The following is a 72,089-nucleotide window of genomic DNA, read 5'->3' as shown; positions in this document are numbered from 1 at the left end:
GTAAGGATAGAGGTTACCTCGGTTTCTGGAACACATTGTCTTATTATCTGATTTGAACAACGTTTCCACAAGTATGGGTTGTCCCAAATGTAATACCGAGCTTCTCGTCTAAGCTTGTCCTTCACGGAACGTGCTAACTCAGTGGGTAACGATCCTGTGGTTAAAAGATTAACTATATCTGCATACTATGGATAGTGGGCCTTGGTCGAAAATAAGCTTTCATCAAGGAACTCATTCTTTATAGGAATATTATCAAATGGAGTTTTTATCCTACTCAAGTGATCAGCTACCAGGTTTTCACATCCCTTTTTATTACGAATTTTGATGTCAAATTCTTGGAGCAGTAGAATCCATCTAATGAGTCTTGGTTTCGCCTCCTTCTTTGCGATCAAGTACCTAAGAGCTGCATTGGTCAGAAAAAATAATCACTTTAGATCCCAATAAATAAGATCGAAATTTATCTAAAGCAAATACAACTGCTAAGAGTTCTTTTTCCGTAGTGTTGTAGTTTCTTTGTGCAGCATCTAGGGTTTTTGAGGCATAGCAAATGACATGAGGCTCTTTGTCTATCTTTTGCCTTAACACGACCCCCACTCTGCGTTTGCTTGCATCGCACATAATTTCAAAAGGGTATTTCCAATCTGGCGCTTGTACTATAAGAGCGGTTACCAACTTCTGCTTGAGTGTATCAAAAGCCTTCTTACATTTTGGGCCAAACTCAAATTTCTTATCCTTCTGTAATAACTCACACTGTGGTTCAGCTATTTTCGAGAAGTTCTTTATAAAACACTTGTAGAACCCTGCATGGCCAAGGAAAGAACGAATTTCCTTACAGTGGAGGGATATGGAAAATAATTAATAATGTCAATTTTGGCCTTATCGACCTCAATTCCCTTGGCAGAGACTATATGACTTGAAATCAGACCTTTGTCAACCATAAAATGACACTTTTGATAGTTCAAGACAATATTAAATTCTATACACCTTTTCAAAATTATCGTGAGGTTTTTAAGGCATTCATCAAAACAATTTCCATACACAGTAAAATCATCCATAAAAACTTCAATAATTTTTTTCACATATTCAGAAAATATACATATCATGCATCTCTGGAATGTGGCTGGTGTTGTAACACATTGACTTTGGGCCTAGTCGAAACAGTGGTTTCGGGACCACAAATTCGACGATGAAAATTTTATTTTTATTATATTTTTATGGTCTATTATTTCACGGAATAATTTCGTGAAAATTTTGTTCGAAAATTTTGACGTTTGGGCACTTAATTTAGTCAAAAGGACTAAATCATAAAAAGTGCAAAAGTTGAGTTCTATATACTAGAGGTGTCCAATTGTTATGAAATTTTAAATTGATGGTCCTCAAATGGTAATTAGACCATTGATTAACTGCTGGACAAAAATAGACATGAAATGGGTGTAATAAAATATTTTTAAGTTAGGGGTATTTTGGTAAACTAATAATTAAAAGAATTAAAAAGGGAAATAAGCCAAATTAGCTATCATCTTCTCCATTCAACCGTTTCTACCAGCATCAGCCATGGTTAAGGTTTGTTCAAACTCCCAAGCTCAATTGTAAGTGCTCCCTAGCCCCATATTTAAAGTTCTTTACATTTTTGAAATCTCGGTAACTTGGTTAAGCTTATTCTAGCAATAATTTAACCTAGGGTTTATATTTGGAAAAATACCCTTAGGTGAAATGTGTTTACTTTGATGTTTTATGGTAGAATATGAAGCTTGAAATTGTGTTAAACAACTTTTACTAAGCGATTTTACGTGAAAATGAGTAAACTTACATAATCGGTAAAAATATCTAATGTTCAAAAGTACATGCTAGAGTGCAAATTTGATGTTGCTATAGAAGGGAAAAATGATCAACATGTCATAAAATATAAGGAAATAGGATGAAGTTTTATTTATGAGCCTAGGGGCAAAAATGTAATTTTGACAAAGTTTAAGGGAAAAATTGTAATTTTTCCAAAATATGATTTTGGGTTAATTTGAATAACGTGAGTCTTAATTAGGCTATATTTGAAATGATAGAGTAAGGAAAAATCAAAATTCGGGCTAAAACCGGAAAATATCAGGTTGTGGACAAAATGTTAAAAGTGACCATTTTCGCATACGAGGTAAGTTCATATGATTTTTAATAATGCAATGTGTAATTTAATGTTATTGCCTTGATATTAAATGAGATGTAAGTTCTGGTGTAAATGTAGTAACATAATCGTCATTTTAAGTAATTTAATGTTATTTATATGATATGATGATTATTATCATGAAATATTATGCTTTGTGGATTATTATTTAGTAATATGCAAATTATGTGAGCTACTTGATAAATATGAAATGCTATCAAGTATCGGTTCCGACATTCCATGGAAGACAGGAAAGATGTGTGATTGAGGAAAATCCCGTTTGAACCTTGGGAATAGATTAGGATACAAATGACATGTCACTAGGATATTTGAGTTTCGAACTCGTTGAGTTGAGTCTGAGTTCACTTATGGATGCGCACACCAGAGCTCATTGAGTTAAGTCCGAGTTCACTTATGGGTGGGTTACATGGTAGCTTGGCTACACATATATTCCGCAGGCTATTGAGTTTGTCTAGATGTGGGCATGGCACTTATGTGCATGCATTCCGTGTATCCGATTATATTCCAAGTGTTCAACGGGTAATTTGGTGAAGTATTCGCTGATGATCTCAATGAGATAAGCCATTGGTGAGTATGTCTTTGAGATAAGCCATTGGTGAGTATGTCTTTGAGTTATGTTACAAGTTGTACAAGTATGTATACTAAACTTATGTGTGATGCCTTAACATGTGATGATCTATGATGTATATAGTATTTGGTGAATATTATGAAAATGACATGATTTGGAATAAGTCCTTGATACTTGATGACATTGAGATTATGGGTTTATGCTTATGAAGCATAATTATGTGTTCTTACCATTATGAATGAAATGATCTTGTATGGATTTGGTTAATAATAGTAATGAATGAGTAAATTTAGCCTTGGCAGTTTTGGGTTATTGCAGTGGTGCAAATTTGGAAATTTACCATAAATTGTGAAAATTTAATTAGGGGCTGAATAAAATATAAGGTTAAATCCCAATAAGTCTAGTTTCACATAGAAGAAATGGTATATGCAATTAAAATTTATATTATGAGATATTTAAATTGTTGTGAGACAGAGTCTGAATGACTTCATAATCCCCTGTTTTGATTTGAGAAAATCATTAAAAAATGTATAAAAATAATTATGGGTTGTAATTTATATTATTAAAATCCTTAATGAGTCTATTCTCTAGAAAGATATATGAGAACATTATCCGAATTCTGTACTATGAGAAAAATAATTTTTAGTGAAGAGAGGTCAGAACTATTGGATAGTAAATAGGGGAAACTTTAATGAATAAACTGTACTAATTGGCTAAATCAAAAATTCTGGAAATTCTATGGGAGAAAGGTATATGAGTCTAGTTTTAATGAAAATTAACAAAACCTAATTTGGAGTCTCATAGCTCTAGATATAAATGAATTAGTAACTATAACTCGGTAAAATAGCTTAACCTGAACAAGAGTAAATTGTACAATTATAATGTTTTACCTTAAAAAAAACATGTGGGTAATTGCTTATTAACTTCATATGGACTTACTAAGCATAAAGCTTACCCCTCCTCTCTACTTCTTCAGTTTTGGCAGGTCGGCTCGGGGTTGGAGATCGTCGGAGGCAAAGTCACACTATCAAGCTATCATTTTTGGGAGAATTAATTCAAATATTAGAAATATCAAGTGAGTGACATGTATAGGAAGTTGGTTTGTGATATGTATTATTATTATGACTTTGACCATACGTATCAGTCTGCATTGAGTTATCGTATATGATCATAAGATGTGGTCCTTATCTATTATGGTTTGTAAGTTTAATTAATCATGCCATGCCCTATGTTTTGATGTGATGATATAGTTAGCTTTGTTTGTTATGCATGATTGGTAATACATCAGGTAAGTTAAATTCAGGCCAGTGGATCATGAATTAAATGGAAATGAGTAATGTTGCCTTGAATATGGATGTTTAATGGACAAATTGGTAACTACATTATGATGGTATAAAATGAGAATAAGATTTAGCATGTCTAGTTCTAGTTAATGTAAGAATGTATATTATATACAGGATGGTAAGCAAATATGTTTAAAGTGAATGACATGTTATTGCATGATTATGGATGTGCAAGTGCTCATTTATGCCACGTTAGATGCCTTTAAATATAAGTCTATGTATGTGTTCGAAAATTTTTGAATTAAATGAAATTTTATGGCCCGGTTTTCGTCTATGTGTATGGTTAAGTCTGGTAATGCCTCGTACCCTGTTCCGACCTTGGATACAGGTAAGGGGTGTTACAGGTGCGTTACAAAGTCCAAATGGCATCCTTCTGTAAGCAAAAGTGTCGAATGGGCATGTAAAAGTAGTCTTTTCTTGATCCTCTAGTGCGCCTGGGATTTGGAAGAAACCTGAGTATCCATCAAGACAACAAAAGTGAGTTTTACCTGATAAACGTTCAAGCATTTGATCTATAAAATGAAGAGGGAAATATCTTTTCTAGTGTAAGAGTTCAACTTCCTGTAATCAATGCAGACATGCCACCCATTTTGTACTCTGGTTGGTACCAAGTCACCCTCGGCATTTTTCTTTACTGTCACACCTGTTTTCTTGGGCACGACTTGAACCGGACTTACCCATCTACTGTCAGAAATGGGGTAGATTATGTCAGCATCCAGCAGTTTGATTATCTCATTTTTTACCACTTCCATCATATTTAGGTTTAATCGCCTTTGGACCTCTCGCCTCGGTTTTACGTTTTCCTCCAAGTAGATTCTGTGTGTGCATGTCAAGGGGTTTATCTCTTTTAAATCGGCAATGGTCCAGCCAATCGCATCCTTATGACTTTTTACTACCTGGATCAAACTTTCTTCTTCGATCTTAGAGAGTTTGCTGGAAACTATGATTGGTAGGGAATTACCTTTCCCCAAAAATGCATACTTAAGATGTTTGGGAAGCGATTTCAATTCCAATTTTGGATCCTGCAAAATAGAAGGTAAAAGTTTAGTATTTGATGGAGACAATAACTCATTAACAGATTCATAGTCATCAGATATAAATTCAAATTTATCTTCATAAATCGACTCAAAAGTCTCGTCTACTAATGAGTCGATTATGTCGACACGATTTACACTCAAAATTTCGCTTGGATGACTAATGGCATTGTAAACATTAAACTTCATGATCTCTCCATCAAATTCCATCATAAGAGTTCTACTTCAAACGTCGATCTTAGTGCTAGCGGTACTAAGGAAAGGTCGGCCCAACAAAAGTTCTGACGATCCAGTAGTGTTGTCCTCCTCCATCTTTAGCACATAAAAATCTGCAGGGAAAATAAGTTCGTTAACTTTTACTAGTACGTCCTCTAGGACTCCTTCGGGGTACACAACAGACCTGTCTGCCAACTGAATTATAACACCTGTTTTTGTCAAAAAACCCGTGTTAAGTGATTCATAAATAGAATAAGACATAACATTTATGGAGACCCCTAAATCACACATGGCCTTCTTAATCCCCAAATGGCCTATTTTGCATGGTATAGCGAACATACCCCTATCTTTGCATTTTGCCTGCATTTTCTGTTGTAGCACTGCGGATACATTCTCACCAACACTTACCTTTTCATTACCTGTTAGTTTTCGTTTGTTGGTGCAGAGTTCCTTGAGGAACTTGGCATACCGCGGAATCTGTCTGATGGCATCCAATAGTGGTAAGTTGATCTTGACATTCCTGAATGTTTCAAGGATCTCCTTGTCTTCCTTCCTTTTTCGATACTGATTTAATTGTCTTGGGAATGGAGGTTGGATTTTCAGTCTTGGACTTATTCGTCATTTTTGGGTTTTTCCTGGGCGATTTCTTGGCCAAGATTCCTGCCAGGAATTGGTTCCAGTACCTTTCCACTTTGCAGTGTCACTGCATTTACATTTTGCCTCGGGTTTTGTTCTATTTGTGATGGTAGCTGCCCTTGAGAACTCATCTTCTCAATTTTCAATTGATGTAGTCAATTATCTTATAGACGCTTCAGTTTTCTGTTGGAAATCAAGCATGTTAGACGCTAATTTATTGACCAAAGTTTCTAGAGAATTACCTGAATCTCGTGGCTGTTGTGGAACTTGGTTCTGGTATGGCTGGTTATATCGTGGGTTGGCCCCATAACTTAAGTTAGGGTGATCCCTCCATCCTCGGTTGTAGGTATTAGCATAAGGGTCGTATTGCCTTTGTGGTGGGCCAGGAAAATTTCCCACAGCATCGAAATGAGCCATAGTATTATTATTCAAACTGGGACAAGCATCAGTTGCATGTTCAGGGGTAGTACATATTCCACATAACCGGGCTATTTTTACTTTTTCTACAATAAGAGAATGCATCATATTAGTAAGTCTGTCAGCTTTATCCTCTAAGGTTGGATTACTTAGCTGGTGAACCCTTCTAGAGGGTTCAGGATTGATTTAAAATTGCTGAGAATTTGCAGCCATCATGGAGATTAAGTCTCTTGCTTGCTGTGGAGTCATGTTGACCAATGCTTCTCTACTAGCGGCGTCTACCATATTCATCTCTATGTGTTTCAAGCCTTCATAAAAGTATTGGAGCAAAAACTGTTCCGTTATACCGTGTTGTGGGCAACTTGCACATAACTTTTTAAATCGTTCCCACTAGTCATACAAAGACTCTATGTCTTTTTGCCTTATTCCTAAGATTTCTCTTCTTAACTTAGCTGCACGGGACACTGGAAAAAACCTATTGAGGAACAAATGAGACAGATCAGCCCAAGTCGTTACAGATCCAGGGGGTAAATAAAATAACCATTCCCTAGCAGAATCTGCTAAGGAAAAAGGGAAAGCACACAATTTAATTTGATCCTCAGTTACCCCCTGAGGTTTCATACTAAGGAAAACCATATGAAATTCTTTCAAATGCTTATGGGGATTTTCGTTCTGTAACCCCCGGAAAGTTGGCAATAGCTAAATCAAACCTGACTTTAATTCAAAATTAGTATCCATAGTAGGATACGTGATGCATAGTGGCGGTTGTTCTGCCGGTGCTTCGGCCAGTTGCCAAATTGTCTGAGCCATAGGTTGAGGTGCTAAATTAGGGTTTCCGTCAACCTTAGCGTTAAGCATTTCTTCTGGCTAATCGACTTCTACTTTTTCGCCTTCAAAAGCTTGAGTAGGGTTTTCGTCAACCCTAGACTCGGCTTCGTCGTCAATTCTAATTTCTGACAGTGGATTACTTTGAGACCCAACCACCACTGTCTGCTTTTTTCTTAGATTTGTTTCCTTGCGATTAGCTCTCGTAGTCTTCTCAATCTCTGAATCAAACGCAAGAGTACCTGGAGCAGATCTAGTCATAAGAAACAAAAAACAAGTTTAGTACGTTACTGATCCCTGGCAACGGCGCCAAAAATTTTATGCGTCGTTTAGAGCACAAAAAATATCCTATTCCCTATAAAATAATAAAAATAATAGTAAAGGGGAAGTAAGGTCGAATCCTTGGGGATCGAATCGTACGAATGCTCGTTTCTTGAAATCCCGGACAATTTCTTGGCCAAGAAACTTGTGTTCCTGAAAAATAAAAAAAAAACAGAATTAAGAATTTCGAATTGGAAAAATAAAAATAGAATTTAAAGTAAATTGAAATTGCGAAATCAAATAAATGGCGGAAATTAAAATGAGGACTATAAAAATAAACAGAGTTTGGGGAAGAGAAAGTTTTTTATGTGGCGAGATTCTAGTCTTCGATTGTCTTGTTCCACCTTGGGTTCAATCATTGGCTTTTAAGTAACCCTTCTCGAATAGGATAAGCCAGTTATAGTGGAAGAGGACGACTATGACCACCAGCTCCAAGGATTTAGACTTAAAATTTGGCGGAGCTTGATTTTAGCCAATAATCGCTTTGTGGGACTATCTTCTGCTAAATCATCACTTCCCAACGGCAAATACCACTCGTTGTTTTGTCTCTTGGATTCACCAACCTCTGACGCAAAAAGCCAATGAACCGACTGTGCAACCTTTGTAAAACGTACAAAGCGGCCGTTCCTTACACAAGTTGAAAAGATCACCTATTAAGGGACATGGACGGAAGCGTCAGTCCCATAATGCGGAGAAGCGATGAATAGCTTATTGAGAAGGCTAAGCGCATATTCTAAGCCTCATGAACCTTTTTTGGGGAATTTTGGCAACCTTTTGCTAGATTGGTTTAGTAACTCATGATTTTTGGGAAAGAAATAAATAAAATAGATATGAGATTTTTATTGAAGAAAATATGGAGAGAACAAAAGACAGGGTTTTTGGGAGAGGGAGTGTTTATAGGAAAAGAGATGTCAAATATGTGCCACTCCATCCCCTATTTATTGTACTAGAAAACCTAGTCTATTCCTAATGAAATTCTAAAAGATAAATAATAAATAAATAAAGATAATTAAAGATAAATAAAGATAAATGAAAATAAATCCTAAAATTAAATCTAAATGAAAATCTTTAATAATTATCCTAATATAATTGAAATTAAAATAGAGTCTTGTGCTATAAAATCTCTTCTTTTGTATTTTTGTCCTTGGGTCTTCCATGTTTGCATTTTTGGCACCACTTCTCTCTTTCTTTTCATGTTGGCCCATTATATCTTCAAATTCGTACTTTTTGCCTTTAAATTTCCTCTTGCCTCTAATTTAGTCCCTAAAAGATAAAATACCACAAAATAATTCAAATTAGTAGGATCATACTCAAAATAATCATGCAATTAGCACATAAAATATGTCGTTCTAGAGTATTATCATAGGCATCATTATGAATTTCCTCCAACTCTTGAATGTCTAATTTCATTCCCTTCCCTACGGGTTCTAACTCCATGTTACATTGTCGAACAACCCAATAAGGTTTATGTTCCAATTCTACTGGAAGATGGCAAGCTTTGTAAAAAACAAGTCGATACGGGGTAATGCCAATTGGTCCATTATACGCTATCTGATAGGCCTAAAGTGTCATTAAGCTGAAGACTCTGATCCTTTCGGTTGGGCCGAACAATTTTCTCCAAAATAGACTTGATCTCCCTGTTCGAAACCTCTGCTAGGCCATTTGTTTGGGGATGGTAGGCTGTCTCTATACGATGATGAACTTCGTATTCTGACAATAGTGCCTTTATGACTTTATTGCAAAAATGGGTGCCACGATCACTGATCAGAGCTCGAGGTGTGCCAAACCTAGAAAAAATAGTTCGTTTTAGAAACTCTACAACAGTTTTAGCATTATCATTACAAGTAGGCTTTGCTTCTATCCACTTAGAAACATTGTCTACTGCAAGAATTATATATATGTTTTTAAATGAGGAAATAAATGGGCTCATGAATCAATATCCCATACATCAAAAATCTCACATACATGAATCGGGGATAGGGGCATTTGATTTCGTTTAGTGATGTTACCTGTATATTGGCATTTATCGCAAAACTAACAGAAATTATATACGTCCCAAAAAATTGTGGGCCAATATAGCCCACACTCCAATACCTTATAAGTAGTCCGTTTAGGCCAAAGTGACCTCCGTAAGCTTCTGTATGGCAAAAGTAAGGATAGAGGTTACCTTGGTTTCTGGAACACATCGTCTTATTATCTTATTTGAACAATGTTTCCACAAGTATGGCTCGTCGCAAATGTAATATCGAGCTTCCCGTTTAAGCTTGTCCTTCACGAAACTTGCTAACTCAGTGGGCAGTGAACTTATAATTAAGAGATTTACTATATCCACATACCATGGGTAATAAGCCTCGGTCGAAAATAAGCTTTCATAAGGGAACTCATCCTTTATAGAGGTGTCATCATTAGGTATTTTTAACCTACTCAAGTGGTCGGCTACCAAATTTTCGCATCCCTTTTTGTCACGAATCTCTATGTCAAATTCTTGAAGCAGCAAAATCCATCTAATGAGCCTTGGTTTTGCTTCCTTCTTCGCGATCAAGTATTGAGAGCTGCATGATCAGAAAAAATAATCACTTTAGATTCCAATAAATATGACCAAAATTTATCCAAAGTAAATACAACAGCTAAGAGTTCTTTTTCTGTGGTGGTGTAGTTGTTTTGTACAACATCTAGGGTTTTTGAGGTATAGCAAATGACATGAGGTTCCTTGTCTATCTTTTTCCCTAACAAAAAATAATCGCTTGCATTGCACATAATTTTGAAGGGGTAGTTCCAATCTGGTGCTTGTACTATATGAGCAGACACCAACTTCTATATCAAAAGCCTCATTGCATTTCGATTCAAACTCAAATTTCTTATCTTTTTGCAATAACTCGCATAACGGTTCAGCTACTTTTGAGAAGTTCTTTATAAATCGCCTGTAAAATCCTGCATGGCCAAGGAAAAAACTTATCTCCCTCACAGTAGAGGGATATGGCAAAGAATTTATAATTCTAATTTTGGCCTTATCGACCTCAATTGCCTTCGCTGAAACTATATGACCTAGAATCAAACCTTTATCTACCATAAAATGACATTTTTCAGAATTCAAGTCAAGATTAAATTCTATGCACCTATTTAAAATTATTGTGAGGTTATTAAGGCATTCGTCAAAATAATTCCCATACACAGTAAAATCATCCATAAAAACTTCGATAATTTTTTCCACATCTTTAGAAAATATACTCATCATGCATCTCTGAAAGGTGGCCGGTGCGTTGCAAAGTCCAAATGGCATCATTTTGTACGCAAATATGCCGAATGGGCACGTAAAAGTGGTCTTTTCCTGGTCCCCTAGTGCAACTGGGATTTGGAAGAAACCTGTGTATCCATCAAGACAACAAAAGTGAGTTTTACCGGCTAATCGCTCAAGCATTTGATTTATAAAAAGAAGAGGGAAATGATCTTTTCTAGTGTAAGAATTCAACTTCTTGTAAAATTCAACTTCTTGTAATCAATGCAGACACGCTACTCATTTTGCACTCGAGTTGATACTAAGTCACCTTCATCATTTTTCTTTACTGTCACGCCTGTTTTCTTGGGCATGACTTGTACCGGACTTACTCATCTGCTGTAAAAAAATGGGGTAGATTATGTCAGCATCTAGTAGCTTGATTATCTCTTTTTTCACCACCTCCATCATATTTGGGTTCAACCGTCTTTGCGTCTCTTGTCTTGGCTTAGTGTTTTCCTCTAAGTAGATTCTGTGTGTGCATGTCAAAGGGCTTATCCCTTTTAAATCAGCAATGGTCTAGCCAATCGCCTCCTTATGATTTTGTAATACCTGGAACAAATTTTCTTCTTCGAGCTTAGAGAGTTTATTTGAAACTATAATCGGTAGGGTACTACCTTTCCCCAAAAAATGCATACTTGAGATGTTCGGGAAGCAGTTTTAATTCCAAATCTAGAGCTTGCCTGACAAAAGGTAAAAGTTTAGTGTTTGATGGAAACATACTTGTAATCATCAACTATAAATTCATATTTATCTTCATAAATGGACTCAAAAGTCTCATCTACTAAAGAGTCAATTACGTCGACACGGTTTACACTCAATATTTCTTTTTGGTGACTAATAGCATTGTAGACATTGAACTTCACGATCTCCCCATCAAATTCCATCATAAGAGTTCCACTTCGAACGTCGATTTTAGTGCTAGCGGTACTAAGGAAAGGTCAACCCAACAAGAGTTCTAAAGATCTAGGAGTGCTATCTTTCTCCATTTTTATCACATAAAAATCTGCAAGGAAAATAAGTTTGTTAAATTTTACTGATACGTCATCGAGGGTTCCCTCGGGATACACAATCGACCTGTCTCCCAACTGGATGATAACACATGTTTTCGTCAAAAAACTTGCGTTAAGTGATTCATATATAAAATAAGGCATTACATTTATTGAGGCCCCTAAATTACACATAGCCTTCTTAATTCCCAAATGGCCTATCTTGCATGGTATTGCAAACATGCCCCTATGTTTACATTTTGTTGGCATTTTCCGCTGTAACACTGCAGATACATTCTCAAAAACACTTACCTTTTCATTACCTGTTAATTTTTGTTTGTTGGTGCAGAGTTCTTTAAAGAACTTGGCATACTGTGGAATTTGTCTGATGGCATCCAACAATGGTATATTGATCTTGAAATTTTTGAATGTTTCGAAAATATCCTTGTCTTCTTTGCCCTTTCAACATTGATTTAATCATCCAGGAAATAAAGGTTGAAATTTTGGCAATGGAGGTTTCACTTAGATCTGTTCGTTGTTTTTAGGATTTTCTAGGCGATTTCTTGGCTAAGATTCCTGCCAGGAATTGGTTCCAGTATCTTTCCAGTTCACAGCGTCACTACATTCGCGTTTTATCTCGAGTTCGGTTCTATTTGTGACGATAGCTTCTATTGAGAACTTATTTTCTCAATTGATGTGGTCAATTCTCTTATAAATGTCCCAGTTTTCTATTGACCAAAGTATCTAGAGAGTTACCTGAATCTCGTGGCTGCTGTGGAACCCGATTTTGGTATGGCTGGTTATATTGTGGATTGGCCCCATAACTTAAGTTAGGGTGGTCCTTCCATCCTGGGTTGTAAGTGTTAGTGTAAGGGTCATATCGCCTTTGTTGTGGCCTAGGAAAATTTCCCACAGCATCTAAATGAGCCATAGTATCATCATACAAACTGGGACATGCATCAGTTGTATGTTCAGGTGTAGCACATATTCTGCATACTCAGGCTGGTTTAGCTTTTTCTGTAACAAGAGAGCTTACAATATTAGTAAGTCTATCAAATTTATCTTCTACGGTTAAATTACTTAGCTGGTGGACCCTTCTAGAAGGTTCGGGATTGGTTCAGATTTGCTGAGTATTTGTAGCTATCGTAGAGATTAAGTCTCTTGCATGTTGGGGAGTCATGTTGACCAACGCTCCTCCACTAGCGGTGTCTACCATGTTCATATCTATGGGTTTCAAGCCTTCATAAAAATATTGGAGAAGAGATTGTTCTGTAATAACGTGTTATGGGCAGCTCGTACACAACTTCTTAAATCGCTTCCAATAGTCGTTAAGAGACTCTGCTTTTTTTTCCTTATTCCAACAATCTCTCTTCTTAACTCAGTTGCATGTGATGCTAGAAAAAACCTTTTGAGAAATAAACGAGAAAGATCAGCCCAAGTTGTAATAGATCCAGAAGGTAAGTAAAGTAGCCATTCCCTAGCTGAATCTGCTAGGGAAAAAGGGAAAGCATGCAGTTTAATTTGATCCTCAGTTGCCCCCTGAGGTTTCATACTAAGATAAACCATATGAAACTCTTTCAGATGTTTGTGTGGATTTTCGTTTTGCAACCCAGAAAAAGTTGGCAGAAGTTGGATTAAACATGACTTTAGTTCAAAATCAGTATCCATAATAGGATATACGATGCAAAATGGCGGTTGTTCTGCCAGAACTTTAGCCAGTTGCTGAATTGTTTGAGCTATAGGTTGATGTGCTAGATTTGGGTTTTCGTTAAACCTAGTGTAAAGCACCTTTTCTGGGGAATTGACTTCGACTTTTTCACTTTCAAATGTTTGAGTAGGGTTCTTGTTAACCCTAGACTCTTCTTCGTTGTCAATTTCGATTTCTGGTGGTGGGTTACTCTGAGTCCCAACCACTCCTGACTGCTTTTTGCATAACTTTGTTTGTTTGCGATTGGCTCTTGCAGTTTCTCTATCTCCGAATCAAACGCAAGAGTACCTAGAGCATATCTGGTCATATGAAACAAAGAACAAGATTAATACGTTACTGATCCCCAGCAATGGCGCCAAAATTTGATGCGGTCGTTGAGAGCACCAAAAATATCCTATCCCTATAAAATATTGAAAAAATAAAAATAATAGTATAAGGGAAGTAGGGTCAAATCATCAGGGACAGGATTTGCACAATTTTTTGTTCCTCGAAATCCTAGTTAGAATCATGCCCAAGAAAACCTGCATACTTGGAAAAGAAATAAAAAAATAGAATTAATAGTTTTGATCTGGAAAAATAAAATAAAAACAGAATTAAAATTTTTGATTGGAATTTCAAAAATTTAAAATAATAGAAATAAATAAAGTTGAGGAAAATGTGTTCTTATAGAGAGATTCCAGCCTCCGGTTGTCTCGATCCGCCTTGGGTTCTATCCTCGACTTTTAGGTGATCCTTCTCATACAGAATAAGCCACTTATAGTGGAAGAGAATGCCTACGACCACCAGCTCCAAGAATTTAGGCTTACAATTTAGCGGAACCTGACTCTAGCCAACAATTGCTTCTGTGGGATCATCTTATGTTAGATCATCACTTCTCAATGGCGAATCCTCCACCATTTTGTCTCTTGGGCTCACCAACCTCTGGCGCAGTAAGCTAACGAACCGACTGTGCAACCTTCCCAAAACATATAAAGCGCCCGCCTTTGCACACGTTGAAAAGATCACCTTTTAAGGGACATGGATGCCTCGTAATGTGGAGAAGCGATTAATATTCGTCGAGAAGGCTAAGTACGGATTCTAAACCTCATGAACCCTTTTTGGGGAACTTTGACAACCTTTGGCTAGATAGATTTAGTGGCTCATAATTTTTGGGGAAAAACAAATAAATATAATGAGAATGGAATTTTTATTGAAAGAAAATATGAAAAGAACAAAAAAGCTAAACTTTATGGGGAGAGAGCGTTTACAAAAAAGATGATGTCCAATTTGAGTCACTCCATCCCCTATTTATAGTACTAGGAAACTTAGTCTAGTCCTACTTAAATTCTAAAAGATAAATACAAATAAATATAGATAATTAAAGATAAATGAAAATAAATCCTAAAATTAAATCTAAATAATAATCCTTAATAATTATCCTAATATAATTAAACATTAAATAGAGTCTTGTGTTATAAAATCTCTTCTTTTGCATTTTTGCCCTTATGTCTTCCATTCTTGCATTTTGGGCACCACCTTTTTCCTATGTCGTATGTTGGCCCATTTTATCTTCAAATTTGCACTTTTTGCCTTTAAATTTCCTTTTTGCCTTCAATTTAGTCCCTGAAAGATAAAAGACCATAAATAGCTCAAATTAGTAGGGTCATACTCAAAATAAACATGCAATTAGCACATAAAAATATGTCGTTCTAGAGTATTATCAGTTCTCAGGTCTAAGTCTAGTGGTATTTTTTATGGGTCAGCTATCAATATTGTAATTGCAACTTAGAGACAATTGCCTTTAAATAATCCTTTTCGATGGAGTTAATTGAACTGATATTAAGGGGGAATGAATATTTGTTGACAGATTTTCATGTTTTGTAAAGTGATTTTTGATGAAAATGCCTAAATAGGATTAAATTGTGAAACGTACAAATTGAGGGCTTTAAATGTGAAATAAATGAAAAATATGGGCTGCTAAAGGCACTATGGTAATTTAGCCAAGCATGAGTTTTGTCAAATTTGGTGTAATTTGTGTTTTTGTGAAATAAGGACTAAATTGTAAAAGTGTGGAACTTTAGGGGCTAAAGTGTAAAAATGCCCAAATATGTGTTTGTGGACTGAATTTAATGATTTGATGAATAGATGAGTTAATTTTGAATGTATATAGATCAAGAACGAAATAAATAGGATTTAGATCAGGGAAAATCAAACTTTAAATAATCCCTTGCGATGGAGTTAATTGAACTGGTATTAAGGGGGTGGTGGAAATCATTGGCCTCTATGGAAACATGCCTGGGGTGCTCAAGCTAATCGTTCATCCTATCGAAAAGTGTAGGGTGGGTTGATATTGATTTCGGAGTCAAGTTGGAAAGTGTGGTTGGCACGTAACGGTAAAGTGTTCGTCAGAGCACTGACGACTATTTATATATTGTTGTTTTATGATAAATTGAGATCTCTAATGTGGGAAAAGGTGGTTCATGAGGACATTCATTTTATAGAGGGATCTTGATGGTGTGGGCCTGCGAAATGTAGATCTTTGAGAAGCATTGCCAACAAGATTGTTTTTCATTGGGAACCTTCTCCCTCCGAGTGGATGAATTTCTACGTGGAAGGTGTTGTAATGGAGGATGAAGCTGGTTGTAGTGGGGTTTTGAGTGATGAAAAAGGAGTGGCATGTGCCTTGTTTTCTGGGTTGATCGAGGTTACAGGTTAGGAATTGGCAAGGGCAATAGTCATTAAAACAGCATTGGGGTTGTTTATTGGTATGGGTAGGCATGTGAAAGTCCCGCAAGTTATTGAAAATCTAGTGCGTGTGTTGTTTTGGAGTGATTGTTGGTAGGGAATTATTGACTGCGGATGTTGCAGAGTCTATTCATTGGTATCAACTATGGTTCTAATTAGTTGTTTCGTGTTTAATCCACAATCATTCATCGGCTAGGAATGGTGTTGGGGATCGACCTAATTAAGCAATGGACACATAAAAATAGCAGAAGAAATTGAGAAATTGAACACACAAATTTAACATGGAAAAGCCCCTCCAAAGAGAATAAAAAAAGGGCAAATATAATTTTACTATAATGACAACGAAGAGCACAAAAGATGGAGATAAAAACTAAACTCTAAAACCTTAAAAGCAAAAAACCCTCAAAATATAAACACAAAATTCTCTAAATGTGTTATTAGTTCTAATCTCTAAATGAGTGTATTTTCTAAGGTTGTAAAAGAGCCTATTTATAGGCTAAATTCATAGGTCAAATAACAATAAAATAATCTAAACTAATCAGAGTTTGATTAAAACAAATAAACATAGTTTAACTAAAAGATTATTTCTTAAATTTAACTGAAACACGAGTCATACTTAACAAATGGTATGGTTGATGATATAAGGAGACTTTTGTTTTTTTTAAAGCCTAATGGTGAATATTATTTGCTGCTTATTAATTTTGTTTGGGTTGATGTTAACTGTCGAGGGTATTTCAAAGTGAGTAATTACTCTAAAAGTTCTGTAATCTTTTAATCTTTGAAAGAGGTTGGAAGATATTATCCAACTCTCTCTTTTTCAACTGAGAAACAAATTAAAAGTTTCTTGTAATGTGAAAGCATGTTAAAATTTCAAAGTACATTGTTGCAACACTTGTCACAATAATATCATTTATTACAAACTAAAATAAGAAAACATGTCTTTTCATGTTAAAAAAGAAACATGTCACTTGCTGTAATTTAAAGTCATTGTTTTTCCCCGTATTCATCTTTGTTTGGATTTTCATCTAAACTCAACAAGTAAATAAATAGATAGACAAAGAGGAAGTGATCAGTTAAGCAAAAGTGGAACCGAATTAAATTAAAAAAAATTTGAGCTAGGATATGTTTACCATTTTGGTTTAGTATGATTAAAATTTTATCATTTAGATAAATTAAAAAAATAATTTTTTTAGTCCTTTAATTTAAAAAAAAATTTATTTTAGTCATTCATTTAATAATTTGTCTCATTTGGCCATTGAATTTATATTGTTTATCAAATTACCCCAAAATGGATGGAGAAATTAACGTCTGTTACTTTTACTGATGTGCTATGCATGTGGCTATCCATGTATATGCCACGTTAACAATTAGTTAATTTCTAAAATATTAAAAAAATATTTTTAACTTTTTAATAATTCTTAATTTTAAATTTTAAATAACTTTTTATAATTGTTTAAACGAGCTTTAAACGAACATAAGCAAGCATGTTCATGAATATAAATGAACTAAATAAGCTTTGTTCGTGTTCAATTCATTTAATAAATGAGGCTTAAAATCTTGTTCATGCTAATTTATTTATATTAATAAACTAATAGAAACCAAACCGTTTACCAAAACCTTTGTTAACTTGCAACTTTAGTATAAAACATGAGAACCAAATGCAGTGGCATATTACTACTATGAAAATAGTGGGGTTGAACAATGCATTACAAAACCATTCAGAATACTTGTTAAAAGTCAAAAAACCATTCAGAATACTTGTTAAAAGTCAAAAGTTAGTAGAGAGCGAATTGGTTTTAATCGTATTAATGCCTCAAAAACAAGGGCGAAGTCAGAATAATTTTTTAGAGGAGCCGAATGAAATTTTAATTTTTTATAGTTTATATATTTATAATTTATAAAGAATTAAATTAAAATTTTAAGAGAAGCTAAAGTGTAATTTTACATTTATTAATTTAAAATTTGTAAAAAATTTAAAGGTCTAAATAGCAATTTTACATTTTAAGGGCCTACTAAAAAATATTTGCTGATACTTGTTCCAGTAATTGTTTCAACTTGGATCAGATTTGCAGAATCGTAGTGTGTCAGTTTTCATAAATTGTCATTGGAGTGGCCAAAAAGCACCTGCACTTCCTGTTTTATGGTCTGTGGCACTCCCATTCCCACTCGGTTTACCATCCACGGATTGTGGCCTTATGGTAGTCTTGGTTTACAATGTTCGGACAGCTCTACTAATGTCAATATCACTGTGAGGCTGCTCAATATCACCTGATCAAATGTCGACCTTTCGTTTATATGAACCTATTAATTAATTTGTTTGTTTGTTAGCTAGCTAACAGAAATTTCTTGTTTTTCCTCTTTGTTTAAAAGCACAAAATGTGGATGTATCAAACACACTCGCTAACAGATTTATGGCCAAACTTGAAGGAGACCTTGGAGCCGGAGAGCAAGCTTGTTTTTTATGCAACATGAATGGAATGTTCACGATACCGGTTCTTACTTTAGTGCCGCACCTATTCTCTACTGTAGTTGTAATGCCCAAAATTTTAAGTTTTTTATTTGTTAGATATTTTATAAGAGAATTGATTTGATTGAATGATAAGGCTTCAGCAAAAAAATCTATTAGATGAGGATTAGGTTGTTGAGGGAGTTGTTAGTTGTGATTTTGTTTGTATTGTTTTTATTTTTATTTTATCTTATTTTCTTTTCTTTTCTTTTCCCAAAGTTGCTCCTAATTCTTCTCTCACGTCTCTCACTCCCCCTTCTTGGTTCGTGTGCTTTTTCTTTTCTTTCTTTGTTTTTCAAAATTTCTTTTTTTGCTTTGTTTTGTTTGTTTCCTGTTGAACTTTCACTTTTGTTGCTATTCTTTCTTCGCCAATCTGTTTCCTGTTCGTAGCTTGTGTATTTTCTTCTTTTGTTGCTCAAACTTGGACGAGTGTGTTGTTAATCATTTACTTGAAACCCTCTTGGGTATTTCAATTTCGGTCGGGTAAGAGAATGATATTTCTATAGTTGTTATGGTAATTTTGGTTGTTGGGTTATCATTTGAAAGAAGTGAATTTTCTATTAAGTTCTGATTTTAATTATATCGATGCACTTCTATGAGAAGATCGAGGGGTGCTTGGTGATCCTCCAGCGACTTAGGCGAGGTTAAGTTGCTGTCTCGTTCTACAGTAAGTGTTCTCGTCGTTGTAGGGGCTGATCCGTTTCTGTAATTGGGTTTAATTGATGAAGTTTTTATCAAATTACTCACTCGAGTGTGGTAAAAATCATGTGTTTAATTTGTGAGTTGTGGTGTTTTTGTTCTTGAATCTACATAAAAAGCAATTTAGATGTGTGTGTTTCTAACTCGAAACCATCATGAAAGAATATGAAAAATCTAGAAAAAAATGTAAAGGAAAAATAATATTGTTGTTCGTCACACCACCGTGTGGGCTGTGTGGGTGCGCAAGGGTGTGTGCGATTACACGAGCAAGACAAGTAGGTCATGTGATTCACACAGTCGTATGTCAGGTTGTGGCGTGAGTCACGGGCATGTGTAGACTGTGTGATAGGCTGTGTGGGCCACACGGGCTAGTCAATTTGAGTCGTATGGGTCACATGGGTGTGTGGGCCCAATTTATGAAAATTTACCGCTTAGAGTCTTATAAATTTATAATCCATAATTAGACCCTCTGTAAAGTCTATATTGTTTAATTAAGGCTCGAAATGTGATTAAATGCTATTATGTTCAGAATATGCATTACATATATATATATATGATATTTGTTTAATAATTTTGGAAGCATGACTATTTTGGAAGTATGTATAATTACATCCATATTCTGTATATATGTTAATATGATTACATTTGTATTATGTGTATCTATTAATATGTTAATATGATTACATTTGTATTATGTGTATCTATTAAAATGACTACATTCTTATTTTGTATATATACTATTATGATTGCATGCATTTGGGTTGGGATATGATATGTTGAAGGAAGTGTGGGCAGTTTAATTTATTTGTCTTGTCTGGTGGCTCAGCCACATACATCTGGTTCTGGCGGATTACCACATTTCGTATTTTGTAACTTAATTGTTCTGATTTTGTCTAGTGACATACGTTCACTTCTTGGTGTGTGAGAATGGATGAATATTTAATACCTTAATTGGTGTGTTGGGATGGGCGGAGATAGTGTGTAGAGCGGATAGGGGTAGGACCTATATTTGCATCTGTTTGTATCTGTTTCTTAAAATGGTGATGCATTTGATTTGTAATTGAACATTGTCTGAAATATGTAATTGAGCATGATTTGATAAGTGTTCCTTGTAATATTTATGTATATGATATATTGATGAAATATTTCGCACGCTGGGCTTGTAAGCTCACATTATTTTTTCTTTGTATTCTTTCAGGTAATCAATAATTTTGGGGCAGGTCGACGTAGTGGAGGCTTATTTATTAGTTGCATTTTGTTTAATACTATTAAGTTATAATTTATTTTTTGAGGACTGTTTAATTTGGACTTTTTGAGACTATTTTGGTTTGGATTTATACTTAGCTAGCTATGATTTGGTTTTATTCTGAACGCCTTTATTTCAAACTAAAAAGAAGTCGGGTTTTCAGAATCAAAATATGGTTTTCAAAACTATGCTAGTTTTAGAATTTCCACTGCAAGAAAATTGAGAGTATGATTATGTGGTTGTTCAAAATATAGAGACAGTTTAAACGAGGAGTTTTCTTAAAGATTTTGAATAGTGATGGAAACGAGGTTTGACTTTGATTTATATTAAGATCAAACTTTGGTTTTCAAGATAAACTTTTGTGACACCTCAGAATTCGACCATTATGTCTAGACCAAGTATAAGGTATTACAGTTGCTCTATCTTGAAACTCTTGAATGGCTTAGCTGCTAGTAACCATACTTGATTTATACTTGGTTGTTAACTCATACATATATATAATATTCCACTTCCTAAATAGTTTCTAATTTGCTTTACTTGTTGGTCAATCTAGATCACTCGGATACACAAGTGGATCAGCTCTTGCACCGCGACAAATTGAAATAAGGCTTTTCAATAATATAGGGTCAACCCTGAAATTCAATGCGACACAAATAAAGGAATCGAAATATTGCAATTGTGGGAGGTTCGCATATGCTACTCTAGGCCAACTTCACTAACCGTACCCCTTAGTGCGACCCTAATTCAAAATTGTCCACGAAGAAGATATCGACCCGAAAGCTGTTAATACGCGAATACTAATATATATCCTTTAGTGAGTTACTTTTTCTCTTCCTCTTCCCTAACCCATAATGTATTCTTTATATACCTACGTATGGTACGAGTGCTTGTATTTTCATATTCTCGCTATAATTAATAAAAAATATAATTAAAAATAAATAATGAAGCATGTGATAATGTATCGACTTTAATGAAGTGATTTTTTCATTAATATCACCATATCCAAACACAAGATCAAAACACTAAAATCAAATATACAAGATAAACCCAAAATTGTAAATCATTTAATACATGAATACCTTGCACTGCTTCAATGCATCACCAAACAAACACTTGACACACGCTAAAACCAGATGTCAAAGCACTTTACGTATATAAATAAAACTCTTGCAAAATAACCCGTGTTGAGGTCACTATGTGAGCAATGACTCATGACCCAACCTTGTAGGGTCATGGCAAGGTCGTGTTGAATATCAACACCAGCTTATTGGAAAATATATTTTATCAATATTTATATTGTAAAAGAATTAACTTTGGTGAGTAGTATTTACTAAATTTAGCCTTAAGTTTTATGTTAGTAGGGAAATGGATACCACATTATTTAGGAATAAAAAAAGTAAGGGATTGTGAATTTATATAAAAACTCATATCCTACACTGCTTAGAAAAATGAAGGTAATGAGACATTGAATCTATATAAAGACTTATGTAGTAAATGTTAAGTGCATCAAACCAAATATTGAGGGGTGTTTAGTAAATAGAGTTTTGGGCATTTTCTAGTTGATTTGGGTACAAATGGAGGATTGAGTAATTAAACCCTTTAATTGTACACAGAGATCCGAAGTATCAATGTCAACCCAATATTTTGAAAAAATTTTGTCCTTATTTGATCCCGATTCACCTTAAGAGCTTTTGTAAGCTCATAAAGGATCCGAAATTTAATGTATATCATATTGTGAATGAATATTATAATTAATAGCATGTATACATGGTTAAATTGAATCGTAGTTGCTCCAACAAAAAATGTTGCATCCTGTAGCTCAGACCGGATGATTGGGTCAAGTATGGGGTGTTACACTATATTTCTTTTTGAACATAATTCTCACTTTCTTTAATTTATGGAAATTCATGATATAAATTCTATGGTAAGTGTACAATGATTATCTCTCTATAACAACATAATATAAGTGTATACCAACCACTTCTCTATAACAAGCAAAATTTGGTAGACAAATAGAGTTGTTATTAAGAGAGTTGATTGTACAAATTTTCTTTACCCGTGCAATGCATGAGTTAATTATTTGTATTAATTAAATTACATTAATTTTTTTAATTTTTTTTTCATAACTTTTGTAACATTTAGTTTATAATATGATTATGGAATTAAAACATAATGATAGATAAATTTAATTTTAAAAACATGATATTTGATCGAATTTAAATAAACAACATTTTGAAATTATTTTTACCATATAAATATTATAATAATAAAAGAATTTCTGAGATACTAACAAGAATTGAATCTTGTACAGAAAATTACTCCAAAGACTACTTTTACTAATCAAAAATCAAAATCGTATTCTATAATTAATAATAAAAGTGTCTCTGTATAGACTACATATTGAATGAAAAAAAACTCCTAACTTTATTAAACTCTAGTTAAACTAAAGCTTATTGCCAACTAAGAACCATAAAACTTTTAAACAATTTGCAAGACTTAAAAGAAATCCTAAAATTCAAAATAAATACTAAAAACATACAACTTAATAAATACAATATTGAGCTTCTATATAATTAAAATTAGACATTACAAGTAAGCGCAATATATTTAAACATGAATTTAAAGTCCAAAACTTGTAATTCCAGTAATGACTCGTCTGGATTTTCTGCTCGTAGAGTCTTCACTAAAACATCCATAACTTGAGATATCGGATTTGAAATACGGTGATTCAAAGCAAATTTTGAAACTAAGAGATAGATCTTTCATCGGCCAACAGATATCTCGAACTAAAAATACCATAATCCCATCCCAAAATATGTCCCAACTCAACTAATTTAATTTAATATATTTTACCTCATCCGTACCTTCATCACCCAATCTGAAAAAAATGTCAAAGAGCTTTGTATTAATGGTCTCCCCATCTCGCCACTCAATAATTCATTAATACAAGAAAGTTTCTAACACCTTTCAGCATGGTTAATCAATTTATTTAGTCTAATGTTACGACATCTCGCCCCTCTCCCTTATTTGCCCATTATCTAACATTATTTGGTTTCCACTCCACACTTCGTGTTCATGCTTCTTTTACTTAACTCTCTCCCATGTAAAATACTTTCCAAATCCACAAGTTATTTTCCTTGGAAGTTTCTCTACCAAAGCTTATTTATTGCAATATTTTTTCATAATTATATTTTGAACCACCCAGCTTGCACCTCTATAAATAGAGCCAAGCTTGTCTCACCAGAAGTGCTTGATTCACTGATTTGGATTTTCGAATCCTCTATCCTCTTTGAACCTACACAACCATTCCCAATTCTTCATGTGAAATTTTCTCTTGCCACGACTAGTATGCCAATGAAAGTCTTTGGCTATTTTGTCAACAGTATTACAAACATGATCCAAAGCCTTAAAACAAGCTAAATGGTAGATATAAGAATATTGCTAAGAGTAATCAAAGTGAATTTTTCCCCTTCTGAAAAAGATTTGCTTTCCGACCAAGAAGCTGTTTTTGAAGTCTATTAATCAATGGTTGAAAAAAATTAGCTTTGTTCCACATTTTATCAAAATCAAACCCCAAATGCTCGTTATCCCTACTTTCACCCCAAGCCTTGTCTAAACATTTTCATAAATTTCCACCAGACATAAGGCAGTACTTCAACCCATATTCGCCATAACTTCCGCCACAAAGTTCCAACTAAGTCTGTCATAGGCTTTGTTTATGTCCAACTTCAATCAGCCAAAAATTCCACCTCTACTTCTTTTTTTCTCTAAATTGTGCTCAGAATTTCGAATCCTACACGCATTATCATAGATCTGTCTATTGTTAACAAAGGCATTCTGAAGCGGAGATATCAAGCTTTCCATAATTGGTTTCATCCTCTTTATACAGACTGGAGCATAAACTTATAGGTCTATAATCCCCGGCCATCTCGTTCTATTCTTTCTTTGGAATTAAGACAATAAACGTCTTATTAAATTCTCTCAATAAAGGGTGTTGTTGCGGTCCAGCTAATTACAGTTCCACTGAAGAGGTCTGTAATAAAAATATTCTGCAGAATGGAGATGATAATGTTAAGGTTTCTTTGCATAAAAGCTGAGGAGATGAATCGTGTAGGACCTTTGTTGAAGATGATAATATTAAGGCTGTTGAAAAGATTGCTAATTAGGTGATAGGAATTTGTTTTTTATAATAGGATAATATAAGATGGAATTTTAAAAAGTGCATTTATTAAAAAGATTTTACTTCAACGCTATCAGTTTGATAAGAATCAATGCAAGTTTAATGTAATTTAGAGTAACCTAAATGCGTTTACACAAAAAAGTTTAGGAATGAAACCGAAGGATTAAATTATTCAGAAATCATTCCTCAATTCAAAATAAATATGTCTCTTTCCGTAAATAAGTAGACATAACATTGTAGTATAAATTAGAGAGAAACTTGTTGAATCTAAACATAACAAACGGTACCTAGAAAGGAGAAAACATGTCTGGTTGGCCACGTTACCCACCCTGTGCAAGTGGTACTTGCACTGATGTTGTTTGCTGCGCTCATGGTACATTCCATCCCCTCTTTTCAATTTCCTTTTTTCCCTCTTTTAAGTTGCAATCTCAATTATGTATGTACGTATTTGTTTGAACGTTGCAGTGTTGGGTATGGGTCCCACTATGTGGGAAATCCATATTTTCTGCCACAATGTTTTGCCTTCTTTTTGGTTTTGTCAAAAGCCAATTTTTTGGCCTTTTAACGTGGGAGTGGGCAGCATTCTTAAGAGAGAAAAATTCTCAATTTCATCCAGAGAAAGAGAGTGAGATTGAAGCTCGTTGGAGAAAAAGACAGAAGAGAAAAACCAGTTTTTCAAGTTTGGTGCAGCAGTGATCAACTCTTCGATCGAAAGTTCATCCGTGGTTCGATTGAGCTGATTTTTGGATAGCAGCTAGACGATAATGTGTTCTTGACTTTGTACGGTCGGATTTTTCATCCGAGTCTTGTAGCGTTGGAAATACCCGTTTTTTCAGCAGCTGCGTTTTTTGGTGATATTCTCTCATTTTTCTCTCTTTTGCTAAAGATTACATATTGTTAGCCTTGTTGGAGTTGAATGCTTGTTGTAGGCTTGATATTGTGATCTTGTAGTTGAACATTTGATGATAGTGGAGCTCTTGATCGGACTCTAAAGTCCCGTGATTTTTACTCTTAATTTAGAGGGGTTTTCCACGTAAAAATACCGGTGTCTCTATTTATTTTTGTTGTGGTTGCATTAGTTGATTTGTGGTTGATTAAGGTTGCTAGAGAATATATTTTGTGCTATTGTGCTTGCCATAATTTTTGACAGGAGTTATAGGGTGAAAAAGAATATCAGTTGTGCTTCCGCTTTGTTTCGGTTGTTCAGTTTCTTCCCAATATGCAGGACATAAACTGAGGTGGCCTGAACTGTTGGGTAATCATGGAGCAGCGGCTAAAGCAACAATCGAAAAAGAAAATCCAGAAGTAACAGCTGAGATACTGACACCAGGAAGAGTTGGACCTCCTAATTTTTGCTGCAATCGTGTTTTTGTAATTGTCGACACTCATGGCAATGTAACCAATATCCCTACTATCGGTTGAGTTCACACAATCCCACTATTTCTTCATCTCAACCTTATTTATGAATACATTATAATAATGAAATTTTTCAATAATAAAAGGTTTCTTTTTCCCAAGAATTAACAGAGTTTAATTTCGTCTTGTTTCCTTTTTCTTGTTAATTAGAAATAATTTTTATTAATTATCCTTTTTTTTAATTCACAAATTTACATATCTAATCAAAATACCTTAATGGCCACTGTCTGCACGAACCAACACTTCGTTAAATTACTTTTATAAAAGGCAAAATTTTTAGTGTAAAGTACATAAATGTCATTAAAGTAATGTCCCCATTCTATTTTAGTCCACTAATTTTTTTTATTTTTACTATTTTGACCACTAAACTATACAAATAAAAAATGTTATAACCATGTTTTGTTCGGGTCTTGTCCTAAGTCAAGTTTGAATCAAGATCAGATTGAATTTGAATTTCATGACTATCGAGAGTTAACTTGACAAATTTTTTTTATTAAAATGAATTTTTATTTTCAAAACATTTAATTTTTAATTAAAAACATAAGAGTTGCCACTGATCTTTTATGCTAAGTGTTATCCATCACCTATAAAATTATCATTTTAAGAAGAAATTTTTAAATCTTTTTTAAAATGAGATAATTTTTTGTCTACATTTGAAAATTGGAATGAAATGAAATTGGATTCCAAAGTTAGTTTTGTGAGGGGAAAGTTATAGCACCCCTGATGCTCAAAATTAGTTCCTTTTAGCTACCTTTTGTCTCAAGTCTTGAGCAGTAGTTGTTCAAAATTCAAGATTTAATTACAATCCCTAGTTAAAACAATTGCGAAAGGTTTTTTTTTAGTGAATTGGGTTTTCTAAAATATGCATAAGTAAATAAATAATATTTTCCCATGTCTCTCAAGTTGACGAAATATAAGAAGTTTTATATTTCAATTCTTTATATTCATTTGATTTTTTGAAGGACAATTCGTTTGTAAATATAATCGGTGATGTAACATTTCGATAGATAGGTTTGAGTTACAGGATGTCATATTTGTTGTCAACAACTACAATTTAATTACATTCAAATTATACCATTAATCATTCATTTACGAGTATTAAAACACATGATGCAATACACATTCATTTCTAAGTTTTATACGAGCTTATGAAAGCTTTAATGCCAACCCGAGATTGAATTAGGACCAAACTGTAAAGATTTCATAGTATCGGGTTGACATCGCGACTTCGGGAGTTCCACATCGCAATGCAACTCATTGACTAGGCTTGTTGTGACCTTAAGTATAAATCGTCGTGACTTAACTCTCTTTTTGTTCTTTGTCACGACGTTGGAGTACGTCGTCGTGACGTGACTCACTGTTTCTAAAAGGGCCAATTTTGAACAAGTTGAAAATACCTGAAATAACACTTAAACATCCCAATTATAATCAATTCAACAATATACCAATTGCATTCAAGCCAAAATATGTCAAAATGGTACTTCAAGATAACATTAAACAACCAAATTTCAAATTCGACCATTTACAATACCGATTTTTACTTAAATGCCGCACGTATTCTCTACTGTCACTCTTCTTCGGAACTCATGAATGGCTTAGCTGCTGGTAACTATATCTTATTTATACTTGGTTATTAGCTCATACATACGTATAATATTCCACTTCCTAAATAGTTTCTAATTTGCTTTACTTGTTGTTGGTCAATCCAGATTTGGGACTCTTACACGGATACACAAGTGGATTAGCTCTTGCACGACAACAAATTGAAATAAGGCTTTTCAATAATCTAGGGGTCAACCCTGAAAATCAATGTGACACAAACAGAACAATTAGAATATTGCAATTGTGGGAGGTTCGCATATGCTACCCTAGGCCAACTTCACTACTCGAAACCCTTAGCACAACACTAATCCAAAACTGTCCACAAAGAAGATATCAACCCTGAAGCTGTAGATACGCGAATACTAATATATATATCCATTAACTAGAGCTACTTATTAATTTCCTCTTCCCTAACCCATAATGTATTCTCTATATACCTACATATGGTATGGGTGTTTGTATTTTCGTATTCTGATTATAATTAATAAAAATATATAATTAAAGATAAATAATGAAGCATGTGATAATGTATCCGCTTTAATGAAGTGATTTTTTTGTTAATATCACCATATCCAAACACAAGATCAAAACACTAAAATCAAATATACAAGACAAGCCCAAAATTGTAAATCACTTAATATATGAATACCTTGCACTGCTTCTATGCATCACCAAACAAACACTTGACACACGCTAAAACCAGATGTCAAAACACTTAACATATATAAATAAACCTCTTGCAAAATAACCAGTGTTGAGGTCACTATGTGAGCAATGACTCATGACCCAGTTTTGTAGGGTCATAGCAAGGTAGTGTATATGGCATGTACTTAGAGTTTAAGCCAGTTTTGTAAAGAAATGATTTGTAACACCTTTAACCCGTATCCGTTGCCGAAATAGGGTTACGAGGCATTACCGGATAACACACTTCATTCACATACATTTTTACATTCATACTCAAAATCCATTCAAAATATTCACAATGTCCCTTGTAAGGCTCTACGAGACCTTAAAACATGCTTAGAAGTGGTTCGGAACTAAACCGATAACATTTGCAAACTTTAGGAAACTTAGAAAATTTTCAAACATTTAAGGGTCACACGCCCGTGTGGACAGGCCGTGTGCCTCACACGACTACCAGACACGCCCGTGTCACATGCCGTGTGAAAACAGGGCATACATACTGACTTGTACCACACGGCCGGAGACACGCCCGTGTGCCATAGCCGTGGGAAAATTAGAAAGGTTACTGACTTGGCCACACGGCCGGCCACACGTCTATGTGCCAGCCCATGTGCCACACACGACCAATAGACACGCCCGTGTGTCTAGACCGTGCCAAACCTGTAGGGTATACTAACTGAATTCGAAAGGGTACCCCAGGGGGCACATGGCCGTGCAGCATGACCATGTTTCTCACACGGCTGAGACACTCGCCCGTGTCTCTGCCCGTGTGGACAAAAATAGGCCATTTATAAAGCCAATTTGCCACCCTTCTTTCATGCACACAAAGTAACGAAAATAGTACCATTTCAATACATATATAGGCAGCCAAAACATGCCAATTTAGACACATATCATTCCATCTATCTTCAAACATTTCAACTACTCAATTCCATATTCAAAATGTACCAAATCCTTAAGCCAAAATCAACACAACTTACATAAGTTCCAAATGTATTAAATCCTCATCTTATCATCTATTTCATGTCACATAACTCATCATATTATCATCTCAAAATAAAACCACTATATGCCAACTTTCAAGTATTAGTATATCAATTAAATACCAACCCAATTGAACAACCATTTAGCTATATCAACAACTATGGCAAACATACCAAAACAAGCCAACATATAAGGCATTATATACATCACAATTATCACTTACCAAACACATAACCTAAGCCAACTTAAATGACTATACACACCAACATTTACAAGCCAAATCTCATGGCTAAATCATAACTCAAAACATACCAATATGACACTAGCCTATACATGCCATATACCATATATACAAAGCTCCAAAAGTACCAACAAAATGATCGATAGTGTGATGATGCTTCTCAACGATCTCCGAGTCTGAGCTAACTTCGATAATCTATAAAACAGGGAAAGAACATAGAAAGTAAGCTTTAAAAGCTTAGTAAGCCATATACAAATAAAGTCATCACATAAACATTTGCATATCAATTCAAATATGCTAAACATAGTTAATCACATACAATTTCACAAACCTTTCTCATTGAACATATATTCAATGTCCTAATCAAGTTCATCATATACTTTCCCTTTTCAATGCTAGTATGAATTTTGTATGTAGCTGAATCACTTAGCTCATTAACATATCCTTTCTCGACTTGACCTTGCCAGTTAAATAGTTCAGAATCATTAAAGATACTCAAAAATCACATAAGCTCGTACAATGCCATATCCCAGATATGGTCTTACATGTTATTATATATCGATGCCATTGTCCCAGACAGGGTCTTACACGAAATCGATTAACGATGCCAATGTCCCAGACATGGTCTTACACGTAATCTCAATACAATGCCAATGTCCCAGACATGGTCTACATGTAATCACATCTTGATAACCTAATGTCATGACATCTATATCCTATACTATTCCTAAGGTTCGTACGGGACTTTCGGATATCGTAACTCTGTCGATTCTTGCTCGTAAGTGCTCGTTCAACATTTATAACATTTCCATGACAAGTAAACACATGTAATTCAATTTAAAGACATTTATTTGCGTATGAACTTACCTCGTAGTTGGAATAGAAGAACCGGATCGACTATTTGATAACTTTTGATTTCTCTCGATCTCAATCTGATTTCTTTTGTTCTTGATCTATATACATTCAAAATTAACTCTTTTATTCATCAACACATTCAATTCAATCCACAAACACATATTTGGGAATTTTACACTTTGGTCCTAAACTTTCACATTTCTTACAATTTAGTCCTTATTTCATAAAAACACAAATCACACAATTTCTTTCTAATTTCATGCTAGCTGAATTTTCCTAATACTCATATCAGCCCATATTTATCATTTATTCACACATTTAACCACATATTTTCACATTTTCATAAATAAGTCCCTATTTGACATTTTTGTCAAAAATCACTTAATAAAACTTGATAATCTATCATCAATTATCCATTTTTCATCATCAACTATCACAAAGCTCATATATTCAACAATAGCACTTCATAAAATCATCAAAAAATTCAAAAATTAAGACACGGGCTAGCTAGAACACGAAGCAACGATTACAAAAACATAGAAATCATAAAAAACTGAGCTAAAACCATACCTTAATCAAAGCTTCAAGTTTTCGAAACCTTAAACACATTCAAGATTTCTTTTCTTCTTCAAATTCAGTGCAAAAAAGATGATAATGGACTAATTTCATGTTTATTTTATTTTAATTAAATATTAATTCTATTTTTACCATTTTAACCTTGGTTTATAAACACTAAAACATCAAATATAAGGCCATTAATGTCCATATCCACTATCAATGGTCTAATTACAATGTAAGGACCTTTCATTTAATAAGCCATAGCAATTAAACACCTTTTTCAAATAGAATGCAACTTTTGCATTTTATGCAATTTAGTCTTTTTTCTCAAGTTAACCACTTAAATGATAAAATTAGCACACAACTTTTACACATATCTAATTTCATGCCATAAACACCAAAAATTATATTAAAATAATTTTACAACCTCAAATTTATGGTTTTAAAACCACTGTTTCAGTTTAGTTAAAACCTTGGCTATTACATGATTAGGATATGTCATGTACCTAGGGTTTAAGCCGATTTTGTATCGTAAATGGTAGAATTTGGAATTTGGTTGTTTAGTGTTATCTTGACTCCCAATGTCATGACAAAGAACAATCAGAGAGTTACGTCTCAACGATGTATACTCAAGACTGTAATAAGCCTAGTCAGTGAGTTGCTTTGCGACAAGAAACTGCCGAACTTGCGATGTCAACTTGATACTTTGAAATCTTTACAGTTTGGTCCTAATTCAACCTCGAGTAAATATTAGGGCTTTCGTAAGCTCGTATAAGATCTAGAAATGAAAGTGTATGGCATCATGTGTTTTTAATACTCGTAAATGAATAATTAGGTATAAATTGAATGTAATTAAATTATAATTACTCTGGCAATGAATGTGACATCTTATAACTCAGACCTATTGATCAAAGTGTTACATATCCAATTATAATTAAGAACAAAATGTCCTTCACAAAATCAAATGAATATAGACAATTGAAATATAAAACTTCTTATATTTGGTCAACTTGAGAGACATGGAAAATATTATTTATTTACTTATGCATATTTTAGAACATGCCCCTGATAGGTCTGTAAAAAAGCTTATGGTTAGTGGTGATTGCGGCGTCTTGTTGGACTGTGTGGCTATCTCGAAATGGTAAAGTGTTTGAAATATTGGTTACAACTCTTGACGCTTTATTGTTTCATTCTATAATGAGAGCATTAATGTGGGTAAGAGTTGTCGATAATAAATGTATCTTTTCAGAAAGTGATTGGTAGAGCTGGTTGGTGAAATGTTGTGTGGGCGGAAGATTGACGAAGACTCGGGACTTAGTTTGGGATTCTCCTCCCATGGCTAAGATACAATTCAATGTGGCAGGAGTTGTTATGAATGAGATAGCGGCTTGTGGAGGAGTGTTGAGGGATGATAAGAGGGTGGTTTCGACTTTATTTTCTAGTAGATGTGTAGCGAGGGGCTTGGAAATGGCGGTTCTAATGGCAATTAAAGAGGCTGCAAAGATGGTTATAGAATTGATTCTAAAGGAGTAGGTCTTTTTAATCATAGAATGAGATTCAATTACTATTTCAGATTGGTTGAAATATAGTCGCCTTCGGCCGTGGTCATTTAGGAATTTTCTTGTGAATATTGAAGGAAGTTTAAGGTGAATGGCTGAGGTTCGAATTGAAGTCACAAATCGAGGTAAGAATGGAATGGCGGAAGCCTTGGCTAAAGCAGGTTTGTCGAGGAATACCTTGTTTAGAGCATATTGGTAATCTGTTTTGGGGTTTGTTGTTTTTTTGGTTGTCTGTGCCATGTTTTGGCATAGTTTGGCTACTTTTGATTCTTTGTTCGAACTGGTATGGGTTGGGTGATCCCAACGCCTTTTCCTGTAATCAATTAACTGAAAAAAAAAAAGAATCCCAGTTCACTCAAAAAAAAAAACCTTTCCTAATTGTTTTAATTAGAGATTGTAATTAAATCTTGAATTTTGAACAATTATTGTTCAAGACCTGAGATAAAATGTAGCTAAAAGGTACCAATTTTGAGTGTCATGGGGTGTTATAACCTATCCCTAACGTAATTGACTTCTAAACCCAATTTCATTTCACTCTGGTTTTCAAACGTAGACAAAAAAATTATCTTATTTTAAAAAAGATTTTAAACTTTCTTCTTAAAATGATTATTTCATAGGTGACCAATCACACCTAACATAAAAGATCAGTGGTGACTCCTATGTTCTTAATTAAAAATACAATGTTTTGAAATTAAAATTCATTTAAAAAAACATCGTCAAGTGAACTCTCGGTCAAAAAAATGGTTTTGATAATCATGAAATTCAAACTCAATCCAATCTTGCTTCAAACTTGACTTAAGATAGGACCTGAACAAAATGTGGTTATAACATTTTTTATTTTGTATAGTTTAGTAATCAAAATAGTAAAAATTCCGTAATCAAAATAGAACACAGACATCACTTTAATGACCATTTATGTAATTTACTCTAAAAACTTATGCTTTTTTAAAACTAATTTGACAGAGTGTTGGTTCGTGCAGAGAGTGGACATTAAGGTATTTTGATTGGATATGCAAATTTCTGAATTAAAAAAAAAGGATAATGTATTGTTTCCAATTAACAAGAAAAAGGAAACAAGACGGATTAAACACTGTTAATACTTGGGAAAAAAGAAAACTTTTATTATTGATAAACTTCATTATTATAATGTATTCATAAATAAGGTTGAGATGATGAAATAGTGAGATTGTGTGAACTCAACCAATAGTAGGGATATTGGTTACATTGCCATGAGTGTCGACAATTACAAAAACACGATTGCAGCAAAAATTAGGAGGTCCAACTCTTCCTGGTGTCAGTATCTCAGCTGTTACTTCTGGATTTTCTTTTTCGATTGTTGCTTTAGCCGCTGCTCCATTTTCACCCAACAGTTCAGGCCACCTCAGTTTATGCCCTGCAACATTCAAACAAATACGTACATACATAATTGAGATTGCAACTCAAAAGAGGGAAAAAAAGAAATTGAAAAGAGGGGATCAAATGTACCATGAGCGCAGCAAACAACATCAGTGCAAGTACCACTTGCACAGGGTGGGTAACGTGGCCAACCAGACATGTTTTCTCCTTTCTAGGTACCCTTTGTTATGTTCAGATTCAACAGGTTTCTCTCTTATTTATACTACAATGTTGTCTATACTTGCTTACGGAAAGAAATATATTTATTTTGAATTTGTGGAATAATTTCTGAATAATTTAATCCTTCGGTTTCATTCCTAAACTTTTTTGTGTAAACGCATTTAGGTTACTCTAAACTACATTAAACTTGCATTGATTCTTATCAAACTGATAGCGTTGAAGTAAAATCTTTTTAATAAATGCACTTTTTAAGATTCCAACTTATATGGAAAGCTTGATATCTCCGCTTCAGAATGCATTTGTTAGCAATAGACAGATCTATGATAATGTGATTGTAAAAGTCGAAATTCTGAGCACAATTTAGAGAAAATAAAAAAAAAGTACAGGTGGAATTTTTGTCTGATTGAAGTTGGACATAAACAAATCCTATGACAGACTTAGCTGGAACTTTGTGGCGAATATGGGTTTAATTGAGAAATGGATTCATTTAATGATCACTTGTATCTGCGCTGTGAGCTATCAACTCTAGGTTAATGGTGATGACCAATTGCAACATTTTTTTTCCAGAAATGGGAGTGAGACAAGACAAGCCATTATACCCCTATATCTTTATCTTATGCCACATTAATGAAAGCTGAAGAATCAAATTCCAAATTCATGGTATTTATTTTTGAGCATGACAGTTTTATCCTTTTTAGAACGAATTTTTAGGAGTGCCAAATTGTTAAAAATATCTTGTATGAGTACTATCGCATGTCTGGTCAGGTTATAAATATAGATAAGAATGAGTTGATGGTTAGCAGAAATTGTGATTCGAGATTTATGAAAATATTTAGACCAGGTTTGAGGTGAAAGTAGGGATAACGAGCATTTGGGGTTTGATTTTGGTAGAATGTGGAACAAAGCTAATTTTTTTCGACCTTCGATTAATAGACTTCAAAAACAGCTTCAAGGTTGGGAAGCAAATCTTTTTCAGGAGGGGAAAAATTCACGTTGATTACTCTTATAGCAATATTCCAATATCTACCATTTAGCTTGTTTTAAGGCTTTGGATAATGTTTGAAATACTGTTGACGCAATAGTCAAAGACTTTTATCGGCATAATAGTAGTGGCAAGAGAAAATTTTCACATGATTTGAAAATCCAAATCATTGAATCAAGCACTTTTGGAAGACAAGCTTGGCCCTATTTATAGAGGTGCAAGGTGGGTGGTTCAAAATATAAATGTGAAAAAAATATTGCAGTAAAAAAGCATTGGTCGAGAAACTTCCAAGGCAAATGATTTGTGGATTTGGAAAGTATTTTACATGGTAAAGAATCAAGTAAAAGAGGACTGAACTCGAAGTGTGGAGTGGAAACCAAATAATGGTAGTTAACGGCCAGATAAGGGAGAGGAACGAGATAGTGCAAGAGGTGATCACTACAGCAAAACTGACTTTTAACGGCGTTTTTTTAGGCCTTTAGCGGCGCTTTTAAGTGCCACTAAAACTATTTGCAGCGTTTCTCTAAGCGCCGCTAAAAACGCCGCTATTTCCAGCGCCATTAAAGTTTGCAGCGTTTATTTGAAAAAAACGCCGCTAAAGATCGTGACTTTTAGCGGCGCTTATCCCAAAAATGCCGCTAAAGATCGTGACCTTTAGCGGCGCTTATCCCACAAACGCCGCTAAAGGTCATGACCTTTAGCGGCGTTTTATCCCACAAGCGCCGCTAAGCTAAAGGTCATGACCTTTAGTGGCGCTTATCCCACAAACGCCGCTAAAGGTCATAAAATTCAAAAAAAATAAAATATTATAAAAGTCGTAAAAAATATAAAAAATTTAAAATTCATTATCAAAATATTGAATGATATAAATATAAAAATTTTCTATTAAAATTTTAACTTTAAAACTAAATACAAAAACTAATGAATTTAAATTTAGAATTTAAAATAATAAATTAATAACACAATTAAAATCTAAAAGTTAGAACTCAAGTTATCTTAAATATTAAAATAAAAATAAAAATTTAGAATCAAAACTAAAATAAATAATAAAAACTAGATTAAATATAAAAAATATCAATAAAATAAGACATTATAATGAAGTTACTTAAATGAAATAAGGAAATGCATTAGATTTGGCGACCTTTTCTCTCCACCCTTTCTGACGAGCTCTTATTTCCCACATTGCTGTTAATTTCATTTGAGCCGATAGTGCTTCTTCAGCTTTCTCCCTTACTTCTTCGCACGTCTCCATACCCGAATTGCATTTGTCCGCTTCCTTTCGATATTGTGATGCTAACTTCTTAGCCTCGAGTAAAAAAAAAACATTTATGTAAAAAATTATAACAATTAAGCATTAGTGACATACAATTAACGATTAAAATAAAATAAAACATATATGTAACAAATAAATTGTTGGTCAGAAAAAGTTGTAAAAAATGAAAAAAGGCATTTGCAATCAATCTTAAAATTAGAGGTGATCTAAAAGGCATAGAAAATCATATGTAAAATTTCTTTGTATTAAGTTACTTTGTCCCATTTTCCAATAAATACATTCATCCATGACAAAGAAACAGGAAACTGACCTGTAAAGGAAGCATTGCTCAGTCATGCATTAATTAAAGATAGAACCATAAAATTAGCTTAATTCTGCTGGGCAAAATTGCCAAAGATCAGATAATTAACATTTCCAAATACCCGAATGCCATCTTTAATAAAAATGGAAACTTGGAACTTTGCAGGGCAAGTAGCATAGAGAATGCTAATACAAAGCAACAAACATAATAGAAAGAAAGGCTAACAACAGCTTGCCATGCATGTAAGCATTCATAAAACAGGCATGAGTTTCAACTTTCAATAAATAGCTGCATAACTACCAAGCAAAACCCCATAGCCAAGGAAATGCATAAAAAAACATGACACCTGGGACAAGTGGCTTTGGCAAAAAAAGAAAAAAAGAAAATGCAAAACAAAGGAACTAATAGCATAACAAGGGACAAAGAATTGATTGACACTACTATCATCTAAAAATTCAAAATGAAAGACATAAATGTAGAAGTTCGACATTAAAGGACATAAATGCCAATGTTAAAGAAACTAGACCACAGGTTAAACCAGTTGGTTTGATTGTTTCTTATTTTATTTTTTAGATTTAAATTAAATATTAAATTTTCATAAATTAATTGTATCTAATTAAATTAGTTTGATTCAATATAAATCTTGACTTGACAACGATTATGACTTATATCTGTTTGAGAAATTAAAATAAAAAAATTGATGAATTAAGAAATAAGAAATTATATTATATATATTTCTAAATCTATAAAATCAATGATAATAATACAATATAAAAATTATTTGCATGCAGAATTGCAAACGCTTCCATTATCCAAAACAAATAATCAAATTCAGATCAGGTATGACTTGAGAATATTAAAATTAATACCATTAATTTGGTGTAAAGAAATTATTTTAATAAAATAAAGCTACTGTTATGGCCAATTATTAGCTTGGTCCTGAGACGCCCGACCCTACTCACCTAACCAACAATATCAGCTCTCTTGGTGTCTATACTTTTATGGAATATGATGTTAATAAGCAGGCCATGCATGAAACTCACCTTAATGCATTTTACTATTTGATTGACTTTTTAAAGTTACACTATTGCCTCACAAATACTTAACCAACTTAAAACTACTACTACTAATAGAAACCCTGTATGCACCAGAAGGACTAATATTCCTAATCACTCAAAAGATATCTCCAATTACCATTAAATATAGATATATATCAAGCCAATCAAACAAATCATTTCATTTCTCTCATTCAAAGATAACCTAAAGATACTAGCACATCAAACATGAAAGAAAGCGAAACTGTGGAATTTGGTTTCAAATTTATTATCACATAGGAAGGCACATATTGCATCATCCTGATAAGATTGGAATGGCAGACACAAGCAAGAAAACAAGCTAATTTTTTAACAGTTCAGAGATTAAAGTAGTTCAAAATCTATAATGGCAAGTAAAATGAATTTAAGTGAACAAGTTATTTGATAGAGAGCTTCACTTCATCTTTTTAATTCCATTTGATGAGAGAATTAGAAGACCTTTTCGTTGTTAGCAGCCAAAATAAAACTTTACATGATCCAGTAGTGCCTTCTTCTGAGCTTTCAGAATATATAAAAACAGGGTTTATCATATTTCATGAATTAATGTTATCAAATTTCATTACTGTGGAAACTATGTATATAAATAAAACAAAATAAGAATAAATTGTAATAGATTAATACATGTGATTAAAAGTATTAATTGATTAATTTGCTTCTAAAAATCTTACATTTCATCTTAATTCCAGAATGCTCCTTTACTTTTTATATAAAAGAATCATTACAAAAATTCCATGAATACACAACATTTTTACTAAATTAAGCATGCATAAATAAAATCAACGCCAGAACATAATTAAATCCATGTCTTTTTTAGCATGCGTACATACACAAGCATATTTGCATATCACATCATGTAATACACATGTCCTAAAACATTCTCATTCAATCACCTAAAGTAAGTAAATATAGAAACCTTGTTTTCATCACTCACTAGTATCAATTTGATCTTTCTATTTCCTAGCTTTAGCTAATATACCTTGGTTAACATAAAGTAGAGTGAACTTACGTGTTATCCGAGAAGCAACCGATATGATAAAGCTTCAAGGGCATTAGAACCTTGATCTAATGTTGAGGAAATAGATTGAGTCAATGATTGTTTTGAAGCAGAAAGAGTTCGATAAGGACGATGTACAGGAGGTAAGATTAATGCTGATTGCCTATCCATTTCCAATAGCCATCCGTATTTGTTGTACCAAAGGGTTCATCGTTTTATTACCGGAGAAGAATACAAGCTAAGGAGAATTATTAGAGAAAGAGAAAAAAAATGAAAGAGAAAGCAAACCATACTTGCAGACTTTGGTGAATAAAATTTGGTAGCTGCGTATCCAGTGCTACAAAAGGAAATGCATATGTACATCATTAGCACGAAATAGCTGCAAAAAATTGAATAATAGTTCAGACATTTATACAGAGACCATACCAAAAGAGAATGCAATGCTGTTTTACTTTAGGAAAAGTATTCAGTCCTTTGCTGTAAAAGGACTCAGAAAACCAAAATGTAGTACTATAGTAAAATACGATAATAGCATACTGCAGATCGTTGCTGGTTTAGACCACCATTGGCATCAACAATCAAGTAACCGCTAGAACCAGGAGACTCTGTATGTCAAAAAAAAATTATCAAATAAACCGGAGCTCATTTCCTCCCTCTCAAGAAATAAATTTTATGTTCAGCCCTACCCTTCATTTGTTATCCCAACATGTAGGAATAATCATACAATAGCTGTTCCTAAACGCCAATATAAGTATCGTGGAACTTTAAGAGAGAACCAATCTTGGTAAGAATTACCCATTATGCTCGTTCTGTACATGGAGAAATGATTTCTAGCCGTCAAATTTGGACAAGGTTTCTATACTTTCACCCTTCTTTTGTATTTCCACACAGAGGACAACTGCAGCAAGAAGCAGCATTTTGAGCTTATTGAAGAAAGAAACATCTCATATTTAGATCCTATTAAAGGGACTGAAACCTGAAGGAGAAATTTACAACATATACAGACCTTAGTCTTGGTTTCACAACGAACATCCAACTGCTGCAATATTAGCGACAGGTGGCCAGCGAGTTGACTTCCAAGAAACCAAGGTAGGCAATGGCATCCAGGTTCAAGAACATCCTCAAACCTGCCAAATCTCTCCTTAATGGCTACTGTAGACTGGTCAACTTGTACACAACAGAAAAGATTACCCATTTGGATTTTGAAGTAAGCCCTAACTAGTTTCTAGAAAATAATTTGAAGTAAGAAAAACTGAATTACCCTGTAGGCATTGAGTTCGCTCTCGAGTTTATCTTTCCTTTGGTCGGCTTTTCGATCAATGATAGCGCACCACTTGGCATCCATCGAATAGTTGGGACCCAATCGACCGTCGATCTTCTGGACCACTTCACGGAATAACTGGGTGTTCTCCCCCTTATTGAGCTTATCGTAAGCCATCCTTAGGGCCTCCAATTGCATCCCGGAATTGTCGCAGTGGTCGGCTAAGAATATGAGCCGCATGATCTTGGTACGGCCCGAGTAAAGCACAGCGTAGGCCTCGATGTCTAGCTGCTCGCTGCTAATGATGGGCCGGTTCTTCTGGATCGTTGTCGAAGTTGAGGATGACGGCGCATCGTCAACGCCCTTGATGCCGTTCGCGTACATCTCCTCCATCAATGATTTCAGGGCGTCGTCTTCGCCATCCATTGCGAAAAAGAACTAGAAACGAAACGATGTGGCAATTTTAGGGATTTTAAGGCTAGGGATTTTAGGGACTAATGAGCGGGTCATCAAAAATTAGTACTTTTTCTTTGCGGCGTTTTCAGTAAAAACGCCATTATAACTCAATTTTTTGTGGCGTTTTAATGTAAAACGCCACTATTGATTAATTTTAAATTTTTTTATTTTTAACATATTTTTTATTTTTCTCTTTTGAAATTTTTTTTAATTTTGAATATTGAACTTTTTAATTGAAACATGGACTAAAATATTAAATATTAAATTTTTAAGTTTTTATTTTTTAACTTTTTATTTTTAAATTTTAAATTTTTATTTTTTTTGAGTTTATTTTTTATTTCAGTTTAATGTGTAATTGTAGACGTGAAATTCTAATTGTGGTTTAAATGTATAGTTGAAACTTTAATTTTGATTTAATCATACACATTTAAAAAAAATAAATACATCAATATATTTTTATATTGAATAAATATAAATATTTATGTATCCATGCAATATATAAATATAAAATGATGTTATATCAATAATTGTGTAAAAGAAAATGAAAAAATGTGGAGACACAAATATATATTTTAAAAAGAAAATGAGTTACAATTAAAAAACGTGGAGACACAAATGAGTGTAAATAAAATTTTTTAGTAAACTTATCATTTAAAACATTTTCCACAAAATATCCCTTTAATCCATTAAACAATATAACACCTTATTAATATATAAAAAATATTTTTTTATCAAAATCAAGATATCTATTATCGATAACAATAATTAATTATAGGGTTTAGGATTTAATTATTGAATATGATTCACTTGAGATTAACATACTATATACCCATGGCCATTAAACCTTAAACCATAAAACCCTAAACCATAGACCTTAAACCTTAAATATTAAACCGTAAACCAAAAAATAAATTTAATCAATATTAAGTATTGCTTCCATAATTTATTATGAACATAAGCTTTTACATTAATATATATGTATATACACATCAACATCCATGTGATGTTTTTTGGGTTTAAGGTTTTAGAAGTTATAGTTTAGTGTTTATGGTTTTTAGGGTTTAGGGGTTTAGTATTTTAGGGGTTATAGATTAGTGTTCAAAATTTTTTTGGGTTAAGGTTTTAAGGGTTATATGACTTTTAGTGGCGTTTTACCAAAAGCGCCGCTAATGCTCTGGTTTTTAGCTGCGTTTTACCAAAAGCGCCGCTAATGCTCCGACTTTAGCGGCGTTTTACCAAAAGCGCCGCTATTGCTCTGTTTTTAGCGGCGTTTTAACAAAAAACGCCGCTATTGCTCTGTTTTTAGCGGCGTGTTAACAAAAACATCGCTATTGCTCTGTGTTTTACAATTTTTACGGCGTTTTTTGATAAAAAGCCGCTAAAAACGCCGCTAAAACCCTATTTTCCTATAGTGTGAGATATTGTAACATTAGACTAAATGAATTGATTAACCATGCAGAAAGGTGTATTAATACAAAGCTCTTTCTCATTTTGAGGTAGAGTTATACAAAGACGGATAGCATGAAATTTATTAATTTAAATTCACCAAAATTTTCAATTTTAAGTTTGGAAAATCAGTTGACTTGTGACGCACTTTGGGACAGGATTATGGTATTTTTAGGTCAAATGTCTTCTTGTCCATAAAAGAGCTATCTCTTTTAACTTTAAAATTTGCTTAAAATAACCTTATTTCGAATTTGAGAGTTTAAGTTATAGACGTTTTAGTGAAGACTCTAAAGTAAAAAATTTTGACGAGATTATTATCAGAATTATAAGTTTCAAACTTCAGATTCATCTTTAAACAATATTGGGCTTACTTTAGATTATATAGAAGCTCAGTATTGTATTTATTAAATTCTATAACTTTTGTATTTATTAGGATCTTAAGATTTTTTTTAATTCCTGTAAATTGTTTGGAAATTTTATGGTTTTTAGTTGACAAGAAAATTTATTTCAACTAGAATTATTTCTTATTTTAGTTTAACCAAATTAGAAGTTTAATAAACTTAGAAGGTTGTTTTTCATTCAATTTGTAGCAGGCACTTTCATTATTCATATAGAATACGAATTTGAATATTGATTAGTAAAGAGTAAGTTTCTTTGCAATATTCAATTCTTGTTAGTGCCTAGAAATTCTTTTACTTAATTCTGCTAAAGATTTTTGGGGGAAATCTTTACACTTCGGGTTGTTAAGATTTTTTTTTTGGAGAATGATTAGAGTTATTAACTGAATTTATAAAAAAAATTTGTTTGAAGATTCAGTTGGACTCTTATCATTCTATTCCACAATCCATTGGTTTTGTCATTCCATCTTCCAGTTTATTTTTTTCAACTTCATCAATTATCCTTATTGTTGGTCCGATTTAGTCATATTGTTTGCTATTTTTTTTTCTTAGGTATTAAGAAAGGCTTATTTAAGTCGAAATCATCATTCAAGGGGCTTCCAAACTTTCGATTATCTCATCCCTCTTAAACCAACTTGCTCTTGTCTTCTTCTTCAATTTTTCTTTGCCGATCTTTGCTATTTCTTTGCTGATTTATTTTATTTGTTTTTCTAGCAGCCATTCAAACCTTAAAAGGGCTTAGTACCCTATCAAACTCTTTCTCCTACTTGAGAATCACATTTGGCAGCTTTGGGATCAATCTCCTACTCAGTTTAGGGGTCCTTCCTCAAAGCTGATTCTTTTACTTCTCTCTTCTTCTCTTTTATTTGTTTTATTTCATTCAAATATCTAACTTTGGGGTTCTCATCTTCTTGCTGACTTGTTTCAAGTGCCATACCAAAAACTTACTGCCCAAGCAATCTTGGAAAAGTTGGCTTACAAAGCGGTGAATGTTGCACATAGAAAGTTTAAATTTTTTTCTTAAAATCAAGTCTGATGATATTTATAGTAATAAACATTTAATTAAATTATTATTGGTTCTTTGAATGAGATATTTAATTTGTTTCCTGATTTTCTACTAAACAATCTTCTTTGTTATCCTTAAACCCCGATTTAGTTTGACTGTGGACTCAAATAACTTGAACCAAATGCACAGACTAAAAACTTTGATTAATTTTTAGTGGGAGAGTTAATTTCTCTCTACGAGAACTAGAAAACTTTGAGCCTAGCATAAAGTATAGAATAAATTTTCACTATTTCCCCATAGCAACAATGCTCAAATAATGTTTCTATTAGGTCATCTAATAGTTCCTATTTATAAGAAAAAAGTACTAGAATTTTACTTGAACAATGGATAATTTTACTTGAACAATGGATAATTTAATAACAATATTTTACTAGAAAATACAATATTCCCTTATCTGGAATATAGAGGTAGCAACACACCTTATTGTGCACTAGGGATTGTCGCCCCTCTTATATGGGATGGGTTTGTTGGGCTATCTTGTGTACTGGGTACGATTGTGTGTTATATGAGCTTTTAACCAACCCAATAACTATTTTTCCTATTTCTCAAAATATTAATTGATTAATTAAATTAATTAAATTGTCCAATTAAACTATTTTCTAACTCATTTCTAATTCGGTTAAAGTTTTCTAATTCTGTTAAAATTATGGCAACTTTACCGTATAGAAATTATATTTAATTAACCTGTTTAATAAAATTATGATCACTAATTAATTTAATTTTCACTTTGAACTACAATTATTTAATTCCAATCAATTAAATTATCCAAAGAAATTAATTTAATTTCTAAATCATCTTTTGTATTTAACGAGAAAGCACATTCACTGTGGATAGAGATACATGCGCTTTTTTTTCTCTTAATCGTCATTTTCATTCAATTTATACTATCAATTCTACATGCAATCCGTTTTGGGTTATATTAAACTAGTGGAAGGAATGATTGGATATATATAATTAGAGCTTAAATAATTTGTAATTTGTTAGAAAATATGGATATCACATCTATAATAAGAGTAATTATATGTTATTATTTACTATCATAAAAGGTTAATTCAAATTAAAAGTGATCTAATTTGGTTAAGATTTATTAGGCTTTAGTTATTAAATAAAGTATGGGTTAAATATGTGTAAATATTCTAGTAACTAATTTCTAATTGATGATGGGCTAATTAGAAATTAGGGTTAATATGCAAAAGTTATATATTAGGGTTATGGTCCCCAAATTACACATAGGTAACTTTTCTAATATTCCATCTTTAGAGAAGAAAAAGTCACCTTCGCTAGGTTATTTGTGTGTTGATTTGAAAGATCAAAACCATAAGATCCATCGATTTCAAGAAATCGATGAATTGAGATACGTTTCCGCGTCTAGTTTTATTTTTTATTTATTCTTGATGATTTTACATGACAGACCCTAACTCATAAAATTTTGTATAAAAATTTTACGGTTCTAACATAATTAAGTTCCATCTCTTCATCAATTAATTATAAAATTATTTAATTGATATTGTGTTTAGTTGACACAATTTTGTTTTTCATTTTAATTATTTTTTCCATGAATTCTACCGATTTTGGCACTTACTTGATAATTACTATGTAGGTACAATATGTTTAGTGCATTGAAAAACAAATCAAATTGTAGAATGAAATGAAGATTTTGCATGAGGGTTGAAGTGTAGTAGAAGATTCTCAGACAGTTAAAGGACCACAATACCTCTTTCATGATGAAGGGTGGTTTTAACATCATTTCTAATACTAATGCCCTCTAGGTTCAGGTACTTAGGTCAAAATACAGGATCCCTAGCGGTTTTCCTGATGACTTGTCAAGGAGTTGATGTTCTTTTTTTATGGAGATCCATTTCTAAGGTGTGGCCCCTCATTCGTGAGAATTTAATCTGGTCAGTCAAAGATGGTAATAATTCATGTGCTGGCATGACCCTGGATTCCCAATTGCGGTCCCTTATTTAAGTATATCCCTTATTCTTCTAACCCTTTTCTAAATTGTTCTCTTAATAGTATGGTTGCAGGTGATGGCTCATGGAAGTTGGATCTTTTCAGACCTTGGGTTCTTGAAAAGATTATCAACAAAATAATAAGCATCCCACCACCCCATCCTTTGTCAGGTCCTAATCGGATTATTTGGGGAGCTACCTCGACTGGCTCTTTCTCTCTCAAAAGCAGTTATGAGAAGGTTCGTAAAGGCACTTTCAACTTGAAAGAGTGGCTCTGGGAAATAGCATGGACATTTCACGACTATCATCGGATCCGTTTTTTCATCTAGTTGGCTTTAAAACAACATCTCTTAACAAATGTTGATAGGGTAAGACGAGGCTTTGAGAGTAGCAGTGCATGTGGCCTCTGTGGGCATGATCATGAAAATGTTTTACATATACTCAGAGAGTGCAATGCTGCCAGAGACATTTGGGACAAGCTTATTTCACAATAGGATCTTTCTAGTTTCTATTCTGGATCTCTTCTCGACTGGATGAAGAACAATCTTCAGAGCCATTCTTCTTCTTGGGGTGATATTGATTGGCCATGTCTCTTTGGGATTATCGTGTGGCATATTTGGAAAAATTGAAACCTGTTCATTTTTCAAGGTCTTACATGAAGTGTTGATGAAATTATTAAAATCTCTTATAGCTGGACGAGACAATATTCTTCTATTTCAGTGACTTCATCTCATAAAGCACGAAGTCGTCTTCATAATTGGCCTTTACATAATGACTGGGTGAGTTTGAACACAGATGGTTCGGTGAAGTTTGATGAAGGCTTCGCTGAAGATAGTGGCTGTGTGAGAGATCATAATGGTGAATGGATCATTGCATTCGCGAAACATTTAAGCAATTGCACCATTTTAGAGGCAGAGCTTTGGGGAATACTAAATGGGCTAACCCTTATTCTGGATAGGCACTTTGGGAAAATCCTAATCCAGACTGATAGTATTGAAGCTAATAATGTCATACTAGAGGATTCTTCGAAAAACTCTAGCTCTGCCTTGGTCCGAAAAATTCATCTTATCTTGAGGAAGTTGGAGTAGTGGAAAATTCAGTATATTCTCTAGGAGGAAAACTTAATTGCTGATAGTCTGGCCAAGTCAATTCGTACTAGGAGTCTTAGTTTAAGATTGTTTGAAGATCCTCCTTGTATTTCTTTTCTTGCACCCAAAAAAAAAACCAAAACTTTGGTTTGAACTTAGGGATTTTATGTTGTAACTGCACAATATTTTGGATTTTTTAAGTTTTCTTGAATTTTGAATTTTAATTTTGATGAGAAATTTTCTTTCATTTTTTTGTTTATTCTTCAAATTATGAGTAGCTAAATCCTTTAGGAAGATAATTAATTTGATGTTTGGATTATGAGTTAGAAATCGTATATATATTTTTCAATTCAATATTTATTAATTTTTTGATTTAGGAGATAGACCTAATCATCTCACAATGTCGTTTTAGAATCAAAATTGAGTTGGGTCTCTTGATTTGGTGTTAGATGGCATACAGTTGGTGAACCAGTACGATCTGTAATTGTCGTGTTTGGTCTACTGAAAAATAAATTGACGTGACCAATTGAGTAAATGAATGGACCCGTCAATAGAGCTAACGATCAAGTTTAAACGATTTGCGTAGTTGAGGCCGTTGATTTGAGTCGGATCCTTCTAGTTTGCAAAGCTGCCAATAAATTAAATTGTAGAAGCTGATTTCAAGGTTATTCACTTGTAAGAGTTAGTTGTCGAGTTATTCCTGCAGTTAATTACATGCAGAAGGGTTGGTGGTTTGAGGTTGTTCCTCAACCACTATAATTGACTTATCGGTTGGAGTTGAAAATTCATTGTCTAGGATTTGTTCAAAGCCGGAGTCAGAATCATGCTTTAAGCTGGAGCTTTTGTTATATCAATTTACTCAATTTTAATTTTATTTGTTTATTTTTTCCGCATTCAATTTATTTGTAGTATTTATTTTATTTGAATTTTAGTTATTTATTTTATATTTAGATTTAATTCCCCCTTCTTTATTTTCGCAGTTTCACATAATTTTTTTATCATAAGAAATAATTAAAATTAATCAATTAGATTTTGTGGGATTGACCCTACTCACTTTACTGAAAATTTAATTTAATTTTAGTTTAGGCGTAGGAATTTATTTTTGATGGATTCGACACCCATCATTAATCATGGATTCATTCCACTAAAGTACCATGATTGAAATCTCCCTTATTATATAACATTGCGAAAGCAATTTAATAAATGTTTGTCCAATTACATTGTTATAAGTGTGTTGTTACCTTCATAGGGTATTCTTAATCATTTTGGGTTAATATTGTTTACCCAATATTACATCTTCCTTCATGAAAAGTCAATTACTATGAAATAGTAATGAGTCATAGTCACATTACTTTTTTATCTATTAGATAATACCAATGAGAGGATATCATTTTTCCTTTATTGGACTATAAATTCCATTATTGTAAATAAAATTATGACATGCAAAAGTCATATACCTAACGTATAAGTCATATACCTAACGTATCAACTTTTAGCTTTTTAGTTATTTGAACTTGGGATATTAATATACCAAAATATATGAGTCACGCACACATAGTCTGTAACACCCTAGACCCAGCCTAGGAGTCTAGACTGAATCCCGAATGTTACATTGTTTATCGAAGTGATCGTAGGTAAATTTTTTTACAAAACAATTAACATGTCGAATCGTAAAATTTAATTGTTTAAAATCCAATTAATAAAATTTCAGTTAAAGTAGTATATTTAAGCAGAATAAAAACGAATAAAACATAAATCGAAATTTATACCACAGTTTCATAAAGCTTTACATTTTGAAACTGAATAAGAGAGTAGAAACTAAAAACACAACTAATAGTTTATCTCTCATTATGACTGTCTGAGACCTTCGCATCCGAGTCCAGCGTCAGAATTCAGAAATGTACCTGAAAAGGAAACATTAAGAGGGGGTGAGCTACGCGAGCTCAGTGTGAGACTGAAACAAAACTAAAAACACTTTTTTAAAATTTAGACCAATATTGCATCAGACTTATAGATAAACACCGCGTCAGAAAGAAACTTGGACGTAATGCCTCAACAGAACAGAAATTGCACTCACATCAATTCACAAATAGACGGACAAAATATAGTCAAACAATCAAGCACCCATAACATACAAATTGACATGGATGAAATGCAGTCAAATAAAACCCGCCCATCCAGCCAACACACCTCTTCGTCCCTCGATCACACCCATAAGAGCTGTTTAAGCTCATCTAGCCAAAACACACCACATAGGACCTCAAAGGCCCATCCAACCTTACACACCACATATGTGGACTAAGTCACTCAGATAACAATACACAGCAAAGCTGGCGTATGTGCCGTACAATGCCATGCGGTAATTCGCTGTACAGACAAGTTACAGTCTTAACAGCCAGAACAGATAATAGTACGCAGCAAAGTTGACGCACCTGCAATATAGTGCGATAAATCGTTGTACGAGTAAATTGCAGTAGAACTGCCAGATCATATCAGAATCAAACTCCCTTCTCTTCATAAACCTACCCAAAATCTTTAACTTTATGCAAGTGTATGTATGCACACAAATTCAGAGAATAGAGACATTTACACAATAAGTCCGAGGGAACAGATATGCAACACACTCCACAAACCAGATTCAAAATCACACGTCACACACAATCATCACAGATATCGAATCTTGAACACTAAACTTAGTTAAGGGTCAGAGCACCCACATAAAAACATATTTAGATTAGAAATGCACACAGAACCTACATAAGGGTCTTAAAACCACACACTCATGTGCTCTAGCCGTGTGGTAATGCCTAGGCCATATGGTAGATCAAAAGCTCGTGTAAGGATGGGCACATGGCCGTGACTGAGGCATACGCCTGTGTGAAGAAAGGCACACGCCCGTGTGGACCAGAGACATGGCCGTGGGAATAGGCCGTGTAACTCTCTGTCCATTTATACTAAATTAGAGTACAGGGCTGTCACGGTCATGTGAGGGTCTCACACGCCCGTGTGCCCACCAGACACGGCCGTGTGTCCAAAACACACGCCCGTGTGGGATCCTTATATCCCCAAATGAGCCACACGGCTGTGTGGCTAGGCCGTCTGACACTAAATCACTCAATCCCTAATTTCCAATCATACACACCCGTGTGCCCGAAGGACATGGCCATGTGAAAATCTCCAAATCTCCAAATCGACCACACGACCATGTGGCCGGGCTGTGTGACGCCCAAATCAGCCCGAAAACCCTAATTCCTAATTCCACACGGCCGTGTGCATAAGCACATGCCCGTCTGGCAGTCTATGTGGTCAAGAAACCACCTTTAAACAGCCTGTAAAATGTGAATTCACCCCCAAGCACTCTTTAACCTCAAATAAATTCGACACATACTATAATAACCTAACTTTGATGCACTTTAATATCAAATATTCAATACGAATACCCCATTATCGAAACCCGCACATGTATTTTCCCCATCCCACCGCATTTCGACACCAAATTAAAATAATTCACAAGTAACCAGAGTTTCGAACCCACACTTGATTCGTGATCAGAGAAGTTCAGACACTAACCAGAGGAGTGAAACTCTCCTAGGATCCGTCGGCAAAAATCGTTTTCCAAATAAGAAGGAAAATAAAATAAGGAAAATAAAACCAGAGGAGAGCAAAAAGAAAAACGTCCAGAAAAAACAAAAATAATAAAAATAAAGCAAAAAATATTAATAACAATAATAATAGGAAGTAACTAAATAAGTAGATACCTTTAATAAGACAAATTGAATTCACATAAAAATAATTCTTCAAAACACACTCAAGGACTCAAACCCGTAACCTCAAGGTTCATTATCACTCATCTAACCACTAGACCAGCAGGCCCATTCTAACTTTAAATCGCGAAAACTAAATACAATAATGCAGTCTTCTAACTGACCCTAACCACAAAAACTTAAAACTTCTAGCCCCAAAATTTGGGGTGTTACATAGTTATCTACTTAGAATTGCGATAACCTATACTATGAATGTTACAAGTGAATTAATCCATAAATGGATCTAGGATTAATTTTGATTGAAACTTGTCCTATGTATTATCAGTACAGACAACTGAATCTATGTTTCTATCTTCTAAGAGTCATCTACTTCAATACCCAAGATAAGATATCTTCCTATTTGGACTTAATAGACGGCATAATAATCCCTTAACTGATTTGCTCGATTTTAATTCATCAGACTATTAACCTTTTAGATTACCTATAATATAAGTTATCTTCTCGCATTATGATCCATTCACGTAATGCCAGTGTAACTGACATAAGGTTGGGATCAATGGCACAAGCATATAAGAGGTGTTAAAGATGGACTTCTATCGCTTCAAATACGAGAATTAAGTGCCATCTAGTTTCAAGAAACGAGATATTTTTGTTTTCATTTTCTAAGAAAATGAAACAATAAGGAAAATGTGTTCGGTTGAAAATTTTGAAGGAAAATGTGTTCGGTTGAAAATTTTGAAAATGATTTTTGAAAAATGAAAAAGTGTGAAAATTAGAAAATAATAAAAATTGTTTTCATTTTTTTCTTAAAAATATTTTGTAAAATTGAGAAAGGCTAAATAAACAATAATTTTAAATTTTAAATTTAATCAATAAATTGGCCATGATTCAAACTCATGTAAGAGAGAACTCAATTCGAATCCATATGTAGTAAATTTTTTTATTTTATTCTCGTATTTCTATTATAAGAAAATAGTGTATCAAACATGTTTTCAATTTTTCATTATCGAAAATAGATTTTTATTTTTATTAACCAAATGTACCCTTCAATTTCTAAAAATAGAAAATGAAAACTATTTTTAAAAACTAGAAAATAAAAACAAAAAATATTTTTAGAAACCAAACACAACCTTAGTTTTCAATTTCCTTTGTTTGATTAACTCTTAATTTGATATAAAAACTTGACAGTGCTTGAAAAGATCCCAAGGGAGGTGTTAGCAATTTTGCTTATTGTTAAAGCAAGTGTTAGCCTTGTTCAAAGGTCCTCTGTGCAATTAGCTTATCTTAAGTTATTTTCTTTTCACAAAAAAAAAGAAAAGAAAAGATACAGTCATTTAACCACCTAAATTTGGAGAACTTTTGAAAATGTTTTTAAGAGGTATAGATTAAAATATATTAGGGGAGGGATCCACTTATGCCGGAATAAAATTATAGTAGTTTTACACCCTTTTGTATAATTTTGTATGGTCGATATTTTAATTATCCATTTGTTAAATTTATTGATATAATTGTACTTGCCATGCATGTAACACCCTGAATTTGGGCCTAGAAGTTTTGGGCCTTGAGCATGGGAGCGGTTGAAGGCAGCTTATAATATTCTGCTGTGCGTGAAAATTTCGTAGTTGAAGGCTTGTTTTAGTGGTTAAGTGTGCTAAGAAGTGTTGGAGAAGTCCAGGGTTTAAACCTGGACTCTAGCAAAAATTTTGGTTTAAGGTGAATCAAACCCTGGGTGTAGTAGGTAGGCCTTAAGAATATTGTTGGAGAAATTATGACACAAAAAAGCCTTGTGGCTTAGTGGCAAGTAGCGTATGGAGTATTTAAGAGGAGGCATGGGTTCGAATCCCATGGCAAGCAAAGAGCATTTATTTTGCTAACAGGGGGCGGCAAGAGTTGGTGTTGAATTTAAACTCTGATGATGGAGGGATCCCACATCGGGAAGCTAACATAAGAGTGGATACGAAGCTGGCTTTAAATACAGAGAACCATGAGGAGAGTAAGGTACCTTTCTTGGCTGACCCTTTCGCTTTATGGCGTACTCGTTTGGGTTGGGCGTCGGCTAAGAGTGCTCGGAGCGTGGATTAACTCCAGTCTCCAATCAAGTGTGTATTTCTCACTACTCTAGCTGTAGGATGGCTACTTCAGGCCGAAAGGGGCCATGTGGGCCCAATGGGCTTACGGGCCCAATTGGATAAGTTGTTTGATTGTGTAGTAAATATTAGACTAGGTTAGGTGAATATCATATTTGTGGCTAGATTTGGGCTAAAAGGGCCACACGAACGTGTGGGCCTATTTGGGCTGAGAAAGGGCTTTAGGCCCATTCGTATTGTTATCCCTGTTTAGAATACTTTAGTTTACCAAATTACCAAAATACCCCTGGTTTGTAAAATTACCAAAATACCTTTGGTTTACAAAATTATCAAAATACCCTTTTACCAAAATACCCCTGGTTTGTAAAATTACTAGAATACCCTTGGTTTATAAAATTACCAAAATACCCCTGGTTTGTAAAATTACCAAAATACCCTTAGTTTACAAAATTACCAAAATACCCCTAGTTTGTAAAATTACCAAAATACCCTTTGTTTACAAAATTACCAAAATACCCCTGGTTTGTAAAATTACTAAAATACCCTTGGTTTACAAAATTACCAAAATACCCCTAGTTTGTAAAATTACCAAAATACCCTTGGCTTGTAAAATTACCAAAATACCCCTGATTTGTGAAATTATCGAAATACTGTCGATTTGTAAAATATCAAAATACCCTTGTAGGGTAGAATTACCGAAATACCCCTGTAAGGTACAATTACCGAAATACCCCTGTAAGGTAGAATTACCGAAATACCCCTGTATGGTAAAATTACCGAAATACCCTTGTAGGGTAGAATTATCGAAATACCCCTGTAGGGTAGAATTATCGCAATATCCCTGTAGGGTAGAATTATCGCAATATCCCTGTAGGGTAGAATTACCGAAATACTCCTGTAGGGTAGAATTACTAAAATACCCCTGTAGGGTGGAATTACCGAGATACCTTATGGGGTAAAATTACCATTTTACCCCTAAGGTGTTAAATGACTATTTTTCCCTTGTGGCCAAGTGACTAACTTGGACTGTATGGATGACGAATTTGATTGTAAATATATGTTGGTATATGAATGACTTGACTGTGATTGTTTGATTCAAATATGGGCATGATATTCTGTATACATGACATGTTGCATGGGTTGGGCTTTTGTACGGAGGAAGATCTGATCTGTTAGGATCGCATGGTTGCTTGACGACTGTGGATCCACCGAATGCTTAAGAACCGTATATTCGTACTGATTTGATAAGGTCGCACGGGTCGCCCAAGACAATTGTGGACCGATCAATGGCTGAATGCCGATCATATTTACTCGAGGCTGTGTGCCGACTATATTACCGTCGCTGATGGCTATGTGCCTAACATGATACAGCTACCGATGGCTTAAAGCTTTCTGATTATGGCTTTGTGTCAACCTACATATGGCTCTGTGCCAACCTGATTATGGCTGTATGCCAAACGTATTTGCCTAAGGCTATGTGCCAATATATGGTTATTGACGACTCTGTGTCGATCACATTTACCTAGGGATGTGTGCCGGTTATGTTACTTTAGTTGATGGCTATGTGCCTAACATATACTGTTATCGATGGCTTTGTGCCCCGTATTCTGTTAAGTGGCTTTGCCACATTATCTGTTTCTGGTGGCTATGCCACAAATATCTGTTCTGGTGGCTCTGCCACAATATCTGTATCTGGTGACTCTGTCACAATATCTGATAACTGAGCAGCAATGCTGCAACTGTGGAGTGTAGGGCTGGGTGGGTTGAGCTATTCCCCACATGGAGTGTAGGGCCGGTACGGGTGGAGTGTAGCGGTTGGTTATAGGTTGGATTGGGTTGGGATTGCATTCACATTCTGACTTTTGATTCTGTTACCTGATACTGATTCTGATTTTGATTCTGTTACCTGATGCTGATTTTGATTCTGATTCTGTCACCTAATTCTGATTCTGATTCTGATTCTAGTTCTGATAATGTTTCTTATTCTGTAATGGGTTAAAGCCCATCTGGTACTGTCTGTTATAATGGGCTAAGGCCCAATTGGTATTAAAACTGTAAGTAAGGCTGGGGCCAGACTTTTAATTCTTTTATATGACTGACTGTTCCTTTTTATAGTAGGGGATTTCACACTGAGTTTTCGTAAACTCACCCCGTTTATTAACCTTTCAGGTAATTTCCAGCCTTAGACGGAAAGGGGCTGCGAGGGGCTCGGAGGAAGCCACACACACTGTTTATGTTACAGTTTTGATTATTACTTTTAAATGTTTTTATGAGGGTTGTAGTAAAGCCGTTGTAATTTTCTGGATTTCAAATTTGGAATTTTATTTATTGTTCTTATAATTACTAGTATTAAAACACGGTTTTCCAAAGCAACTACTGTTGTTCAAAACATCACGTAACCGCAATTGTTTTTAAATTAAGCTTCTGCAACTGCCAGGATTTTTACAAAGTTGTTAAGAATGTTATTCAGCTGAGGTTTTCTAACAAGGTTTAAAAAGGGTATAAGTTTTTAATTATTAAAAAGGGTTTTTAATGGAAACATGGTTTTCAAAAAACACTTCAATGTGACACGCCAGATTCGAGCCAAACTTCCAGGTCGAGTTTGGGGTGTTACAATGCATGTAAATTTTTGAACCAATTCGATATCTCTATCATGTTGATCTGAAAAAAGTGTATATTAATACCTATTGAACGATTCGAAGTTTTTTTATATAAAATAAATAGTTTAAAATTTTAATTTATGTCAAATTTGGCATGCATGATCTATAAAATGAAATATGAAATATAACAGTTGGATAATTAAAATATTATTCATACAAAAATATACAGAATGATGTAAAACTAAATTAGTGTTACACTATTGTAAGTGGATCCCTCTCCAAATATATTTATTAAGTTGTTTATATTTAAAATTTTGATTTTTTTTATAAAATTAAATATTGTTATGAATATCTTATTAAGTGGATGTCCATCATGATCAAGATAAAGTTTTGATATACTTTAAATTCTAATAGTTATTAGAATTAGATCTCTACTTCTTTCTTACTTCTTATGCCTATAGATAGAAACTTTGATGAAACATTGTAACCACCATTTTTTATCAATAAAGTACATTCTATAGTACTTTCATACTTTCTTTGTTCTTTATTCTCCCCATATCTCTTTATTTTATAATATGTTATCAACACGATCTTGCTCAATGTGATAGTTCCTTTTATCAACAATCAAATTTATCCTTCAGATTTTCAATATCTTTGACAGCAAGTTGCAAAGTTTTTATAGGAAGTTTCTTTTATTTAATGTTTCATATCTGATTATTATTTTTCATTCTTCTTTCATTATATGTTATCATTATTTTGATTAACTTATTTTACTTTTTGTTCTTAAGGATGGTGAAATATTTGATATCGTTATCCATATGAAATCAAGAATATTTTCGAACTATCTCATACCTTCTAGTGGTGACGATGATGTTAAAGATCTTCAGGTATATTTTACTATGTTTTATTTATTGTTTATTATAATTGGAGACTAATCATGACAACATGCATAGATAGATTTTGATTTGAAATCTCACGCATGTTTGCGATGGTAATTATGAAATAAAGAATCTATTGGGATATTTATAAATCCATCCTACTAGATTTGTTGCATTCCCCGAAGTGGATGTAAACATAAAGAAAATAAAAGATATACTCATGGACCACTAAAAGTGGGAACATAGTAATAAATAAGAGAACAATGAGAGTTCTCAAGACAACTTTTCAAAGGGTAAAGATAACTTATGTTATCAATATGATATGAAAAATTATTGGCCACATATGTGGCGTATGCCCAATATTTTGTTTCTGTTAATATTCTTTGAAGAATGATATGAAAATGTAGTAATGAATTCTATCATTACATATAGAAAATATTTATCTTATTAGGTACTGAAACAAACAAATATTATTCCAATATTTGATAATACAAAATTAGTTGAAAGCTCTAGAAGAGCTAATATATCACTATCTAAAAAGCACAAAATTTTTTATGGTTAAAGCATTACTTTTAAAAGTTATTTGTAATGGATCTGACATTGAGATTGTGAATGAGGAAAATATTATATTTCATATGAATAAAAAAGGAGGATTGAATTATTAATTTATAATATTTATGATATTCTTTTGTCATCATACATATTAGAGGGTTGAAAGCAAAACATTTTACTGTGAAAGATCTACTCATGAGCGATAGAATATGATAATTCTATCTAAAGCTTATTATGGTTGGATGCACCTAAAGTTACAAGTTTTTAAAAAAAACTATGAGTATAACTCTACAGTATTTAGAATAAGTTCTCAATTAAAATTATGTGGTAAAATATTACTGATGAGAACTAGCAAGAGAGAAAACTTATGTATGAAAAGTGTAACACCCCCTAACCCCAAACCGTCGCTGGAACGAGGTTATAAGGCATTACCGGACATATCAGACAACTTACGAATAATTTACAATTAATATAACTTTCATAGTATAATATAATAATTAAGTCCCTATCTTGAACTCTCGAAGTTCAAACACGTATTAAAAGTAGAACGAGACTTGTTCGAGTATTCCAATTTTTTTTTTTATAAAAATTTCGGCAGCATTTTTGCTTATTTTTACCTAAACCTCCTGCAAATTCAAACCAAAACAACCAACACCAATATTTCACATTCATATACTAGTATTTATATTATTAACAAAATTTTAATTTAATAACTATCATAGCATCATTCAAAATTGATTAAAAACTTCATTCATTTAACAACTTAATGTTCATGTATCAAAATATCATGTACTTTCCTTACCATTTCATTTAACCATCTAAATTTTATAATTCATCCTTCACTACCCAAAGTAATATACATATTCAAGTGACTAAATAACACCTATGTACATGCCACCTTTACCCAAAAGAAAAATATATATCACCAAGTTTGTGTTGGAGTCGGGATTGTTCTGGATGCTGAGCCAGGACACTTGACTTCTACTAACCTGCGCACGGAAACAACCGTACGCTGAGTATGGATATACTGAGTGGTATTACTATAACTCAAGACTATTTAACATTAATAAATTACAAACATCAACCATAAATTCTATAATTATTTAAACTACTTTTATTTATAATTATTTTACTTCATAAATCTTAAATTCATAATTCATTTTTCTCATACTAACTCAATTCATAATTTAGTTCATACATTCTTTCTCGTACTTTTCAATAGTACTAAAACAAATAATCTCATTTTCAAAATTTCATTTCAATTATTTACCCTATTAACAAAGCTCGGACTATGACAGATACGCGGATTCCATCCAAACACACCAGAATGTCCAACCCAAACACACTCGGAATATTGTAAATCCTCCATAATACACCGGTATAATATATCCTCCCAAACACACCAATAAGGCATTAAATGCCTATTCGGATAAACCGAAGTATATAATAACAGAAACATCTTCTCGGCCGAACTACAATCTCTTCATCACATCACAAATCCAATGGCATGCCATTTGTATCGAATCTAGTCCGACAAGTTAATAGGGTATTATTTTACTTTTTCTAATTTCAATTTAATTTACACAAAAATTTTCAATACTCATTCAATTCAAATATCTATTATCTTAATTCATATACAAATTAATTTTCACACAAGTGTATACCATCAACACCATACAATTGTCACCATTTATTTATTTTTCAATCAATACACTTTTCAAATAATCACATACTTACCTCAAGTCTTACTTACCATACATAACAATTAAAATTTCAGCAATCAATAATAATTAAAATTTGAATTATAGTAATACACACCGTAATTCTCCCGTTTTAGTCCTCGATGACTTTCTCCTTTCCTTTCGATGCTGATGCTTCAGGTTCTTTGTTGGCTACGAAAATAATAGTAATTTACATTATTATTTACAGCACTAATTATAATAAATAATTAAATTTCTAAACAACTCCTACCTTATTCCCAATTTAATCCTAACTAAACTTAATTATTTTCTTAATCCAATTCACTCTCTTTTTCCATTCAAATTTTGTCTAAACTTATATTTAACTATAAAATTTCCAGCATATTTCCCTAATTTCGAAATTTCTTCAATTTAGTCCCTACAACATAAAACTTATAGCCTAGTTTACAATTTAATCCCTTAATCAATTCTAACTTAGAATTCATTCAATTAAATCCCTAATTCCATAATTTTTCCAACATGAACCCTACTTGGAAACATATGAACTCTTGAACTATCAACTTAATTTCATCAAAATCTTGTTTCAAAGCTCTTAAAACATCAAAATTAAGAGAAAAGGACTTAATTGACTTACCTTTTAAAGCTTCAAACCTTAAAACCCTAATTTTTCCTTTCCCTTTTCTTTCTTTCTTTTTCTTTCCCTGTTTCGAAATGCTTCTGTTCTGTTTCTTCTTTGTTTCTTTTGTCTTTCTTTTTATTCTTTTATTATTTCATTTATTTTACTTATTTATTTTATCATTTAACTAATATATATTATTATTAATTTAATAACAATATAATTAACACATTTGTATACATGTATCTTTGTACATTTGTACACTATTATTACCATCCATTTGTCTTTCTTTTATTTATTTAACAAATAAAAATCTTATAATATTAATATTTAATTAATAAATATCTTTAACTTAAAATTTAAGTAAATACATAATTATAATACAAATGTATATATTCATATCATTACAAATGTCAATATTTAATTTGTTTTTCATACCAAAAATCTTATAATTTAATTATTTAATTAACAAATATCTTTATACTTAAATTATAAGTAATTAAATATTTAAATTACAAATGTACCCATACAATTCTTACACATGTATATTTTATTACCATACAATTATCTTCTATTTAATTTATTTATAATATATTATCAATTAAATAATCATAACAATTTAATATAAAACCATAATAATAATCATTATAATATATAAAACCTAAAAAAATCTTTGATTTTATTTCACCAATATGCCACCTCATTTGTAGTCAATGGCTTAATTGCCATTTTAATCCTTTTTATTTTCTATTGCTTTATAATTAAACTTTTACCCTTTATTCAATTTAATCCTTTTTATTACTTACTCTAAATTAAGCTAAATTCACTTAATTAGATCCTAATTAGACACACCACTAGGCTCATAAATATTTTTAATAATTATTTTCGAACTTATTTCACTAAGCCGGAGGCCCTATAACTCACTTTTCCGGTGCCCGTGAATTTCAGGTCATTACAAAAAGTCATTGGTTATATACCTGTTGTACACTTGGAAAATAAGAGCCACCCTCAAAATTTGCTATTAATAGATTTTGGGGCATTTGAAGATTTTGGCATATTCCCTAAAGGGAATATTGCATACAATTATTCGGAAATTATATTTATTGACTTGGTGGTATTATAGACATCATATTGATTTAGACATTTCCAATAGTAAATGTCATAATAGTACTTATATGTGGATACAAATTAAAAGGAATGATAATAAAATTATCAATTTGTTACAATTTAGTACAACTGAAACACATGTTAAAGTAAATCAGAAGTTTAATAATACAAATGTGTTTACTACTTGGCGTGACCAGTTAGACTATCCTGGATCGTATATGATGCGAAAATTAATTGAGAATTCATATGGACATCCATTAAAGAACTAGAAGATTTTTTTAATTTAAAGAATTCTCATTTGTTGCTTGTTCTCAATAAAAATTGCTTCTTAGAAACTCACTAGCTAAAGTTGAGGTTTAATGTCTTGCATTTCTGAAATGAATATAGGCCCATTCATCCACCATGTGGATGATGTTGATATTTTATGATTTTGGTAGATACATCTACAAAATAATCATGTGTTATCAACTTGCAACCTGTCATTTGCGAGATTGCTTGTTTAAATGATTAATTTCAGATTATGCAATTAAAACAATTTATCTTGCTAATGTTGGTGAGTTTACATCCTAAGTTTTCAATCATTATTGCATGTTAATTAGGATAAAAGTTGAACATCCTGTAACTCATGTTCACACACAAAATGATTTAGCTAAATTGTTTATCAAATGCCTCTAATTAATAGCTAAACCATTATTTATGAGAACAAAACTTTCTATTTCTGTATGAGATTCATGCTTGTATTGATTTACATGTTGTACGCATTAAGCCAATACATTATAAATACTCCCTATTACAATTAATTTTTGGTCAAGAGCCAAATATTTCCTATCTTACAATTTTTGGATGTGCGGTATATGCTTCAACTGCTCCACCACAACTACAGGTCATAATAAGAGATTGGGAATGAATATTTATATGAGTCTCCTTATAATATTTTTGAGCAATTAATTCGAGATTTAATTGTGACATGAGTTGTCAGTTTTCCCAACATTAGGGGGAGAGAAACAATAACTTGTAATGAGTTAAGGGGAGAGTAATTGAACCAGAAATTCAATAAGGATAACTCATTACAAGTCAACTGTTAGATGTATTTACAACCTTAATGAGAATAACCAAGTATTATATACCATCTAATATTTTAATTTAAATCAAAGTCCCAGTAGGACAATCAGTTTGAATAAATAATAGATTGATCGATTCCAAAGATGAAAATTATTCTAGATGGTCATATAGTAGAGGCGGGTGCTCCAGAAGAGACCCAAGACATAACTAACAAGTAAAACTTCAGAAGAGATTTAGGTATCTGAAACTGAATTTTAAAAGAATGAAAATAAAAGATCTCGATAAGTTATGTCAATTCGAGAAAATGTGGAACTGAATAATAAAAGTGGTCGACAATGATTTTGCATGCAATATTATTATTGAAATAATGAAATAAAAGGAGGATCTTGAATAAATCTATTGAGAAATATAGATATGGAATAAATTGATCAAAATAGAAAGGCGCAACTCAAGTACAATTAAATTCGAGGAGTTTTTGGACCAGTAGTCCAAATATCTAAAGGCATAAAGCCAATGAGGGTGCAAATGAAGTAGTTTTGCAAAAGTGGAATAATAATATAAAGTTTTTCGCTAAATACTGGTATTGATTATGAAAAGATATAATATTCTTTTGTGGTGGATGCAATAACTTTTAGATATATTATTAAATTGACAATTCATAAAAGGTTTAACTTGCATCTAATGGTTATTGTTACAACCTTTATAAATCACTATATAGTAAAGTTTATATTAAAATCATTGAAGGATTTAGAATGCTAGAAGCATATTGAAATTCTTAGGGAATTATTCATTTATATGAATTGAAATAATTTGAATATATGTGGTAAATTTGAGTAGTTGGAGGAGGATTATAAAATGATCCAAATTACCTATTTGTGTTTTTATATAAGAATCATAATTAAAGTTTTTTATGATTATTGTTGAATCTCGTGAAGAGATCAAAATATATTTCCCCAAATTTCCCTCACTCATAACTTTTAAAAGAATGGTAATATAAATGCTTAGCAAATACACTCAAATAGTCATTTGAAAAACTAGTATTCAAGATTGAATATGCAGAATATGATAAAATATGTGATGTTTTCATGAGGGGGAGTAAATACGCGTTGTACTCTTTTTCCCTTAACCGAGGTTTTGTCCCATTGGGTTTTCCTGGTAAGGTTTTTAATGAGGCAGCATATTATGCGTATTATAGATGTGTACTCTTTTTCCTTCATTAGGTTTTTATCCCACAGGGTTTTTTCTAATAAGGTTTTAATGAGACACATTATCTACCAATGGACATCCAAGGGGGAGTGTTATGAATATCTTATTAAGTGGATGTCTATCATGATTAAGATAAAATTTTGGTATATTTTAAATTCTAATAATTATTAGAATTAGATCTCTACTTCTTTTCTACTTCTTATGCCTATAAATAAAGACTTTGATAAAGCATTGAAACCACCCTTTTTGATCAATAAAGTACATTCTATATTACTTTCATATTTTCTTTGTTCTTTATTCTCCCTATCTCTCTTTATTTTATAACAAATATTAAATTAAAATATCATTAAATAATTTTTGAAAAAAATAGATTATCTAGAATGAATTTAGATTAATCATTTACAAATATAAATAAACTTGAAAAAAATTTAAACCCATTTTTTAACTCGAGTCAAAGTTGAAGAAACATAGATTATGCTCATCAAAGGATTAAACTACTTGGAAATAATTTCTAAATTATTTCTTTTCCACAAGAAATTTCTAAATTGTGAAGATTATTAATAATCCAAATCTATTTGATTTTATATACACATACTCACCTTTTCATTCGATTTTATATAAACTCTTTATTTGAGATATTAAAATATAAAAAATATTTAATTTTTTTAAGAAAAGATTAGTTTACACAAAAAAATTATTTTTATGAGAGAAAAAAGTATTTTATTTTACTATTAAATAATATTTTTAATATAGTCGTTTCATATTTGAGTTACAACTCAATTAGTTGAAGAAAATTAATGATTTTTTTAATAAATTTAAATGATGTAGTAAAATGGGGTTTTTTTTTTTAACATAAGAAGGTGATCTACAATTTAGCCATTCCTTTTGTGGCAAGGGAAGGAAAGTTGCAAGTGGATGGACGAGGAACATAAATCCCACCTCAATACATTGCAGAAAATGAAGGACTGTCAAAGCATCCAGTTCAACAATTAAACTCAAGCCTTCTCGACTACCCCACAATTCTACTTGCAAACTATCTATATCATGAAGCCCTTATAACACCATCACCTCAGTCGATGCTACATTGAATTTCGAATGAATTGCCCCATCGATGCTCAAAACGAAAGCACTAACACACAGATTTTCCCAAGTGTGTTTATCTTTTTAATCTAGGTGTAAATAATTTAAATTAATTTGTTTGTTCTTTAATTTAATAAAAAGACATAAATAACAGAGTTGGTAAAATGTGAAAACTGAACTAAAATTAAAATTTAATGTATATAAATGTACAAAATTAAAGTTAATGTGTAACATTACAAATTTTATTAAAATTCGTATATAATTTTAGTGTTTATCCCTTTATTTACCAAATTTTCCTTTTCTACAAGTTAACAAACATTTAAAGGTTGACATTCAATTAGTTGATAATTTTGGGATCAATTTTAAAATTATACATTAACTTTGATTTAATGTACAATTTGATGCAAGAATTTTGATTTCATACATTTATACACTGATTGTGATTCAGATGTATTCATGAAACTTTAATTTTGATTCAATAATACACATTTAAAGAAATAAATTCATCAATTTTTATATTGAATAAATATAATCTATTTGTGTATATAAACATAAAATGATGTTATACCAATAATTGTGTTAATCATTTATTAGAATTAGATCGAATCAAAATTTTATATATAAAATTGCACATTAGACATTAATATTAGACAAAGTAATATATATGTATATATATTATTATCTTTAAATAACAAAACCAAATTGAAATTAGGTGTTAAAACCTATTATAAAAAATTATTGGTTACATTGTTGAAACACAAATAATATAATTATTTTAGGTACCAAAAATTAATATAATTATTTTTACAAAATTATAATTTCAAAACGTAAAATATTTTAAAATAAAAACAAAATTATTATCTTAAAATCAAATTTCAAAAATGAGATAAAATTTTGGGATTGATGGCCTGTAAAATGAGATTTTTGATGAAAAATAAGAAAGAAAAGTGGAGTTTTGGTATAGAAGGAAAACAATGAGAGGAATTTCAGTTACATTGTTAGTATTGGTATTGTGGCATCATGTTTGAAGGCTGTATTAGGTTGGGGTTGTAGTTGTCATTGTTCCATGTCCCAATCTTCTTCCTTCAATTCACCTGCACAACAACAGGCTTATGTTATTTCACAACAAGACAACTGTTGTACATGTTTGTGTTGTACGCCACCACCGGCCTAGGTTACGTCCATTTCGCCACAACCACCATCACTAGTGATTGAACCAAAACCGCAACCACCACCAGTTCCTAAACCAAAACGGCAACCAGTGCCTGAACCAAAACCACAACTACCACTAAACTCGCCGTCTGAACCAAAACCACAGCAGCCACCAGTGCCTGAACCAAAACCGCAGCCACAACCACCACCGGTAGCTAAACCGGACCCGCCCTCTGAACCAAAACCACAACCACCACCAATTCCTAAACCAAATCCGCAGCCACAACCACCAACAGTGGCTAAACCTAACCCGCCCTCTGAACCAAAACCGCAACCACCACCAGTGCCTAAACCTAATCCGCCCTCTGAACCAAAACCGCAACCATTAACAGTGACTAAACCTAACCCGCCCTCTGAACCAAAACCACAACCATCACCAGTGCCTAAACCTAACCCTCCTTCAAAACCAAAACCGCAACCACCATCTGAGGAGCCACCGACACCGACTAAACCAAGTCCGTCATCTCCGAAACCACCGGAGAAGCAGCAACCCAATTGTCCGAATCCTTCAGATTATTGCCAAGTACCAGAATGGGCTCCGTATATTGTGAAATATAGTACACAGTGTTGGTGTGCATTGGAGAATTTCAGAGGTTGTTTCAGAGAGATTTGGGGAGCAGCATTTAATAATTATATGAACGTTGGTAAACAATGTTGTGAAGCCTTTGAGGAAATGGATGGAAATTGTCATCGTCTAATGTTCGGTCGGAATAAGTGGTTTGTTTATAAGCTCAGACAACATTGCTCCCAGTTTTATTAGATTGAAATGATTAGGGTTTTTAGATTTTTTAGGCAGCCAATTTTGTTTTGGTAGCTTTAATAAGGTTTTCTAGTTTTTTTTTAATTAAATAAATAAAATGAGAGTTTATTATTTTTAAAATTATTTACGAACACTGAACCCCAATTTCTTTCCGATTGTCCAAGTGTTATTTGCTTCCCTAAGAATCACCCTCATTCTGTTGCTAATATCCGAATCTGATAGGGATAAATTTGCAATCCTCTCATCATCCTTACAAAATTCCTTACCTTTTTCCTTCTGCGGGGCTCTGTCTCTCTTCTTTCTCTCATTAATCGTTAAGCTGCTATTTTGAATTTCATACATAGACCGTATCTTCTTGTTCAAACCTTTTTTTTTTTCCTGCGATGAAATATCTGATTTAATTCTTTTTCTAAATCCAGATTTGTTTCCAAAAAGGTATCTCTTTCTGATTCAATTTCCTGATCGCTGTTGTTTCCTTCCACAGAATTTGTTTTTACTTCTGAATTGGTTTTATCTATTTTCCTACAACCCACATCCATGCTCGATCCATTAGCCATACCCCTATCTTTTGTAACTTCAACTGGATCCTCTACAACAGCCAAGCTCATATCCTTTACTTCCTCCAACGGCCGACCCAAACATTTATCCACTCCATCTACTTTTCCCATTTTAATCACTTTGGAAATAGACTCTGCCGCTGCCTCTTTATTTTCCATCTCAATCATTCTCTGACAGACATTAATATTATTCCCATTTTCAAGATTGATATCCAATAGCTCTCTTGACATGACGATTTCTCTTCCCTCCGATGGGATCTCCAGCTTTATTCTCGCCACTAATCCAGATTCCGATAAGCTATCATCTTCAAATTTCTTTCATCTATCCTTAAAAATTAACCTGTCATCTTTCAACTCGGTCAGTCCCCGTTCCCTTACTCTGACCAGGAAGAGATCATCACCAACTGTCATACTAACTAGATCATCAACCACATTCGATTGAGTAATAGAGATCAGTAGCCCTATTTTTTTAAAATTGTGAACCTTTGTTAAATTTTCACCTACAGACACCAACTTTCCCCATAACCCAGCAACTCGTTTAAAAGTTTCATATTTCCAACAATGCAATGGAACTCCTGATACTTCGATCCATGCCACCCTCTCATTTATCTTTAATTTCTCCGACCAAGGCTCAATTTTAATGAAGAAATCTTTTAAGTAGGACCATTCTATTTGCCTTAACAGATCCAACAGTTCTTCATCTGGTATTTCAACCAAAAAATGTCTTCCTTGAATCCTTCTTACTATTATTTCCCCAAGACCAGTTTTTGCAATACGATCATTAAGACTTTTTGAATCACATATCAAAATTGATTCGCACACCAGGCATTTCAGAAGATTCCATAACCATTCTTCTTCCACATGACCTTGCACAACTCTTTTATCTATTTTCACTTCACTTTTTGCATCATTTTCGAAACTTTCTTCACTTTTATCTTCTTGAACTTAATCTACACTCCATTCCTGTTCCTTTTGAAACGAAGCTTTCCTCCAAAACTTTCTTCTTCCATTATATCTAGCCATCTTCAACCTAATTCTCTTTCCCAACAAAAAGAAACCATTTAATCTCATTATCACCCTTTGCGCATCCCTTTAATTAGAGAATCTCACAAAACCGAACCTTTTACCATTTCTACATCTTTTTGTTGGAATGAAAGCATCAACAACCTCTCCATGGTAACCAAATAATGCCCACAAGCCTTTCCAATGCATGGATATCGGAATATTGTAAACAAACACGGTTACCACGTTTCCATTCTCCATTTTTAGTATTCTTCTCCCCACTCGTTGGAACAAAAATACAACTAAAGCAAAAAAGCGAAAAATACTGAAAAAAAAAAACCCAACAACTCAACAATAGCCCCTACAAAGGTATCAAGCCAAATTAAAATATTCCCTAGCTCTTGCCATTGGCTAGACGATCTGCAACCACGTTTATACATCTAGCAACATGAGCAACAGACCATTCCTCAAACTTGAGACCAATAAATTGGACCTAGCTGACCACATCAGAGTTGTCGCATTAATCAACAACGAACTTGAATGGCTGGCTGCCTCCAATTCGGCTCCGCAAAGAAAGTGTAGGCTTGCGTCTCAACAAAATAGGCATCTACAATATTAATACATTTGGAGAACGTAAATAAAACGGACCCTTCATGATTTCGCAAAATTCCATCGACACCAACAGTCACTGGTTGGCCACAAACGCTGAATTTAACACAGTAAATGTAGGGACAACCCATGTCACCATGTGTCAGTCATATTTTCTGCTTTTTGGAGGTTTAAAAGAAGCGAACGAGCTGCAAATCTCATCAGCGGAATAGCTTGTACTCTTCCATTTGTCATGTCACCACCAAGCTAGCTTTGTCTACAATTTTCCACAAGTTGCATCCTGTGTACCTATAAAAATATAAAAAAAATACACTATAAAGTGATGGAGCCATTCTAAATAGCTCCACCAAATAAAATATTAATTTTAAAATTTTAAATTTAATTTAAAAAAACATTTGAATATCTTTAAAATTAATTTAAAAATTAAAAATTTTTAAAAATTATATTTAAAATTTTAAAAATATTTAAAATATACATTTAAAATATTATAAAACAAACAATAAATTTGAAATGTCATATCTTTAAAAATAATATATTTTAAAAATATTTTAAATATTATAAAAAAATTTAAAAACTTAAAAATATTATAAAACAAATTAAAAATTTTTAAAATTTAAAATATACATTTAAAATATTATAAAAATAATAATAAATTTGAAAGGTTATATCTTTAAAATATTTAAATGTTTTATATTATTAAAAAAATATTTAAAATTTAAAAAATAATATTTAAATTTTAAAAAAAAATTAAATATATATATTTAAAATTTAAAAAAATTATAAAACATTTGAAATATACATTTAAAATTTTTTAAAATCAATAATAAACAAATAAATAAAATAAATAAGGACAAATAAAAAACTTAAAAAAAAGTAAATAAATATAAACTTAAAAAGAAAGAAAAAAGTTATAAGACAATTCAAAGAATCTGACGTGAAAAGGAAAAAAAATAAAATAAAAATTGGCCTTAAACTGATCTAAGATGAAAGGGGAAAAAATTGGCCTTAAACTGTTTGAACAGGGAAATAAGTGTCAAGAGCTAAATTTTTTTAAATATGGTGGCTCCATCAGAAAAAAAGTAAAATTGCTAAAGTCTCCCCTTATACTTTTAAAAATTATAATATTTCCTTAGTATTTATACAAATAGCGTCATTCTATGGCTCCACCAAAATATTAATTTTTTAATGTAGATTGTTAACGTGGCATTTTGGTAGCACCAAACACTTTGGCTCCATCAATTTTTATGGTAGATTTTAGGTTATTTTCTTATTTTATAAAAAAAGGCTATTTAAATAATTAATTAATTTTTTAAGATTATTTTTATAAAAAATCCCAATTTATTACTAAACATGATATTGTTTCTGAAAGGCCATGAGGACCAAGTACTAGCACAAAAGACATCTTCCAGACTTCTTTTGCCTCCTCTTTAGGGAAAGTGGACCACAAGTTGCTTTTTAACCTCGTTTACCATTAAGTTGAAAAAGCAATTCTCAACCTGAACTTTGACTTTAAACAAAAAATAAATAAATAAATAAACAATTTTTCAAATCAAACATTGATGTTAAATTGAAATTTTAATTCAAGCAACAACAAAAAAAACCTAAATTTTAGCTTTTGAAAAAGTGTCTTTCGATGAAGTTTTGTTTTTATCCTCCATCAAGCCTTCTACTTTACAATATTATGTCTAAAATTACCATTATATTTTCTCAAAATCACTCTTTTAAAAACAATAATAAACATTATCAAATATTTCAAAAAGCCTATTGAGTATTAGCTTAGTTGGCATAATATTATTGCTAGTGCAAAAGACATGAGTTTGAGCATCTCTTATTTAAAAGTTGGAAATGTTATAAATAATTTTAAATATTACATCAAAAAATATATATCTCAAAAATATTTTTCAAAAGTTATTTTTCACTGCACTTTTCAACCTCAATAGTAAACTAGCCCTTAGTGATGGTTGATTAACTTAACAATACATTTGTAATATAGTCTAAGAGATTCCTTGGACAAAAACATAAAATTAGATAAATCAAATATTGTAAGACGAGTATTTAAAATTAAATTGGACCAAAAGAAAAACATTTTGGTGAAGTTAAAGCAGTTTAGTCATCTATTAACATCGACAAAAATTCAATTAATCTTTCTAATTAAGTGTCTCCTTAATAGTGTATAGTTGGCTACCCCGCCGAATTAAAAAAAAAAAAAAGATTGTGACATGCACATATTGCCTTTTTCTCAATCCAAATCATAAGCCCACAAATTATCTTCGATATAGATTGTATAATATTTGCTAAGCTTCTTGGCAGTGAGAGTGGGTATAGAAATGCAAACACACATGGTAGATGAAATGTGTTCAGAACATTATCTGCTTAGGAGAAATGAAGGAAAGAATGTAAAAATTATTCGACAATTCATGCATTATGCCTCACAATGTTAATATGGTAGTAAATAGACTTGTTCATGAGTTGAGTTATTTGTCTAAGTCTGAAGACCCGCTTGAAATTTAAAAGAGTTTGAGCACAAATATTAGGCCTAAAAAATGAGTTTGAGTAAAAAAAGTAAACCTGTTTAAAAAAGGGGTCGAGCTTAAATTTGAACATTCAAGGCTCAAGCTCAACACCAACCCTGCCCAACTCATTTTAATTTTATAATATTTTATATTATATTATTTTTATATATTATGTAATTTGGAACACATTAAAAAAATAAGCTTATACTAAATATATAATACTACTCTAATGTAAACATTAAAATAATGTTAAGATAACTTTAAGATAACTATATAAAAAATTTCAATAAGTAAAAAATATATAAAATTATCAAATACTAAAATAATATAATATAAATATTTTAAAAATTTTAAAAATAATATGGGCGGACTTAAAATGGGCTTGAGTTAATTTTTTACAAATATGGACGAGTTTGAGTAAAATTTTAGACCCAGATTTCGAGTCGGACCAGGTTTAGATTAACATAAAGCATATTAATATCATGCTTAGGCCCGATTATTGATGGGTATCGAAACCACCAAAAATAATTCCTACAAAAATAACTCTAATTAGTAGTAAAGAGTGGTAGTATAGTCGAGTCCACAGGGATTGGATGTTATAATTAACTTCTGCGTTTATCTTGTGAACAGAACGTTTGTTGTGTCGAATGTCGTCACAAAGGTCGTGTCCTCTACTCCAAACGGATCTGCAAAAAAATTAACAAATAAATCTGAGGGTTTTGAAAATGTTTAGAAAGTAAATAGTCGAATTAGTGTAAATAAACAATTAATTAACATTAGAAATAAATTTAGATTGGGAAATAAATTCAGACTTTTGTAAAACAAGATATAATAAACCTTAGCCTTAGACTCAGTAGATTCCGTATTAAGAATCGGTCCTTGAAAATTAAACTTCTCCTCCAAATGATAAGCTGGTTATAGCAGTTAAGAACATTCTAACCACCAATTTTTCCTCTCGTAGCTGGTCCCGGTACGACCTGCAAACCAACCCTTACTGATTATCTAACCGAGATACACGTGTTCCTGATTCAAGATTCTAGTAGCCTTGCACTCTGAAGAACGCAACTTGAATCAACGGCATCAACCGTGTGGGTCGTTTAAACCCAATCACTTCTTCCTTGATTTGTTTTCGGAGATCTGAGTACAGCACGGCCGACTCATTTCTCCAATTGTCAGCAAACACGACTACAACTCAACGTGCACTTTGACTTGAAATCGAGTTTAACTTTAAGGGATGAGTTTTCTATCCCGATACTTAGGAAAAAAGTGACTACCGATTAGAAGGATTTTTAGCACGAATTTAGTGAAGCATGAAATTATTCATGCTTTGTAGATTTTGAAAGGTGATTTGATGATGGTGTTGAAGAATAGGAAAGAAAAGTACTTGGAAAGCAATTAGACTAATTTTGAAAAAAAAATAAAGAAATGGAAACAGAATGCTCACGCCAATTTGAAAGTAGAATTAGATGTGTCTCCCCTAAGCACATTAAGGCCCTATTTATATACATAGAATTTACTAATTTTGCCCTTAACCACTTTAACATAAAATAAAATATGATTCTTTTTTTCTATTTTTGACTTTTACAAAGTTAAAAAAATATGATGAGTCCTTGGCTTTCTCCATATTTTTTATTCGGCCTCATTTCATTGATTGTGTTTCAATTTGGTCCTTTTTTGCTTTTTTTTTGTCTCTTAGCGTTCCAATTGCATCCCTGACAAGATTAAAACATAAAAGCACATAATTTAACAGGGATCAATTTAGAAATAAATCGAATTAAACACAAAATGTCATACAAATTAACGTATTATCAGTCATCTATGATTCTCACATCAATGTTGATTTGTTGAATCCATCTGCTCATCTAGTTATTTCAAATAAAATTGTTTTAGAGGAATTTTGAGTTGACACACAATTGGGCCAATTTTTTTGTTAACTGGGCTTTTGATTTTAACTTCTAATTTTGTTCTTTGGATAAGGCATTTTTTATGTTTCAACTTGATTTTGGGCTAATTAATTTTTAAACCCATTATTCACTTAAATTTTGAGTTTTAATTTGAAATTATGCTTACTGACCTATTTTATTAATGAAACAAAATTGTAAGCCCAATTACAAGTTAAAACCCAAAGCCTAAGCCCATT

General features: G+C 32.7%; 3 protein-coding genes and 1 long non-coding RNA gene across 30 annotated transcripts; 2 read left to right on the top strand and 2 right to left on the bottom strand.

Moving 5' to 3' along the window:
- Window positions 1-19,002: 19,002 nt before the first annotated feature.
- LOC107904416 (uncharacterized) lies at window positions 19,003-21,636 on the top strand. Its single transcript, XR_005926522.1, has 4 exons — window positions 19,003-19,217; window positions 19,338-19,401; window positions 20,632-21,084; window positions 21,233-21,636. It is a non-coding gene; the product is annotated as an uncharacterized lncRNA (long non-coding RNA).
- Window positions 21,637-33,861: 12,225 nt separating this feature from the next.
- Window positions 33,862-34,382, bottom strand: LOC107903045 (proteinase inhibitor). Its single transcript, XM_016829106.2, has 2 exons — window positions 34,244-34,382; window positions 33,862-34,151 (listed from the first exon to the last, which is right to left on the bottom strand). Exons 1-2 carry the CDS (start codon window positions 34,311-34,313, stop codon window positions 33,955-33,957), a joined length of 267 nt encoding a protein of 88 aa, XP_016684595.1. The 5' UTR covers window positions 34,314-34,382; the 3' UTR covers window positions 33,862-33,954.
- A 1,968-nt stretch (window positions 34,383-36,350) lies between these two features.
- LOC107904417 (COP9 signalosome complex subunit 1) lies at window positions 36,351-40,759 on the bottom strand. Of its 27 annotated transcripts, none has more exons than XR_005926520.1 (6): window positions 40,239-40,759; window positions 39,984-40,144; window positions 39,773-39,875; window positions 39,404-39,582; window positions 39,271-39,314; window positions 36,351-39,140 (listed from the first exon to the last, which is right to left on the bottom strand). XR_005926520.1 is itself a non-coding variant. In XM_016830791.2 (6 exons), exons 1-3 carry the CDS (start codon window positions 40,662-40,664, stop codon window positions 39,834-39,836), a joined length of 621 nt encoding a protein of 206 aa, XP_016686280.2. In that variant the 5' UTR covers window positions 40,665-40,734; the 3' UTR covers window positions 36,351-36,621; window positions 38,990-39,314; window positions 39,404-39,582; window positions 39,773-39,833. The 27 variants fall into 27 exon arrangements, 13 of the variants coding, with proteins under 13 accessions (XP_016686280.2, XP_016686281.2, XP_040968200.1 ...); XR_005926521.1 differs by having other exon boundaries at window positions 36,351-36,621; window positions 38,990-39,215; window positions 39,271-39,356; window positions 39,515-39,582; window positions 39,984-40,737; XR_005926513.1 differs by having other exon boundaries at window positions 36,351-36,621; window positions 38,990-39,140; window positions 39,271-39,356; window positions 39,515-39,582; window positions 39,984-40,737.
- Window positions 40,760-45,621: 4,862 nt separating this feature from the next.
- LOC121228914 (protein TsetseEP-like) lies at window positions 45,622-66,222 on the top strand. The gene is made up of 4 exons (XM_041111934.1): window positions 45,622-45,795; window positions 46,051-46,144; window positions 46,277-46,605; window positions 64,471-66,222. Exons 1-4 carry the CDS (start codon window positions 45,622-45,624, stop codon window positions 65,266-65,268), a joined length of 1,395 nt encoding a protein of 464 aa, XP_040967868.1. The 3' UTR covers window positions 65,269-66,222.
- Window positions 66,223-72,089: the final 5,867 nt, after the last annotated feature.

Source organism: Gossypium hirsutum, chromosome A05 (assembly GCF_007990345.1).
Source record: "Gossypium hirsutum isolate 1008001.06 chromosome A05, Gossypium_hirsutum_v2.1, whole genome shotgun sequence".
NCBI classification, from domain to species: domain Eukaryota; kingdom Viridiplantae; phylum Streptophyta; class Magnoliopsida; order Malvales; family Malvaceae; genus Gossypium; species Gossypium hirsutum.
Note: the sequence above shows the minus strand (reverse complement) of the source record. Positions and strands in the feature narration are given on the sequence as shown.

Excerpts from the sequence above, each read along its gene's own strand:
- LOC107904417 (XM_041112262.1), bottom strand. The coding sequence starts at position 40,664 with ATGGATGGCGAAGACGACGCCCTGAAATCATTGATGGAGGAGATGTAC. Across the intron at positions 40,137-40,238 it reads GCGAACTCAATGCCTACAGG|TCTACAGTAGCCATTAAGGA; the intron begins GTAATTCAGTTT and ends CAAGTTGACCAG. Across the intron at positions 39,876-39,983 it reads GTTGTGAAACCAAGACTAAG|TTGTCCTCTGTGTGGAAATA; the intron begins GTCTGTATATGT and ends TTCTTGCTGCAG.
- LOC121228914 (XM_041111934.1), top strand. The coding sequence starts at position 45,622 with ATGGTTGCAGGTGATGGCTCATGGAAGTTGGATCTTTTCAGACCTTGG. Across the intron at positions 45,796-46,050 it reads TCAAAAGCAGTTATGAGAAG|GATCTTTCTAGTTTCTATTC; the intron begins GTTCGTAAAGGC and ends ATTTCACAATAG. Across the intron at positions 46,606-64,470 it reads AAAACTCTAGCTCTGCCTTG|GTTACGTCCATTTCGCCACA; the intron begins GTCCGAAAAATT and ends CCACCGGCCTAG.
- LOC107903045 (XM_016829106.2), bottom strand. The coding sequence starts at position 34,313 with ATGTCTGGTTGGCCACGTTACCCACCCTGTGCAAGTGGTACTTGCACT. Across the intron at positions 34,152-34,243 it reads TGTTGTTTGCTGCGCTCATG|GGCATAAACTGAGGTGGCCT; the intron begins GTACATTTGATC and ends TGAATGTTGCAG.